General features: G+C 43.6%; 2 protein-coding genes across 9 annotated transcripts; one reads left to right on the top strand and one right to left on the bottom strand.

Annotated features, from left to right (window-relative positions):
- Positions 1-35,090: 35,090 nt before the first annotated feature.
- Positions 35,091-54,392, bottom strand: nf2b (NF2, moesin-ezrin-radixin like (MERLIN) tumor suppressor b). 3 transcript variants are annotated; one of them, XR_006833825.1, is made up of 18 exons: positions 53,725-54,392; positions 52,965-53,083; positions 52,642-52,767; positions 52,350-52,472; positions 49,611-49,694; positions 49,411-49,479; positions 49,210-49,292; positions 48,589-48,664; positions 44,312-44,458; positions 43,768-43,842; positions 43,563-43,676; positions 43,170-43,292; positions 42,848-43,065; positions 42,058-42,160; positions 41,729-41,859; positions 41,355-41,523; positions 35,656-38,337; positions 35,091-35,379 (listed from the first exon to the last, which is right to left on the bottom strand). XR_006833825.1 is itself a non-coding variant. In XM_046316823.1 (17 exons), the coding sequence occupies exons 2-17, from the start codon at positions 53,052-53,054 to the stop codon at positions 38,290-38,292; spliced, it is 1,779 nt and encodes a 592-aa protein (XP_046172779.1). In that variant the 5' UTR covers positions 53,055-53,083; positions 53,725-54,392; the 3' UTR covers positions 35,091-38,289. The 3 variants fall into 3 exon arrangements, 2 of the variants coding, with proteins under 2 accessions (XP_046172779.1, XP_046172780.1); XM_046316823.1 differs by having other exon boundaries at positions 35,091-38,337; XM_046316824.1 differs by having other exon boundaries at positions 35,091-38,337; positions 44,321-44,458; positions 53,725-54,386.
- mettl27 (methyltransferase like 27) lies at positions 54,202-67,616 on the top strand. Of its 6 annotated transcripts, XM_046316829.1 has the most exons (7): positions 60,206-60,239; positions 60,469-60,615; positions 60,945-61,080; positions 64,124-64,252; positions 64,492-64,627; positions 65,158-65,250; positions 66,261-67,616. In XM_046316829.1, exons 3-7 carry the CDS (start codon positions 60,967-60,969, stop codon positions 66,467-66,469), a joined length of 681 nt encoding a protein of 226 aa, XP_046172785.1. In that variant the 5' UTR covers positions 60,206-60,239; positions 60,469-60,615; positions 60,945-60,966; the 3' UTR covers positions 66,470-67,616. The 6 variants fall into 6 exon arrangements, with proteins under 6 accessions (XP_046172786.1, XP_046172782.1, XP_046172781.1 ...); XM_046316830.1 differs by lacking the exons at positions 60,206-60,239; positions 60,469-60,615 and adding an exon at positions 54,202-54,497; XM_046316826.1 differs by lacking the exons at positions 60,206-60,239; positions 60,469-60,615 and adding an exon at positions 54,576-54,888 and having other exon boundaries at positions 60,949-61,080.
- Positions 67,617-72,089: the final 4,473 nt, after the last annotated feature.

Raw genomic sequence — 72,089 nt, 5'->3', positions numbered from 1 at the left:
ACATAACCTCTAGTCCACATAACACAACCTCTAGTCCACACAACACAACCTCTAGTCCACACAACACAACCTCTAGTCCACACAACATAACCTCTAGTCCACATATCACAACCTCTAGTCCACATACCACAACCTCTAGTCCACACAACACAACCTCTAGTCCACATACCAGAACCTCTAGTCCACATACCACAACCTCTAGTCTACACAACACAACCTCTAGTCTACACAACACAACCTCTAGTCCACATAACACAACCTCTAGTCCACATAGCACAACCTCTAGTCCACACAACACAACCTCTAGTCCACACAACACAACCTCTAGTCCACACAACACAACCTCTAGTCCACACAACACAACCTCTCGTCCACATACCAGAACCTCTAGTCCACATAACACAATCTCTAGTCCACACAACACAACCTCTAGTCCACACAACACAACCTCTAGTCCACACAACACAACCTCTAGTCCACATACCACAATCTCTAGTCCACACAACACAACCTCTAGTCCACACAACATAAACTCTAGTCCACATAACACAACCTCTAGTCAACATAACCTCTAGTCCACATAACACAACCTCTAGTCCACACAACACAACCTCTAGTCCACACAACACAACCTCTAGTCCACACAACATAACCTCTAGTCCACATATCACAACCTCTAGTCCACATACCACAACCTCTAGTCCACACAACACAACCTCTAGTCCACATACCAGAACCTCTAGTCCACATAACACAACCTCAAGTCACAACACAACCTCTACACAACATAACCTCTAGTCCACATAACACAACCTCTAGTCCACCACAACCTCTAGTCCACACAACACAAGCTCTAGTTCACAACACAACTAGTCCACACACACAACCTCTAGTCCACACAACACAACCTCTAGTCCACATACCAGAACCTCTAGTCCACATAACACAATCTCTAGTCCACACAACACAACCTCTAGTCCACACAACATAACCTCTAGTCTACACAACACAACCTCTAGTCTACACAACACAACCTCTCGTCCACACAACACATAGTCCCACACCCTCTAGTCCACTCCACAACCTCTAGTCCACACAACACAACCTCTAGTCCACACAACACAACCTATAGTCCACATACCACAACCTCTAGTCCACATACCACAACTTCTAGTCCACACAACACAACCTCTAGTCCACATACCACAACCTCTAGTCCACATACCACAACTTTTAGTCCACACAACACAACCTCTAGTCCAAATACCACAACCTCTATTCCACACAACACAACCTCTAGTCAACACAACCTCTAGTCCACACAACACAACCTCTAGTCAACACAACCTCTAGTCCACACAACACAACCTCTAGTCCACACACCACAACCTCTAGTCCACATACCACAACCTCTAGTCCACACAACCTCTAGTCCACACAACACAACCTCTAGTCAACACAACCTCTAGTCCACACAACACAACCTCTAGTCCACATACCACAACCTCTAATCCACATCAATGCCACCTTATAGGCTGTCAAGACACCACTTCCTGTCCCACATTATTGACCAACACCAGAAACTGACACCTGTTCAGAGAAGAATGAAGATTCGAGGTTGTACAGTATCCATCCATCTCAAGGGCTATTGATCTATTCAAAGCTGCCAGAGCATGGTGACCAGTACAGGCACAAGCGTGTGGTGACGCATACAGTGGTCTGTTTTATCTGACCTGCAGCTCAATAAGATCCAGCAGTCTGATACAATGTGTGTGTGTGTGTGTGTGTGTGTGTGTGTGTGTGTGTGTGTGTGTGTGTGTGTGTGTGTGTGTGTGTGTGTGTGTGTGTGTGTGTGTGTGTGTGTGTGTGTGTGTGTGTGTGTGTGTGTGTGTGTGTGTGTGTGTGTGTGTGTGTGTGTGTGTGTGTGTGTGTGTGTGTGTGTGTCTTCAGCTAACAGAACCGCAGAGGAACAATATGTCTCCACTTAGGTTTTGGAATTTTATTAGGATCACCATTAGCTGTTGTGAAAGCAGGAGCTACTCTTCCTGGGGTCAACACAAAACACAAAACACAAAACACAAAACATAATACAGAACAAGAACATAACAAAAAAATATATTTTAAAAAAGGCACACGTAGCCTTCATATCAACTGGGGTGACCTTGTGTTTAATATTAATAACGGGTGGTTATTTTTTTTCAAATGTCTTTTTACTGTTGTTTTATTTCTTTACTTACACACACACACACACACACACACACACACACACACACACACACACACACACACACACACACACACACACACACACACACACACACACACACACACACACACACACACACACACACACACACACACACACACACAGTGAGATCAATATCTAATTTCACACCGCCACCACCTTCATCAGGTCTGCCAAGTGACAAAGTGTGTGACCTCCAACTCCAATCAGTATGTGTGTGTGTGTGTGTGTGTGTGTGTGTGTGTGTGTGTGTGTGTGTGTGTGTGTGTGTGTGTGTGTGTGTGTGTGTGTGTGTGTGTGTGTGTGTGTGTGTGTGTGTGTGTGTGTGTGTGTGTGTGTGTGTGTGTGTGTTACTCCCTCTGTGCTGGACTTGCATCTCAATAACAATGTGTCTCTGCCAGAGAGTCTGTACTCTGCAACAACAACCATCCTCATCCACTCCCAGATACCCCCTCTATACTCCTCCTCTAAAGCTTCCTTTAAACTAACACCACACACACTCCTCATATGATGAGGTCGCATACCGGTAGAAATCCCCCCCACCACCACCACCACACACACACAACACCTCAGTTAAAGTGCCACATCTTCTCTCTGTTTTGCATGTCTCTTTCTGGAGTCACACAGGTACTCTTTCTGTTTGTGTGTGTGCGTGCTTGTGTGTGTGTGTGTGTGCGTGCGTGCTTGTACGTGTGTGTGCGCGTGTGTGTGCGTGCGTATGCGTGCGTGTGCGTGCGTGTGGCTTTCACCTTGAAAAGTGTGATCTATCCTTCATGCTTCACTGCTCACAAAACCTGCCTGATACACATTGAAGATAATGTGGTTTGATTCCAATATTAAATGTAACTGTTTTTAAATCCGCCCTGGAATCTCCCAGTCACTGGGCTGTTCAGTCCAATAGAAAGCTGCCATCTGCCAATACGTGAAAATAATGTTTTGCTAAGAGATGGCAACACAGGATGTCTCTGTACGAACGCACGCATGCGCACACGTACACGTACACACACACACACACACAAAGCCCCGTAGATACTTAATACCATGTGCTGTCAATCACTCAGTCCACCAGGAGAGAATATGACAGATAGTGTAGAGAACTCCCATTGGACAACTAGACTGATCCGGCCCATTGACCCTGTCACTCACGTCTCTCAATATAGGCTGTGTATAACACACACACACACATGCACACACACACGCACACACACACACACACACACACACACACACACACACACACACACACACACACACACACACACACACACACACACACACACACACACACACACACACACACACACACACACACACACACACACACACACACACACACACGCACACAGGTGCTGTAACGCATGCTTAAGTCCAGGTACAAATAGAAAAACACTGTCAGACACACTGTTCTCTCTCTCTGTTCTCTTTCTCTCTCTGTTCTCTCTCTCTCTCTGTTCTCTCTCTCTCTCTCTCTCTGTTCTCTCTCTCTCTCACTCTGTTCTCTCTCTCTCTCTCACTCTGTTCTCTCTCTCTCACTCTCTGTTCTCTCGCTCTCTCTTCTCTCTCTCTCTCTCTCTCTCTCTCTCTCTCTCTCTCTCTCTCTCTCTCTCTCTCTCTCTCTCTCTCTCTCTCTCTCTCTCTCACTGTTTCTCTCTCTCACTGTTCTCCTCTCTCTCACTGTTCTCCCTCTCTCTCACTGTTCTCCTCTCTCTCACTGTTCTCCCTCTCTCTCACTGTTCTCTCTCTCTCTCTCTCTCTCACACACACTGTTCTCTCTCTCTCTCTGTTCTCTCTCCCTCTCTCACTGTTCTCTCTCACATACTGTGCTCTCTCTCTCTCACTGTTCTCTCTCTCTCTCTCTCTCACACACACTGTTCTCTCTCTCTCTCTCTCTCTCTGTTCTCTCTCCCTCTCTCACTGTTCTCTCTCTCACATACTGTTCTCTCTCACATACTGTGCTCTCTCTCTCTCACTGTTTCTCTCTCTCTCTCACATCACTGTTCTCTCTCTCTCACTGTTTCTCTCTCTCTCACTGTTCTGTTCTCTCTCGCACACACTGTTCTATCTCTCTCTCTCTCTCTCTCTCTCTCTGTTCTCTATCTCTCTCTCTCTCTCTCTCTCTCTCACTCTCTTCTCTCTCTCTCTCTCTCTCTCTCTCTCTCTCTCTCTCTCTCTCTCGCTGTTCTCTCTCTCTCACTGTTTCTCTCTCTCTCTCTTTCTCTCACTCTCTCTCTCACACACACTGTTCTCTCTCTCTCACACACTGTTCTCACTCTCTCACACGGTTCTCTCTCTCTCTTACTGTTCTCTCACACACACTGTTCTCCCTCTTTCTTACTGTTCTCTCTCTCTCTCTTACTGTTCTCTCTTATTGTTCTCTCTCTCTCTTACTGTTCTCTCACACACTGTTCTCTCTCACACACTGTTCTCTCTCACTCACACTGTTCACCCTCTCTCTCACTGTTCTCTCTCTCTTTCTAATGATCTCTCTCACTGTTCTCTCTCTCTCTCTAATGATCTCTCTCACTGTTCTCTCTCTCTTACTGTTCTCCCTCTCTCTTACTGTTCTCTCTCTCTCTTACTGTTCTCTCTCTCACTGTTCTCTCATTATTGTTCTCTCTCTCACACACTGTTCTCTCTCTCACTGTTCTCTCTCTCTCTCAATTATTTTAAGTCAATTCAATTCTCTTTATTGGCATGACGTAACAATGTACATGTTGCCAAAGCTTATTTTGGATATTTACAATATAAAAATATATAAAAATAAGAATCAAATTGTCAACGGGACAACAGTAACAACAATAACCAAGTGTCAAAATAATGTACTCTGTCTCTCTCTCTCACACTGTATTCTCTCCCTCACACTTTATTCTCTCCCTCACACTGTGTTCTCTCCCTCATACTGTATTCTCTCACACTGTTCTCTCTCCTCTGTATTCTCTCCCTCACACTTTATTCTCTCTCTCACACTGTATTCTCTCCCTCACACTTTATTCTCTCCCTCACACTTTATTCTCTCCCTCACACTTTATTCTCTCCCTCACACTGTATTCTCTCTCTCACACTGTATTCTCTCTCTCACACTGTATTCTCTCTCTCACACTGTATTCTCTCCCTCACACTTTATTCTCTCCCTCACACTGTGTTCTCTCCCTCACACTGTATTCTCTCCCTCACACTGTGTTCTCTCCCTCATACTGTATTCTCTCACACTGTTCTCTCTCCTCGGTATTCTCTCCCTCACACTTTATTCTCTCCCTCACACTGTATTCTCTCACACTGTTCTCTCTCTTCTGTATTCTCTATCTAGTGTATTCTCTCTCTCTCACACTGTTCTCTCTCTAACACTGTATTCTCTATCTCCGAGTGTATTCTCTCTCTCACACTGTATTCTCTATCTCCGAGTGTATTCTCTCTCTAACACTGTATTCTCTATCTCGAGTGTATTCTCTCTCTCACACTGTATTCTCTATCTCCAGTGTATTCTCTCGCACTGTTCTCTCTCCTCGGTATTCTCTCTCTAACACTGTATTCTCTATCTCCGAGTGTATTCTCTCTCTCACACTGTTCTCTCTCTTCTGTATTCTCTCTCTCACACTGAGATACAGCCTCCTACAGTAAAATACAGTCTACTACAGTGAGATACAGCCTCCTACAGTAAAATACAGTCTACTACAGTGATATACAACCCACTATAAAGAAGATTATCACTTGGATGTTGTAAAGAAATACTGGAGTGATGCAGGATTGTTAATACAGCCTGCAGCCTACTACAGTGAGATACAGTCTACTACAGTGAGATACAGTCTACTACAGTGAGATACAGTCTACTACAGTGAGATACAGTCTACTACAGTGAGATACAGTCTACTACAGTGAGATACAGTCTACTACAGTGAGATACAGTCTACTACAGTGAGATACAGTCTACTACAGTGAGATACAGCCTATAGTCTACTACAGTGAGATACAGTCTACTACAGTGAGATACAGTCTACTACAGTGAGATACAGTCTACTACAGTGAGATACAGTCTACTACAGTGAGATACAGTCTACTACAGTGAGATACAGCCTATAGTCTACTACAGTGAGATACAGTCTACTACAGTGAGATACAGTCTACTACAGTGAGATACAGTCTACTACAGTGAGATACAGTCTACTACAGTGAGATACAGTCTACTACAGTGAGATACAGTCTACTACAGTGAGATACAGCCTATAGTCTACTACAGTGAGATACAGTCTACTACAGTGAGATACAGTCTACTACAGTGAGATACAGTCTACTACAGTGAGATACAGTCTACTACAGTGAGATACAGTCTACTACAGTGAGATACAGTCTACTACAGTGAGATACAGCCTATAGTCTACTACAGTGAGATACAGTCTACTACAGTGAGATACAGTCTACTACAGTGAGATACAGTCTACTACAGTGAGATACAGTCTACTACAGTGAGATACAGTCTACTACAGTGAGATACAGCCTATAGTCTACTACAGTGAGATACAGTCTACTACAGTGAGATACAGTCTACTACAGTGAGATACAGTCTACTACAGTGAGATACAGTCTACTACAGTGAGATACAGTCTACTACAGTGAGATACAGTCTACTACAGTGAGATACAGCCTATAGTCTACTACAGTGAGATACAGTCTACTACAGTGAGATACAGTCTACTACAGTGAGATACAGTCTACTACAGTGAGATACAGTCTACTACAGTGAGATACAGTCTACTACAGTGAGATACAGTCTACTACAGTGAGATACAGTCTACTACAGTGAGATACAGTCTACTACAGTGAGATACAGCCTATAGTCTACTACAGTGAGATACAGTCTACTACAGTGAGATACAGTCTACTACAGTGAGATACAGTCTACTACAGTGAGATACAGTCTACTACAGTGAGATACAGCCTATAGTCTACTACAGTGAGATACAGTCTACTACAGTGAGATACAGTCTACTACAGTGAGATACAGTCTACTACAGTGAGATACAGTCTACTACAGTGAGATACAGCCTATAGTCTACTACAGTGAGATACAGTCTACTACAGTGAGATACAGCCTATAGTCTACTACAGTGAGATACAGTCTACTACAGTGAGATACAGTCTACTACAGTGAGATACAGTCTACTACAGTGAGATACAGTCTACTACAGTGAGATACAGTCTACTACAGTGAGATACAGTCTACTACAGTGAGATACAGTCTACTACAGTGAGATACAGCCTATAGTCTACTACAGTGAGATACAGCCTATAGTCTACTACAGTGAGATACAGCCTATAGTCTACTACAGTGAGATACAGTCTACTACAGTGAGATACAGTCTACTACAGTGAGATACAGTCTACTACAGTGAGATACAGTCTACTACAGTGAGATACAGTCTACTACAGTGAGATACAGCCTATAGTCTACTACAGTGAGATACAGCCTATAGTCTACTACAGTGAGATACAGCCTATAGTCTACTACAGTGAGATACAGTCTACTACAGTGAGATACAGTCTACTACAGTGAGATACAGCCTACTACAGTGAGATACAGTCTACTACAGTGAGATACAGTCTACTACAGTGAGATACAGTCTACTACAGTGAGATACAGTCTACTACAGTGAGATACAGCCTATAGTCTACTACAGTGAGATACAGCCTATAGTCTACTACAGTGAGATACAGCCTATAGTCTACTACAGTGAGATACAGTCTACTACAGTGAGATACAGCCTATAGTCTACTACAGTGAGATACAGTCTACTACAGTGAGATACAGCCTATAGTCTACTACAGTGAGATACAGCCTAAAGCCTACTACAGTGAGATACAGCCTAAAGCCTACTACAGTGAGATACAGCCTACTACAGTGAGATACAGTCTACTACAGTGAGATACAGTCTACTACAGTGAGATACAGTCTACTACAGTGAGATACAGTCTACTACAGTGAGATACAGTCTACTACAGTGAGATACAGCCTATAGTCTACTACAGTGAGATACAGTCTACTACAGTGAGATACAGTCTACTACAGTGAGATACAGTCTACTACAGTGAGATACAGTCTACTACAGTGAGATACAGTCTACTACAGTGAGATACAGTCTACTACAGTGAGATACAGTCTACTACAGTGAGATACAGTCTACTACAGTGAGATACAGCCTATAGTCTACTACAGTGAGATACAGTCTACTACAGTGAGATACAGTCTACTACAGTGAGATACAGTCTACTACAGTGAGATACAGTCTACTACAGTGAGATACAGCCTATAGTCTACTACAGTGAGATACAGTCTACTACAGTGAGATACAGTCTACTACAGTGAGATACAGTCTACTACAGTGAGATACAGTCTACTACAGTGAGATACAGCCTATAGTCTACTACAGTGAGATACAGTCTACTACAGTGAGATACAGCCTATAGTCTACTACAGTGAGATACAGTCTACTACAGTGAGATACAGTCTACTACAGTGAGATACAGTCTACTACAGTGAGATACAGTCTACTACAGTGAGATACAGTCTACTACAGTGAGATACAGTCTACTACAGTGAGATACAGTCTACTACAGTGAGATACAGTCTACTACAGTGAGATACAGCCTATAGTCTACTACAGTGAGATACAGCCTATAGTCTACTACAGTGAGATACAGCCTATAGTCTACTACAGTGAGATACAGTCTACTACAGTGAGATACAGTCTACTACAGTGAGATACAGTCTACTACAGTGAGATACAGTCTACTACAGTGAGATACAGTCTACTACAGTGAGATACAGCCTATAGTCTACTACAGTGAGATACAGCCTATAGTCTACTACAGTGAGATACAGCCTATAGTCTACTACAGTGAGATACAGTCTACTACAGTGAGATACAGTCTACTACAGTGAGATACAGCCTACTACAGTGAGATACAGTCTACTACAGTGAGATACAGTCTACTACAGTGAGATACAGTCTACTACAGTGAGATACAGTCTACTACAGTGAGATACAGCCTATAGTCTACTACAGTGAGATACAGCCTATAGTCTACTACAGTGAGATACAGCCTATAGTCTACTACAGTGAGATACAGTCTACTACAGTGAGATACAGCCTATAGTCTACTACAGTGAGATACAGTCTACTACAGTGAGATACAGCCTATAGTCTACTACAGTGAGATACAGCCTAAAGCCTACTACAGTGAGATACAGCCTAAAGCCTACTACAGTGAGATACAGCCTAAAGCCTACTACAGTGAGATACAGCCTACTACAGTGGGATACAGTCTACTACAGTGATATACAGCCTAATACAGTGAGATACAGCCTAAAGCCTACCACAGTGAGATACAGTATACTACAGTGATATACAGCCTAATACAGTGATATACAGCCTACTACAGTGAGATACAGCCTAAAGCCTACCACAGTGAGATACAGTCTACTACAGTGATATACAGCCTAATACAGTGATATACAGCCTAATACAGTGAGATACAATATGTTAAATCAAATCAAATTTTTATTTGTCACATACACATGGTTAGCAGATGTTAATGCGAGTGTAGTGAAATGCTTGTGCTTCTAGTTCCGACAATGCAGTAATAACCAACAAGTAATCTAACTAACAATTCCTAAACTACTGTCTTATACACAGTGTAAGGGGATTAAGAATATGTACATAAGGATATATGAATGAGTGATGGTACAGAGCAGCATAGGCAAGATACAGTAGATGGTATCGAGTACAGTATAGACATATAAGATGAGTATGTAAACAAAGTGGCATAGTTAAAGTGGCTAGTGATACATGTATTACATAAGGATGCAGTCGATGATATAGAGTACAGTAGATACGTATGCATATGAGATGAATAATGTAGGGTAAGTAACATTATATAAGGTAGCATTGTTTAAAGTGGCTAGTGATATATTTACATCATTCCCATCAATTCCCATTATTAAAGTGGCTGGAGTTGAGTCAGTATCAGTGTGTTGGCAGCGGCCACTCAATGTTAGTGGTGGCTGTTTAACAGTCTGATGACCTTGAGATAGAAGCTGTTTTTCAGTCTCTCGGTCCCAGCTTTGATGCACCTGTACTGACCTCGCCTTCTGGATGATAGCGGGGTGAACAGGCAGTGGCTCAGGTGGTTGATGTCCTTGATGATCTCCTGGAGGGCAGGTAGTTTGCCCCGGTGATGCGTTGTGCAGACCTCACTACCCTCTGGAGAGACTTATGGTTGAGGGCGGAGCAGTTGCCGTACCAGGCAGTGATACAGCCCGCCAGGATGCTCTCGATTGTGCATCTGTAGAAGTTTGTGAGTGCTTTTGGTGACAAGCCAAATTTCTTCAGCCTCCTGAGGTTGAAGATGCGCTGCTGCGCCTTCTTCACGATGCTGTCAGTGTGAGTGGACCAATTCAGTTTGTCTGTGATGTGTATGCCGAGGAACTTAAAACTTGCTACCCTCTCCACTACTGTTCCATCGATGTGGATAGGGGGGTGTTCCCTCTGCTGTTTCCTGAAGTCCACAATCATCTCCTTAGTTTTGTTGACGTTGAGTGTGAGGTTATTTTCCTGACACCACACTCCGAGGGCCCTCACCTCCTCTCTGTAGGCCGTCTCGTCGTTGTTGGTAATCAAGCCTACCACTGTTGTGTCGTCCGCAAACTTGATGATTGAGTTGGAGGCGTGCGTGGCCATGCAGTCGTGGGTGAACAGGGAGTACAGGAGAGGGCTCAGAACGCACCCTTGTGGGGCCCCAGTGTTGAGGATCAGAGGGGAGGAGATGTTGTTACCTACCCTCACCACCTGTTACAGTGAGATGCCGCCTATAGTCTACTACAGTGAGATACAGCCTGCAGCCTACTACAGTGAGATACAGCCTCCTACAGTGAAATACAGTCTACTACAGTGGGATAAAGCCTACTACAGTTAGATACAGCCTACTACAGTGAGATACAGCCTACTAACAGTGAGATAAAGCCTACTACAGTTAGATACAGCCTACTACAGTGAGATACAGCCTACTACAGTTAGATACAGCCTACGACAGTGAGATACAGCCTACAGTCTACTGCAATATCATACAGCCAAATATAGTGAGATACAGCCTACTACAGTGAGATACAGCCTACTACAGTGAGATACAGCCTACAGTCTACTACAGTGAGATACAGCCTACAGCCTACTGCAATATCATACAGCCAAATATAGTGAGATACAGTCAACTACAGTTAGATACAGTCTACTACAGTGAGATACAGCCTACTACAGTGAGATACAGTCTACAGTCTACTACAGTGAGATACAGCCTACTAAAGTGAGATACAGTCTACTACAATGAGATACAGCCTACTACAGTGAGATGCAGCCTACTACAGTGAGATGCAGCCTATTTCCTACTACAGTGATACACATCCTACAGCCTACTACACTGAGATACAGCCTGCAGCCTACTGCAATATCATACAGCCAAATATAGTGAGATACAGTCAACTGCAGTTAGATACAGTCTACTACAGTGAGATACAGCCTACTACAGTGAGATACATCCGACAGCCTACTACAGTGAGATAAAGCCTGCAGCCTACTACAGTGAGATACAGCCTACTACAGTGAGATACACCCTGCAGCCTACTACAGTGAGAAACAGCCTACTACATTTAGATACAGCCTACTACAGTGAGATACAGCCTACAGTCTACTACAGTGAGATACAGTCTACTACAGTGAGATACAGCCTACTACAGTTAGATACAGCCTACTACAGTTAGATACAGCCTACTACAGTGAGATACAGCCTACAGTCTACTACAGTGAGATACAGTCTACTACAGTGAGATAAAGCCTACTACAGTTAGATACAGCCTACAGCCTACTGCAATATCATACAGCCAAATATAGTGAGATACAGTCAACTACAGTTAGATACAGTCTACTACAGTGAGATACAGCCTACTACAGTGAGATACAGTCTACAGTCTACTACAGTGAGATACAGCCTACTAAAGTGAGATACAGTCTACTACAATGAGATACAGCCTACTACAGTGAGATGCAGCCTACTACAGTGAGATGCAGCCTATTTCCTACTACAGTGAGACACATCCTACAGCCTACTACACTGAGATACAGCCTGCAGCCTACTGCAATATCATACAGCCAAATATAGTGAGATACAGTCAACTACAGTTAGATACAGCCTACTACAGTGAGATACAGCCTACTACAGTGAGATACATCCGACAGCCTACTACAGTGAGATAAAGCCTGCAGCCTACTACAGTGAGATACAGCCTACTACAGTGAGATACAGTCTGCAGCCTACTACAGTGAGAAACAGCCTACTACATTGAGATACAGCCTACTACAGTGAGATACAGCCTGCAGCCTACTACAGTGAAATACAGCCTACTACAGTGAGATACAGCCTACAGCCTACTACAGTGAGATACAGCCTACTAAGGTGAGAAACAGCCTACTACATTGAGATACAGCCTACTACATTGAGATACAGCCTACTACAGTTATATACAGCCTACTACAGTGATATACAGCCTACTACAGTGAGTTACAGCCTACTACAGTTAGATACAGCCTACTACAGTGAGATACAGCCTACTACAGTTAGATACAGCCTACTACAGTGAGATACAGTCTTATACAGTGAGATACAATCCACCACAGTGAGATTCAGTCTACAGCCTACTACAGTGAGATACAGCCTACTACAGTGAGATACAGCCTACTACAGTTAGATACAGCCTACTACAGTGATATACTGCATACTACAGTGAGACACAGCCTAATACAGCATACTATAGTGAGATACAGCCTACTACAGTGAGATACAGCCTACTACAGTGATATACTGCATACTACAGTGAGACACAGCCTAATACAGCCTACTAAAGTGAGATACAGTCTACTACAATGAGACACAGCCTAATACAGCCTACTACAATGAGATACAGCCTACTACAGTGAGATACATAATACAACCTACTACACTGAGATACAGCCTGCAGCCTACTACAGTGAGATACAGCCTACTACAGTGAGATACAGCCTGCAGCCTACTACAGTGAGATACAGCCTACTAGCGTGCTTTTACACCTGCATTGTTTGCTGTTTGGGGTTTTAGGCTGGGTTTCTGTACAGCACTTTGAGATATCAGCTGATGTACGAAGGGCTATATAAATAAATTTGATTTGATTTGATTTACTAAGGTGAGAAACAGCCTACTACATTGAGATACAGCCTACTACATTGAGATACAACCTACTACAGTGATATACAGCCTACTACAGTGAGTTACAGCCTACTACCGTGAGATACAGTCTACTACAGTGAGATACAGTCTAATACAAGGAGATAGCCTACTACAGTGAGATGCATCCTACAGCCTACTACAGTGAGATACATCCTACTACAGTGAAATAGTCTACAGCCAACTGCAGTGAGATACAGCCAACAGCCTCCTATTGTGAGATACAGCCTACAGCCTACTACAGTGAGACACAGCCTAATATACTGAGATACAGCCTGCTAAAGTGAGATACAGCCTACTACAGTGAGATACAGCCTACTACAGTGAGTTACAGCCTACTACAGTGAGTTACAGCCTACTACAGTGAGATACAGCCTAATACCGTGAGATACAGTCTACTACAGTGAGATACATTACATTACATTTAAGTCATTTAGCAGACGCTCTTATCCAGAGCAGATACAGTCTACTACAGTGAGATGCATCCTACAGCCTACTACAGTGAGATGCATCCTACAGCCTTCTACAGTGAGATACAGCCTGCAGTCTACTACAGTGTGTTACAGCCTACTACAGTGAGCTACAGTCTACTACAGTGAGATACAGCATACTAATCAAATCAAATCAAATGTATTTATATAGCCCTTCGTACATCAGCTGATATCTCAAAGTGCTGTACAGAAACCCAGCCTAAAACCCCAAACAGCAAGCAATGCAGGTGTAGAAGCACGGTGGCTAGGAAAAACTCCCTAGAAAGGCCAAAACCTAGGAAGAAACCTAGAGAGGAACCAGGCTATGTGGGGTGGCCAGTCCTGTTCTGGCTGTGCCGGGTGGAGATTATAACAGAACATGGCCAAGATATTCAAATGTTCATAAATGACGAGCAGGGTCGAATAATAACAAGGCAGTACAGTTGAAACTGGAGCAGAAGCACGGCCAGGTGGACTGGGGACAGCAAGGAGTCATCATGTCAGGTAGTCCTGGGGCATGGTCCTAGGGCTCAGGTCCTCCGAGAGAGAGAAAGAAAGAGAGAAAGAGAGAATTAGAGAGAGCACACTTAAATTCACACAGGACACCGAATAGGACAGGAGAAGTACTCCAGATCAAATCAAATCAAATTTTATTTGTCACATACACATGGTTAGCAGATGTTAAATGCGAGTGTAGCGAAATGCTTGTGCTTCTAGTTCCGACAATGCAGTGATAACCAACAAGTAATCTAACTAATAATTCCAAAACTACTGTCTTATACACAGTGTAAGGGGATAAGGAACATGTACATAAGGATATATGAATGAGTGATGGTACAGAGCAGCATACAGTAGATGGTATCGAGTACAGTATATACATATGAGATGAGTGTGTAGGCAAAGTAAACAAAGTGGCATAGTTAAAGTGGCTAGTGATACATGTGTTACATAAGGATGCAGTCGATGATGTAGAGTACAGTATATACATATGTATATGAGATGAATAATGTAGGGTAAGTAACATTATATAAGGTAGCATTGTTTAAAGTGGCTAGTGATATATTTATAATATAATAATATATGCCATTTAGCAGACGCTTTTATCCAAAGCGACTTACAGTCATGTGTGCATACATTCTACGTATGGGTGGTCCCGGAGATCGAACCCACTACCCTGGCGTTACAAGCGCCATGCTCTACCAACTGTATTTACATCATTTCCCATCAATTCCCATTATTAAAATGGCTGAAGTTGGGTCAGTGTCAATGACAGTGTGTTGGCAGCAGCCACTCAATGTTAGTGGTGGCTGTTTAACAGTCTGATGGCCTTGAGATAGAAGCTGTTTTTCAGTCTCTCGGTCCCAGCTTTGATGCACCTGTACTGACCTCGCCTTCTGGATGATAGCGGGGTGAACAGGCAGTGGTTCGGGTGGTTGATGTCCTTGATGATCTTTATGGCCTTCCTGTAACAACGGGTGGTGTAGGTGTCCTGGAGGGCAGGTAGTTTGCCCCCGGTGATGCGTTGTGCAGTCCTCACTACCCTCTGGAGAGCCTTACGATATAACAAACTGACCCTAGCTCCCCGACACAAAATACTGCAGCATAAATACTGGAGGTTAAGACAGGAGGGGTCAGGAGATACAGTCTAATACAGTGAGTTACAGCCTACTACAGTGAGACGCAGCCTATAACTGAGATACAGCCTCCTACAGTAAAATACAGTTTACTATAGTGATATACAACCCACTATAAAGAAGATTATCACTTGGATGTTGTAAAGAAATACTGGAGTGATGTAGGATTGTTAATACAGCCTGCAGCCTACTACAGTGAGATACAGTCTACTACAGTGAGATACTGTAACGGATTTCCTCCTCTTCTTCTGAGGAGGAGTAAGGATCGGACCAAAGCGCAGCGTGGTAAGTGTTCATGATGATTTTTAATTCAAACTCAGAACACTAAACAGAAAATAACAAAATGTGAATTTACAAAACCGAAACAGTACCGTGTGGCCAAAACACTCACACGGAAACAAACCAAAAGTGAAACCCAGGCTACCTAAGTATGATTCTCAATCAGAGACAACTAATGACACCTGCCTCTGATTGAGAACCATACTAGGCCGAACACGAAAAAACAAACGACTGCCCACCCCAACTCACGGCCTGACCATACTAAAACAAAGAATAAAATAACAGAACTATGGTCAGAACGTGACAGATACAGCCTACTACAGTGAGATACAGCCTACTACACTGAGATACAGCCTACTACAGTGAGATACAGTCTACAGTCTACTACATTGAGAAACAGCCTACTACAGTGAGTTACAACCTACTACAGTGAGTTACAGCCTACTACAGTGAGATACAGCCTACTACAGTGAGTTACAGCCTACTACAGTGAGTTACAGCCTACTACAGTGAGATACAGCCTACTAGAGTGAGATACAGTCTCCTACAGTGAGATACAGCCTACTACAGTGAGATACAGCCTACTACAGTGAGATACAGCCTACTAGAGTGAGATACAGTCTCCTACAGTGAGATACAGCCTACTACAGTGAGTTACAGCCTACTACAGTGAGATACAGCCTACTACAGTGAGTTACAGCCTACTAGAGTGAGATACAGCCTACTACAGTGAGATACAGCCTACAGTCTACTACAGTGAGATACAGCCTACTACAGTGAGTTACAGCCTACTACATTGAGAAACAGCCTACTGCAGTGAGATACAGCCTACAGTCTACTACATTGAGAAACAGCCTACTGCAGTGAGATACAGCCTATAGTCTACTACATTGAGAAACATCCTACTACAGTGAGATACAGCCTAATACAGTGAGATACAGCCTACAGCCTACTACAGTGAGATACAGCCTACAGTCTACTACATTGAGAAACAGCCTACAGCCTACTACAGTGAGATACAGCCTACAGCCTACTACAGTGAGATACAGCCTAATACAGTGAGATACAGCCTACAGCCTACTACAGTGAGATACAGCCTACAGTCTACTACATTGAGAAACAGCCTACTACAGTGAGATACAGCCTACAGTCTACTACATTGAGAAACAGCCTACAGCCTACTACAGTGAGATACAGCCTACAGTCTACTACATTGAGAAACAGCCTACTACAGTGAGATACAGCCTACAGCCTACTACAGTGAGATACAGCCTACAGTCTACTACATTGAGAAACAGCCTACTACAGTGAGATACAGCCTACAGTCTACTACATTGAGAAACAGCCTACTACATTGAGAAACAGCCTACAGTCTACTACAGTGAGATACAGCCTACAGTCTACTACAGTGAGAAACAGCCTACAGTCTACTACAGTGAGATACAGCCTACAGTCTACTACAGTGAGATACAGCCTACAGTCTACTACAGTGAGAAACAGCCTACAGCCTACTACAGTGAGATACAGCCTACAGTCTACTACATTGAGAAACAGCCTACTACAGTGAGATACAGCCTACAGTCTACTACATTGAGAAACAGCCTACTACATCGAGAAACAGCCTACTACAGTGAGATACAGCCTACTACAGTGAGAAACAGCCTACTACAGTGAGAAACAGCCTACTACAGTGAGATACGGCCATGCACAGCTGTCTTGACCATCAAATAGGCCTATCAGCACCATGAACAGCAATCCTACACACTAAAGCAAGGTTTTGAGAAAAAACAACAACAACATTCAGCTAAATTGTTTTTAATCTTGCCTTTTAAAAAGAACTTCCCTAGTAAATCGATCATTCCATTCGCCCTGAAGATCCCCTCTAAAGGGCAGTTGGATTAGTTGAGCTTAGTTGTGATTTATTAGTTGTTGTTTTCTAACATCCCATAACCTCCAGACTCCTCATTACAGTTTAGAACAGGGGTGTTAAAATAATTTTGCCCAGGGGGGCCACATTCGGTCTTCAACTAGGTCTGAAGGGCCGCAAAGGAAATTGGTTCTATTTCATTGCAGTCAATTTGCAAAAAATAGTCCTCAATCCGTTGTTTTTGGAATTTTCAATGCACCCTGACTGTCTATTATTAGCGAGATGGACAGTCAAGAAACTGTACACCTGCTTGTCAAACATCTCATTCCAAAATCATGGGCATTAATATGGTGTTGGTCACCCCTTTGAAGCTATAACAGCCTCCACTCTTCTCGGAAGGCTTTCCACTAGATGTTGGAACATTGCTCTAGGGACTTGCTTCCATTCAGCCACAGAGAGCATTAGTGAGGTTGGGCACTGATGTTGGGCGATCAGATCTGGCTCACAGTCAGCGTTTCAATTCTTCCCGCAGGTGATGGGGTTGAGGTCAGGGCTCTGTGCAGACAAGTCAAGTTCTTCCACATCGATCTCGACAAATTATTTCTGTATGGACCTCACTTTGTGCATAGGGACATTGTCATGCTGAAACAGGAAAGAGCCTTCCCCAAACTGCTGCCACAAAGTTGGAAGCATACAATCGTCAAGAACGTCATTGTATGCCGTTGAGTTAAGATTTACATTAACTGGAACTAAGAGGCCTAGCCGAACCATGAAAAACATCCCCAGACCATTATTCCTACTCCACCAAACTTTACAGTTGGCAGGTAGCGTTCTCTTGGCATCTGCCAAGCCCAGATTAGTCCGACGGACTGCCAGATGGTGAACTGTGATTCATCACTCCAGAAAACAAGTTTCCACTGATCCAGAGTCCAATGGTAGCAAGCTTTACACCACTCCAGCGGATGCTTGGCATTGAGCATGGTGATCTTAGGCTTGTGTGCGGCTGCTCAGCCATGGAAACCGATTTCATGAAGCTCCTGCCAAACTGTTCTTGTGTTGTCGTTGCTTCCAGAGGTAGTTTGGAACTTGGTAGTGAGTGTTAAAACCAGGGACAGAAGATTGTTTTGGGCTACACACTTCAGCACTCGGGGGTCCCGTTTTGTGAGCTTGTGTGGCCTACCACTTTTCAGCTGAGCCGTTGTAGCTCCTAGACATTTCTACTTCACACTAACAGCACTTACAGTTGACTGGGGCAACTCTAGCAGGGCAGAAATTTGACAACTGACTTGTGGCCTCCTATGACGGTGCCACGTTGAAAGTCACTGAGCTCTTCAGTAAGGTCATTCTACTTCCAAGGTTTGTCTATGGAGATTGCATGGCTGTGTGTTCGATTTTATACACCTGTCAGCAACAGGTTTGGCTGAAATAGCCAAATCCACTCATTTGAAGAGATGTCCACATACTTTTGTATATAGTAATAATATAATAATAATATATGCCATTTAGCAGACGCTTTTATCCAAAGCGACTTACAGTCATGTGTGCATACATTCTACGTATGGGTGGTCCGGGGAACGAACCCACTGACTGTGCACAGTGCATATTAGCGAGTTGGACAATCAAAAAACTGGAGTTTGTCTCATCCCCCCACCCCCTCAAAAAAAAATAACATTTAAACAAAACAAAAAAATATATATGCTGCATTTTTTTTTATTACTCAAACCACGGGCCAGATTGGACCGCTTTGTTTTGGGTTGTACGTTTGACACCCCTGGTTTAGAACATCATTCACAGTTCTCTCCTCCCTAAAAAGAGAAGAGCAGGAATCCACCAAAGGTGCTTTGGTTAAAGTCATTATCATAGATTGCCATGCATGAGGGAAGGCTCACGTGTACCTGATCCCCTGTCTCCAGCTATAGAGCAACTGCATTAGATGCACCTGATCCCCTGTCTCCAGCTATAGAGCAACTGCATTAGATGCACCTGATCCCCTGTCTCCAGCTATAGAGCAACTGCATTAGATGCACCTGATTCCCTGTCTCCAGCTATAGAGCAACTGCATTAGATGGATACTCAAAACCAGCCTTTTCCTTCCGTTCTACATTAAACGTTATTTTCTGATTATTCTTGGACATGTTAGCATCACCATGGAGACTGCACAAGGTAAATCTGATGTGGTAGTCTCCTCTCACTGGTGCTGTCAAGAAACATGCAACGTAGAGAAAAGTAAAGAAATCTACACCATCAGTCTCTTACAGACACTGAAGTAACCTAGTAATATACTGCAGCAACAACCAGCCATAGGCAGGGTTCAAACCCTATGGCACCACAGCACCACCGTTTGGACAAAATGGACTTGTTTCCCTTGGATGAGCTTCTTCTGTACTCCTTAACATGCCTGCCAAACAGGGGCCTCCCGAGTGGTCTAAGGCACTGCATCACAGTTGCTAGCTCTGCCACTAGATCCTGGTTCGAGTCCAAGCTCTGTCGCAGTCGGCCGCGAACGGGAGACCCAGGGGGCGGTGCACAGCTCTATGGGTTAGGGGAGGGTTTGGCAGGGATGTCCTTGTCCCATTGAGCTCTTAGCGACTCCTGTAGTGGGCTGGGCGCATGCACGCTGACACGGTCTCCAGGTGTATGGTGTTTCCTCCGACACATGGCTTCCGGGTTAAGCGGGCATTGTGTCAAGAAGCAGCGGCTTGGTTGGGTTGTGTTTTGGAGGACGCATGCCTCTCCGTATGGGAGTTGCAGTGACTATAGACTACAACTATACTATAACTGTTACAATTGGATACAGAGAAAAAGGGGTAGAAGTTTAAACAAAATGTTTTTATTAAAAAACATGCCTGCCAAATATCACAACTCAAAATAAAACAGATCATGAAATACACTTTTGATGGATATTTTTCTTATGTTGACTACTTTAAAATGGGATCTTCTCCAGAACCACTGGATCAATTGGCACCACATTTGGTTTATAGCATCTATGGACCCACGTCTTTAAAGCACATTATTTTCCCAGACTATTGTTCAAACAACATGGCAGCTGTAAGCCATTGAACTTGCAGGCATGTTTTTTCCTGTCCAACAGCGCCACCATGGGGTCAAACACAATCATACTCTACAGGTTCGCTAGACTCACATCCCGGTGCACGTGTGCCAAAGTCTATAACTGAGTCAAACAGATTAAGATATCTAAATATGTGGTGGACCTGATTGTTCTTGAATATGTTGAGTCTTGACAGTGTTTGGAATACATTTTGTTCTAATATGAATAACCATGTCTGATTTATATTAATTTATGTGCCAGGTCACACCCACTTTAATATTTTTTTGTCCATGGCTACCATGTTATTTGAGGTACTAGCTTGGAAAATATTGCGTTTAGAGACCTTGGTCCATAGATGTTATACAGTGTGTCACGCCTTGGTCATAGTGTTTTGTGTTTTCATTATATATTTGGTCAGGCCAGGGTGTGACATGGGTTTAATATGTTGTGTTTCGTATTGGGGTTTTGTAGGCATTGGGATTGCGGCTGAGTAGGGGTGTAGCATAGGTTTGGCTGCCTGAGGCGGTTCTCAATCAGAGTCAGGTGATTCTCGTTGTCTCTGATTGGGAACCATATTTAGGTAGCCGGGGTTTCACTGTGTATTTCGTGGGTGATTGTTCCTGTCTCTGTGTTAGTGTTCACCAGACAGGCTGTAATAGGTTTTTCACATTCCGTTTGTTGTTTTTGTATTTATAAGTTATTTCATGTATCGTCATTTGTTTCATTAAAGACATGAGTAACCACCACGCTGCATTTCGGTCCGACTCTCTTTCGACGAACGAACGCCGTTACACAGAGCATTTGGAAAGTATTCAGACCCTTAGACTTTTTACACATTTTGTTACATTACAGCCTTATTCTAAAATGGATTAAATAGTTGTTTTTTCCCTCACAAAACGCCATGATGACAAAACAAACAGAAATACCTTATTTACATAAGTATTCAGACCCTTTGCTGTGAGACTCGAAACTGTTTCCATTGATCATCTTTGAGATGTTTCTACAACTTGATTGGAGTCCACCTGTGATAAATTCAATTGATTGGACATGATTTGGAAAGGCACACCCCTGTATATATAAGGTCCCACAGTTGACAGAGCATGTCGAAGCAAAAACCAAGCCAAGAGATCGAAGGAATAGTCTGTAGAGCTCTGAGACATGATTGTGTTCCCAAGAACACATTAAAGAATCTCAAATCTAAAATATAATTTTGATTTGTTTAACACTTTTCTGGTTATTACATGATTCCATATTTCTATTTCATAGTTTTGTAGAAAATAGTAAAAAATAAATCATTCTTAAATGACAAGCCTAAAAACCCTAAAACTAGGCTAAACAATAGCTAACGGCAACAAATACGATTGGGTTTCTCTCAGTGTTGATGCTTGAACCCCTAAATATTCTCCCCGTGCCAGCATGTGGCCAGTTTAGTGTCGTGCTGTTGCCGATGTTGGTGAAGAAGTTACTGTACTTCAGAGTAGTGTCAGTGTTGAAGGGCCCGTATCAGTCAAATCAGTATAGAATGCCACCTTTGGTCTCTCTGTGGACACAAAATAGTAAACATATCTTTTGATTTGTACTGGCAACTATGTTAACATGAAGCACACAACCTGCACCATATACTAAAGCAAATAGTTCAATCGACATAGTAAGCACATGAGGAAGGACTCTAGGCCTATTCTGAGAGAAAACAGCAATATGGTGAAGGATGGTGTGGTGTTGAGTGCATGTATATATTACCTGCATTCACACTCTTCAGCTCATCCCCCTGGCTCTCATTAGCATTCAGTCGGTTGTCCAGGACTGACAGTTCTGCTGCTCGGGGTGGAATAATGCAAATCATTTTTGTAAATTCATTTTAGGGCTTTTAGAATGAATCACATTCACTTTTTGTAATTTTAGTGCAGTCGTTTTTTCATCGTGTTGTCTGAATGCATTGGAAATACACTGAAAACATCCAAAATACATAATCAATACAACTTAAGTCCACAATGTGAAGTACATTTTTTTTGACATTGAGGATAAAGGGGGAACTGGACCCAGTGATTTAGCCTAGTTTTTTGACTTGTTCCTCAAGAAATGCTGTCAGCCATGACAGAAGCCAAAGGTGAGTTGACTTGTGGGTGTGGTTTGATGTGGGTATTCCATCTGTCAGAACAGTGCCTGCAGCTTGTTTCCCCACAATCAATCACGACAACGGCAAAATCTCCTGCAGGTTGAGTTCAATAACTACAGGAAGATGTAGCGAGATGCCGGAGGAAGCTGTGAATTGGTTAGTAGCCGACAGAGTAACTTTGGAAAACATGTCAGAGTGGTCATACCTTCCTGTGTGGTGGTAATGGGGTTACCATGGTAACATTACATTTACATTTACATTTACATTTAAGTCATTTAGCAGACGCTCTTATCCAGAGCGACTTACAAATTGGTGCATTCACCTTATGACATCCAGTGGAACAGTCACTTTACAATAGTGCATCTAAATCTTAGGTATTCCTTAAAGAGGTGGGGTTTCAGGTGTCTCCGGAAGGTGGTGATTGACTCCGCTGTCCTGGCGTCGTGAGGGAGTTTGTTCCACCATTGGGGGGGCCAGAGCAGCGAACAGTTTTGACTGGGCTGAGCAGGAACTGTACTTCCTCAGTGGTAGGGAGGCGAGCAGGCCAGAGGTGGATGAACGCAGTGCCCTTGTTTGGGTGTAGGGCCTGATCAGAGCCTGGAGGTACTGAGGTGCCGTTCCCCTCACAGCTCCGTAGGCCATCACCATGGTCTTGTAGCGGATGCGAGCTTCAACTGGAAGCCAGTGGAGAGAGCGGAGGAGCGGGGTGACGTGAGAGAACTTGGGAAGGTTGAACACCAGACGGGCTGTGGCGTTCTGGATGAGTTGTAGGGGTTTAATGGCACAGGCAGGGAGCCCAGCCAACAGCGAGTTGCAGTAATCCAGACGGGAGATGACAAGTGCCTGGATTAGGACCTGCGCCGCTTCCTGTGTGAGGCAGGGTCGTACTCTGCGGATGTTGTAGAGCATGAACCTACAGGAACGGGCCACCGCCTTGATGTTAGTTGAGAACGACAGGGTGTTGTCCAGGATCACGCCAAGGTTCTTAGCGCTCTGGGAGGAGGACACAATGGAGTTGTCAACCGTGATGGCGAGATCATGGAACGGGCAGTCCTTCCCCGGGAGGAAGAGCAGCTCCGTCTTGCCGAGGTTCAGCTTGAGGTGGTGATCCGTCATCCACACTGATATGTCTGTCAGACATGCAGAGATGCGATTCGCCACCTGGTCATCAGAAGGGGGAAAGGAGAAGATTAATTGTGTGTCGTCTGCATAGCAATGATAGGAGAGACCATGTGAGGTTATGACAGAGCCAAGTGACTTGGTGTATAGCGAGAATAGGAGAGGGCCTAGAACAGAGCCCTGGGGACACCAGTGGTGAGAGCGCGTGGTGAGGAGACAGATTCTCGCCACGCCACCTGGTAGGAGCGACCTGTCAGGTAGGACGCAATCGAAGCGTGGGCCGCGCCGGAGATGGCCAACTCGGAGAGGGTGGAGAGGAGGATCTGATGGTTCACAGTATCGAAGGCAGCCGATAGGTCTAGAAGGATGAGAGCAGAGGAGAGAGAGTTAGCTTTAGCGGTGCGGAGCGCCTCCATGATACAGAGAAGAGCAGTCTCAGTTGAATGACTAGTCTTGAAACCTGACTGATTTGGATCAAGAAGGTCATTCTGAGAGAGATAGCGGGAGAGCTGGCCAAGGACGGCACGTTCAAGAGTTTTGGAGAGAAAAGAAAGAAGGGATACTGGTCTGTAGTTGTTGACATCGGAGGGATCGAGTGTAGGTTTTTTCAGAAGGGGTGCAACTCTCGCTCTCTTGAAGACGGAAGGGACGTAGCCAGCGGTCAGGTATGAGTTGGTGAGCGAGGTGAGGTAAGGGAGAAGGTCTCCGGAAATGGTCTGGAGAAGAGAGGAGGGGATAGGGTCAAGCGGGCAGGTTGTTGGGCGGCCAGCCGTCACAAGACGCGAGATTTCATCTGGAGATCGAGGGGAGAAAGAGGTCAGAGCACAGGGTAGGGCAGTGTGAGCAGAACCAGCGGTGTCGTTTGACTTAGCAAACGAGGATCGGATGTCGTCGACCTTCTTTTCAAAATGGTTGACGAAGTCATCTGCAGAGAGGGAGGAGGGGGGGGGATTCAGGAGGGAGGAGAAGGTGGCAAAGAGCTTCCTAGGGTTAGAGGAAGAAGCTTGGAATTTAGAGTGGTAGAAAGTGGCTTTAGCAGCAGAGACAGAAGAGGAAAATGTAGAGAGGAGGGAGCGAAAGGATGCCAGGTCCGCAGGGAGGCGAGTTTTCCTCCATTTCCGCTCGGCTGCCCGGAGCCCTGTAACATGTCAGAGTGGTCATACCTTCCTGTGTGGTGGTAATGGGGTTACCATGGTAACATGTCAGAGTGGTCATACCTTCCTGTGTGGTGGTAATGGGGTTACCATGGTCACATGTCAGAGTGGTCATACCTTCCTCTGTGGTGGTAATGGGGTTACCTTGGTCACATGTCAGAGTGGTCATACCTTCCTGTGTGGTGATAATGGGGTTACCATGGTCACATGTCAGAGTGGTCATACCTTCCTGTGTGGTGGTAATGGGGTTACCATGGTAACATGTCAGAGTGGTCATTCATACCTTCCTGTGTGGTGGTAATGAGGTTACCATGGTAACATGTCAGAGTGGTCATACCTTCCTGCGTGGTGGTAATGGGGTTACCATGGTAACATGTCAGAGTGGTCATACCTTCCTGTGTGGTGGTAATGGGGTTACCATGGTAACATGTGACAGAGTGGTCATACATCTAAATCCTGTGTGGTGGTAATGGGGTTACCATTTATCCTTCCTAGGTATTGGTGGTTATGGGGTAACCATGGTAATCTCCGGAAGGTGTTCATTATTGCTGTGTGGTGGTTATGGGGTAACCATGGTAACATTCAGTTCCATATATTCCTGTGTGGTGGTAATGGGGTAACCAGTTTTATGTCAGAGTGTTCATATATTGCTGTGTGGTGGTTATGGCGTAACCATGGTAACATGTCAGTGTTCATATTGCTGTTGGTGGTTATGCGGTAACCATGGTAACATGTCAGTGTTCATATATTTCTGTGTGGTGGTTATCCCTGCCTACAGGCAGAAATTAAAACAAGAGGCTCCTCACGCTGAGGTCTGTCCAACGCTGGTCAGACCAAGCTGACTCTACACTCCAAGACTGCTTCCATCACGTGGACTGGGACATGTTTCGTACTTCAACTGGGCCAGAGAGGGAATATTGATGAATACGCTGACACCAGACGGGCTGTGGCGTTCATGGATGAACGTGGGTTTAATGGCACAGGATGGGAGCCCAGCCAACAGATAAAAACATTCAGTAACCAGAAACGGGATTGATGACAAGTGCCTGGAAAGGACCTGCGCCGAACCACTCCTTTTAATCAGGGGCAAGGTGTTGGCAGCATGAACTGAATACAAACAGTGGCCACCTCCTTGATGTTAGGCTATTAAACAAGGTGTTGTCCAGGACAGAGACAAAGTGGTTCAATTCAATGGCTCAGGGAGAGGACATGTGGCAGGGTTGTCAATCACGTGACTACAAGAGATCATGGCCCAGTCACGGGCAGATGTCTTCCCCGGGAGGCAGATTAAAGCTCCGTTTTTGCCCGCTTTGAGGACAATTCAGTGCCACTGACACGGCCTGCAACGGAAACATGCGGTCTCTCCTTCACTGCAGCTGAGGTGAGTAAGACATTTAAACGTGTTAACCCTCGCCGCAAGGCTGCAGAGCCCAGACGGTCATCCCCAGCGCGCCCTCAGAGCATGCGCAGACCAGCTGGCCGGTGTGTTTACGGACATATTCAATCAATCCCTGGGGACACCAGTCTGCTGTTCCCACATGCTTCAAGAGGGCCACCATTGTTCCTGTTCCCAAGAAAGCTAAGGTAACAGGCTAAACGACTACCGCCCCGTAGCACTCACTTCCGTCATCATGAAGTGCGGAGAGGGTGGAGTCAAGGATCTGATGGTTCACCCTACCTGACACCCTAGACCGATAGGTCCAAGGATTACCGCAGAAATAGGTCCACAGAGCGATGCAATCTCAACCACACTGCAAGAGCAGTCCCAGTTGAATGAATAGTCTTGAGAATGACTGATTCGACTACAGCTCGGCATTCAACACCATAGTACCCTCCAATTCATCAGAGTTTTCGAGACCCTGGGAAAAGACCCCGCCCTGTGCAACTGGGTACTGTAGGTTTTTTCAGAAGGGTGCAACTCTCGCTCTCTTGAAGCGGAAGGGACTTCCTGACGGAGGGCCCCCAGGTGGTGAGGGTAGGCAACAACATCTCCTCCCCGCTGATCCTCAACACGGGGGGCCCCAGCGGTCAGGTATGAGTTGATGAGCGACTGCGTAAGGGAGACGGTCTCCAACTCAATCATGGTCTGGAGACACAACAGGTTGTTGATTACCGTCACAACGACGAGATTTCATCTGGAGATCGAGGGAGGAGGTGAGGCACAGGGTAGGGCAGTGTCAGGCAAAATAACGGTGTCACACTCAACGTCAACAAAACTAAGGAGATGATTGTGGACTTCTTTTCAAAATGCAGAGGGAAGTCATCTGCAGATGGGAGGAGTGGAGAGGGAGCTAGTTTTAAGGAGGATACACATCACAGGGAAACTGAAGGTGGCAAAGAGCTTCCAGGGTGAAGAGGAAGAAGCCTTGGAATTTAGGAGGCTGAAGAAATTGGCTTGTCACCAAAAGCACTCAGGAAAATTCTACAGATGCACAAAGGATGCCATCCTGGGGGGCTGTATCACCATTTCGGCTCGGCTGCCCGCCCTCAACATGTCAAGTGGTCTACCTTCCAGAGGGTGGTAGGATGGGCATTACCATGGCAAACATGCCCTCCAGTGGTCATACCTTCCTGTGTGTTAATGGAAGGCCATAAAGATCATCAAGGACATCAACCACCTTCCTCTGCCTGGTTAATGGGTTTCACCAGGTCACATGTCAGAGTGGTCAACCTTCCTGTGAGGTGAAAATGGGGTTATCCAAGGCCATCAGACTGTTAAACAGCCTTCCACTAACACTGAGTGGCTACCATGGTAACACTGTCATTGACAGTGACCCAACTCAGCCATTTTAATAATGGGAATTGATGGAAATGATGTAAACCATGGTAGCCACTTTAAACAATGCTACCTTATATAATGTTGGTAATGGGGTTACCATTAATGTCTGCGAATTCATCTCATATGCATATGTATATACTGTACTCTACATCATGTGGACTGCATCCTTATGTAACACATGTATCACTAGCCACTTTAACTATGCCACTTGTTTACTTTCCTGTTACACACTCATCTTCATATGTATATACTGTAACCATGGTACCATCTAGTGTTATGCTGCTCTGTACCATCATCATTCATACCATGGTAACATGTACATGTTCATATATTCCTACACTGTGTATAAGTAACATGGTATATTTTGGTGTTCAGTTAGATTGCTTGTTGGTTATCACTGCACCATGGTAACATGTCAGTGCATATATTCCTTTGGTGGTTATGCATTAACATCTGGTAACCATGTAGTGTTCATAAATTTGATTTGATTTGATTTGAACCATGGTAATATGTCAGAGTGTTCACACCTTCCTGTGTGGTGGTTATGGGGTAACCATGGTAACATGTCAGAGTGTTCATATATTCCTGTGTGGTGTACCATGTACAACAGGAGTTCCCTGATCCTGATGCAGAATACTGTTATGGGATTTTTATGAATAATGACTAAATGATGTATACATTTAACTTAGAAATATAACTAAACAGAATACTACTCTGTTACTGTATTAATGTATGAATCTTATTATAATCATTATACTGAATATAAGGTGTGTAGTTTTAGTCAAGAATTAGAACAAGGACTTTCTGTTCCTTGTTAGAAACGAATGGAGGTATCGTCAGACCGGCTGGAATACTGTGTTCCTTAAAGGACATTCTGTCCCTACCCAGGGAGGGGAGAGACCTCGGGCTTGTAGTAGATTGTTTAACAGGTGGCAGACAATGTGAGAAGGTTTGTGAATTATATTGCCATTGTATCTGAGAGGGGCATTTATGACGAAATGTGACTTCATCACATCGTCTTGCAAGTGCTGGCACCAAATCAAATCAAATCAAATTTATTTATATAGCCCTTCGTACATCAGCTGATATCTCAAAGTGCTGTACAGAAACCCAGCCTAAAACCCCAAACAGCAAGCAATGGAGGTGTAGAAGCACGGTGGCTAGGAAAAACTCCCTAGAAAGGCCAAAACCTAGGAAGAAACCTAGAGAGGAACCAGGCTATGTGGGGTGGCCAGTCCTCTTCTGGCTGTGCCGGGTGGAGATTATAACAGAATATGGCCAAGATGTTCAAATGTTCATAAATGACCAGCACCAGCATGTTGAAACTGGAGCAGCAGCACAGTAATATATAATAATAAATAATATATGCCATTTAGCAGGCAGAACAGTTGCATACAACTGAACCCACTACCCTGGCGCAAAGCCATGCAACTGAGCTCAGGTGGACCGGGGACAGCAAGGAGTCATCATGTCAGGTAGTCCTGGGGCACGGTCCTAGGGCTCAGGTCACCATCGAAGCATCTGTAGACACATACACAGTCACTGTTCTATTACCAATGGCAGTGAGGGTCGGCGATATCTGACAACCAAACATATACCATGTTTAAAGTTTGAACAGGTCAGACGAAACCTACCTAATTCTAGGTCACCCCCATCGACATCCGTTGGTGAGCAGGAAAGAGGTGAGACTGGAGGTTAAGGTCTTTGCCAGAGCAGCATACATCAGCTCCTGGCCCCTCATCAAAGATACTGGTCACACACACACACACACACACACACACACACACACACACACACACACACACACACACACACACACACACACACACACACACACACACACACACACACACACACACACACACACACACACACACACACACACACACACACACAGCCTAGTGGACCCAGCTTGATCGCTGCGTTTACCATTCTAGTGAAATGGAAATGCTAAACCCAGCGATTAAGCTAGGTCCACCAGGCTAGGTCATGAAAGTGAATTGGGACCAAACTGAAAACGGTTTCAAACTTTGACCAGGTCAAATGTCACCAACCTGATTCAAGTGTCATTCCTGTTCGATTTCTAGGAATGCCCACAGCGAGAGCATGTCTGTGTAATGCTGAAGGTCCCCTTGCTGGTCAATTTGACCATAAAGGCCTGATTCATGCAGTCTCCTCTGAACAGTTGATGTTGAGATGTGTCTGTTACTTAAACTCTGTGAGGCATTTATTTGGGCTGCAATTTCTGAGGCTGGTAACTCTAATGAACTTATCCCCATGCAGCTGAGGTAACTCTGGGACTTCCTTTCCTGTGGGGGTCCTCATGAGAACCAGTTTATCATAGCACTTGATGGTTTTTGCAACTGCACTTGAAGAAACTTTCAAAGTTCTTGACATCTTCCGTATTAACTGATCTTCATGTCTTAAAATAATGATTGACTGTCGTTTCTCTGCTTATTTGAGCTGTTTTTGCCATAATATGGACTTGGTCATTTACCAAATAGGACTATCTTCTGTATACCACCCCTACCTTGTCACAACCCAACTGATTGGCTCAAATGCATTAAGAAGGAAAGAAATTCCACAAATGAACTTTTAACAAGGCACACCTGGTAATTGGAATGCATTCCAGGTGACTACCTCATGAAGCTGGTTGGGAGAATGCCAAGACTGTGCAAAGCTGTCATCAAGGCAAAGGGTAGCTACTTTGAAGAATCTTAAATTGAAAATATATTTGGATTTGTTTAACACTGTTTTGGTTACTACATGATTCCATATTTCTACTTCATAGTTTTGTAGAAAATAGTAAATAATAAAGAAAAATCCCAGAATGAGTAGGTGTGTCCAAACTTTTGACTGGTACTGTAAATATATTTTTAATACCTTAAGATCAAAAATATGCTGCTCAACAGATTTCATGTATATGACTGCCAGCCACCGTTGTGCTACAAGCATGTAATTATAGTGCAGGGGGAACTGGGGAGAGAGGGTTGGGGGCTAAGGGGGGCAGGGAAGGGGGAACCATTTATAGAGAGGGTCTTCTGGGTGGGGAGAGACCAAAGGGTGGGCTTCCCTGTGTGTCCTTTTTATTTAACATCCATAGGCTTATCAACACTAAAGATAACAATTACATTTTTGAACAATTACATTTTTGAACACTAGCTATTCTCTCATTGAATTGGAAAGGCCTTAATATTTCTATCACGTCTTCCAGCCATCTTGATATTCTAGCAAGAAACCATATGGATGTAGAAATGCTCCAAGGACAAACACCTGCTCCAAAAAGACACACATAGAATAGAGAACAAGTTGTACAAACGGGCTGCTTTTTCATCAGCCTTTAAAAAAAACTGTGTATATAACGATACATAAGAAACTCAAAATCACCATCCTTGGTAAAGACGAAGAACAAGAAGGCAGAATCCCTTTCTTTAAATGTATCCATAATGGAAATAAAATGGCCTTTATTTATGTGTATACTCCAAATTAATCTGATCCTATGTTTATTTTGTGGACAACATATTGTTATAATTAACTGAATTTCAACTGGTTATAGGACAGACATGAATGCCATTCTGGACATGCGGGACAGATCTAATAAGACCAATTACAATCTAAGGCTCTCCAACATATACAGCACTATACTCTCTGATTAAAACCTCATTGATGCCTGGCGAGCTCATAACCCCAAAGCAAAAGGGGACACGTTCTATTCAAACAGGCACCAAACATTACCCCCAATAATTTTCGTACCATCTACTCCTCATATGAGCCTCTGGGGTACTGGAGGACCAGGGTTGGGCAACTGTGTACTGTTGGGGGTACTGGAGGACCAGGGTTGGGCAACTGTGCACTGTTGGGGGTACTGGAGGACCAGGGTTGGGCAACTGTGCACTGTTGGGGGTACTGGAGGACCAGGGTTGGGCAACTGTGTACTGTTGGGGGTACTGGAGGACCAGGGTTGGGCAACTGTGCACTGTTGGGGGTACTGGAGGACCAGGGTTGGGCAACTGTGCACTGTTGGGGGTACTGGAGGACCAGGGTTGGGCAACTGTGCACTGTTGGGGTACTGGAGGACCAGGGTTGGGAAATAATCCTAAAAGAGCCACAAGATGGAGCCTTAATGTTACCTTACTGTAAAATCATACTTTCTGTGAACAGTTTTAAACTGGAATTTGGAACCCAAATTAAATCAACCAAAGAGTCTCCTGTGTCTATAAAGAACTGTATACCTCTGATTGTAAATCCACACCAAGCCAGATACAGTACTTTTGAAATGATATAATAACTCCTCTTCTCTCAACTTAGAAAGCCGGCTTGCTGGGAGCCCATGGATAACATGAAGAACGGCAAATCACCTGGTTGTGACAGTATTACTTATTAAATCCACTGTTAATCATTTCAACTAACACAGCCGTTCAAAAAGGTTCATTTGGAAGGGATGTGAATACAGTGTGAATTTATCTTTCATTAAAAAAAGGGATGACACCCATTGCTCTCACAATCGTCCTCCATCTTTGATGAACACAGATTAACTGTTTTCAAAAAATGTATGTCGTCCCGTCTCGAAACTTACCCAAATTGGTACTTCTGGACCAGAGGTGGTTTGTTAAAAAACTATTATCCTCAGATAACCTGCATCGTCTTTTACATATCTGACATGCTTCATCAGAAACCAACGCTCCATAGGCAGCTCTCTCTCTGGAAGCAGAAAAAGCTTTTGATAAACTAGAACAGTCATATCTTTGGTCAGTTTGGAAACATATTGGACTTGGTTCCAATTGAATTAATGATTCTTCCACCCCTGAATGAATATATAGAGAAATGTGGTGTCTCCTATTGGCCTGGAAGATTTGTTCTCCACTGATACATCTCTTAAACTACATCTCCTTAAACTCCACTGATACATCTCTTAAAATATGGTGTCTCCTATTGCCCTGGAAGATGTGGTCTTGCTTAAACCTCCTATTGCCCTGGAAGAGGTGGTCTCCACTGATACATCTCTTAAACTATGTAATATGGTGTCTCCTATTGCCCTGGAAGATGTGGTCTCCACTGATATATCCCTTAAACTATGTAATATGGTGTCTCCTATTGCCCTGGAAGAGGTGGTCTCCACTGATACACCTCTTAAACTATGTAATATGGTGTCTCCTATTGCCCTGGAAGAGGTGGTCTCCACTGATACACCTCTTAAACTATGTAATATGGTGTCTCCTATTGCCCTGGAAGAGGTGGGCTCCACTGATATATCTCTTAATGTGAACTACGCTTTGGTCCTATTATTGCTCACACAATTTCTATTTGGCGCAAAATTGAAAAACAATGTAGCTGGGAATCAAAATGGCAGGCACACACTTTTGAATCCCCCCAATGGTCCAAATGTGGAATCCGTAACCTTGCCGATATCATGCACACTAATGGTTTGAGAACATTCCAAGATTAGAAAGACACGTACACATTGCCAGGCAACTCCTTTTGTCTCTGTATTTACAACTTGGGTCAGCTATGTTGCAACACTCACAACAGAGTTCCAAACTGCCTTTGGAAGCAAAGTCAGCACAAGAACTGTTCGTCGGGAGATTCATGGAATGGGTTTCCATGGCCGGGCAGCCGCACACAAGCCTAAGATCACCATGTGCAATGTGAAGCGTCGGCTGGAATGGTGTAAAGCTCGCCGCCATTGGACTCTGGAGCAGTGGAAACGCCTTCTCTGGAGTGATGAATCACGCATCACCATCTGGCAGTCCGACGGATGAATCTGGAATTGGTGGATACCAGGAGAACAATACCCACCCCAATGCATAGTGTCAACTATAAAGTTTGGTGGAGGAATAATGGTCTGGGGCTGTTTTTCATGGTTCGGGCTAGGTCCCTTGGTTCCAGTGAAGGGAAATCTTAACGCTACAGCATACAATAGCATTCTAGACGATTGTGTGCTTCCAACTTTGTGGCAAAAGTTTGGGGAAGGCTCTTTCCTGTTTCAGAAATGGTTTGCTGAGATCGTTGAGGAAGAACTTGACTGGCCTGCACAGAACCTCAACCTCATCAAACACCTTTGGGATGAATTGGAACGCCAACAGGGAGCCAGACCTAATCGCCAAACAGCAGCGCCCGACCTCACGAATGCTCTTGTGGTTGAATGGAAGCAAGTACCCACAGCAATGTTCCAACATCTAGTGGAAAGCCTTCCCAGAAGAGGAGAGGCTGTTATAGCATTTTGGAATGAGACATTTGACAAGCAGGTACATTCAAACAAACATGTACATTCACATCCATACTCTACCTGCATTCTCCCGCTCCTCCCTGTTTCTATTGGTAAGAATCATGTCTTTCTTCTCATCTAGCAAGAATAGCTGGATCTCTTCTCCCATCTAGTGGCACAGTGCAGTCAGACCATACCAAATCGCTCTCTACCTCTTGGCCCTAACCCTTTGATATAAGCAGTGTAGTAGTGGTGGTGATTTGCACAAGTTCTTCTTTTTTCACTTTACAGATCTGCAAACATTGAAGTGTTTCACACTCAATTTGAGTGTGAAATACCAAATATCAGCAAAACACATGTATCATGAATCTAACTTGTTAGATTGGTGTTGTACAGTTTAAGCACAAAAATGTTTAAAGTACTTCACAAATATTTGATTGATGGATGCGGTCCTCTCCTGCTTCATTTGGACTCGCACTTCCTTTCACTTTTATCATTGGTGACAACACTTCATCCCCAACAATCAATCTGTCTTTGGTGTGGCTGCCAAGGGTGCAGCAGGTAGCCTTGCAGTTAGAGATGGAGGGGTGCTAGTTTGAATCCCGGGGCTGCCGGGGAAATAATCTGTCGGAAAGTGAGCTGCCTGCCGTTCTGCCATAGAGTCAAGGCACTTACCCACCCCCCACAATAACAGCTCCGCACACCCTCTTCTAAAACCTGTAGCTATGGGTCTTTCAGAGGGGTTGATAAAGACAGAAGTAAAATGCCAGTTGGATCTAAAAATCGGTCTTCTCAAATGTATTCCAAACATCAACACAAGAGTTGTACAACTTCAAGACTGTAACCATCAAGAACTATGACAAAACAAGCAATGCTAATGTATATTTGTTTTAATAAGCAACAGCCAAGCCCTTTGACAGCATTGATTCTCTTATGACAAAAAAAAAAAACAGCACTCAAAACACTTCATCGTGGAAATCAGACATTGTGATTAGCTTTTGTTTGGCATGTCCCTACCTGGCTGTGTCTTAATAGTGTTAACTAGCTTCCTTCCCTTGTGTCCTTTCCTCTATGGCCACTGATCTGGCAGGGCATGATAGGTGACCGCAACACAGAGGAAACCTCTGGAGGAAACCTCTGGAGGAAACCTCTGGAGGAAACCTCTGGAGGAAACTCTGGAGGAAACCTCTACACGGAGGAAACCTCTGGAGGAAACCTCTACACGGAGGAAACCTCTACACGGAGGAAACCTCTACACAGAGGAAACCTCTACACAGAGGAAACCTCTACACAGAGGAAACCTCTACACAGAGGAAACCTCTACACGGAGGAAACCTCTACACGGAGGAAACCTCTACACGGAGGAAACCTCTACACGGAGGAAACCTCTACACGGAGGAAACCTCTACACGGAGGAAACCTCTACACGGAGGAAACCTCTACACGGAGGAAACCTCTACACAGAGGAAACCTCTACAACTCTATAAATTGACTAGCGGCAATGAAGGAACGGAATCAAGGTTGTGAAGAAGAAAAACACAGTCCAGTGTTTTACAAGGTCAGCCATAGTACGGCACCCCTGGAGCTCAAGGGCACATCGACAAATGTTTCACCTTGTCGGCTCAGGTACTCGAATCAGCGACCTCTTCGGCCGTTTACTGGCCTAACTAACCGCAAGGTTACTTGCCGCACTCTAAAAAGGAAAGGAGGCAACGACAGAGTGTTGAGAGACAGCCATATAGTGTCTGTGTCCCAAATGGAACTCTATTCCCCCTTGTATAGAACACTACTTTTGACCCGAGCCTGATGCTGGCCCGGGTCAAACGTAGTGCACTATATAGGGAATAGGGTGCCACTTGGGACAGATTTTGGTGATTACAGTAAACCTGTAGATATGAAAAAGTTCTGATTAAAACAAACAGTTAAACAAACAGTTAAAAACAAACTGACGTGACACTTAAGCCCTTTAAAGCCGATGAACACATGAAAGAGGAGGAGTGCGAGAGAGGGAAAGGAGGATAGGGGGGAGAGGATGGAAAAAGTCAACAACAGTAAGATAAACAACATTATAAAACCCAACAACACTATTCTACACACATACATAGGTATAACCATCAGAAATGAAAAACACATGTACACAACACTTATGCTGAGAGTGCGTGTGTGATATCCTGCCATCCAAAACAACTCCGTTTCGATTCAAACCTGACATCGGTTACAGGAAACTTCTGTAAATCAGATCTAACAATAATTTATTTATGTTACAATAAAAATGACTAATAAAATGTAGGGTTTAAATGTGATATTGAGACATGGTTTGAATACATGGCTGTGTGTCTCTGTACGTGCAGGTGTCTGCACCCACAAAATTGCCAAACCAACCCCCAACCTTGAAAATGTTGCATAATCTGCCAAGCAGTGTTCTGTTAGTTGGGATATCTGACCATTTCAGACATGGTTCCCATTCTAAAAACACAACAAAGGTTGGGTCCAGACCATTTCAACTCAGCAAATAGGCATTATAATCTTATTATATAGTCTGTCATTTTACAGATCATTTCTGTGAAATGGAATTGACCCCAACCCTTAACCATGAGTTATTACATCTAAAATCGACTTCCTTCACAAGCACAAACCTTCTGTCTCCCTCTTCTCCTCCTCCATATACAGAATGTCTTCCCTACTTTTCTAGACGGAACCTTCCTCTGAGCTAAGCACTAACAAGATGTCGTAGAAATCAGAAGAGAAGTGGGCTTGTCTGCCTGCTAAACCCACCCCAGAGGTGTTGGAGCTAAACCCACCCCAGAGGTGTTGGAGCTAAACCCACCCCAGAGGTGTTGGAGCTAAACCCACCCCAGAGGTGTTGGAGCTAAACCCACCCCAGAGGTGTTGGAGCTAAACCCACCCCAGAGGTGTTGGAGCTAAACCCAACCAAGAGGTGTTGGAGCTAAACCCAACCCAGAGGTGTTGGAGCTAAACCCAACCCAGAGGTGTTGGAGCTAAACCCACCCCAGAGGTGTTGGAGCTAAACCCACCCCAGAGGTGTTGGAGCTAAACCCACCCCAGAGGTGTTGGAGCTAAACCCACCCCAGAGGAGTTTGACAATCCAGGCAGGTTATTGTCCCAAATGTCACCATAAATGAACTAAATAGGGCACTGGTCAAAGGCAGTGCACTAAATAGGGAGTAGGGTGCCTTTTGGGATGCTCCATAACAGGAACTAGTGAACGAGGGATTGCATATGTAATGTTCGTAACGTGAAGAAAACGTTTTAAAAAGCAAAGTTAAAGGCACGTCAACAGTCTAAAATACTAAAAACATAAAACTGTTGAAATGACAGTTTGAATTGACAATGGTTAGGAGGCATAATGTGATGCAGGACACATGTTGCTCTGGAGACGATCAGTTCGACCATGCTACAACAAAACGACTGAGTAAAGTAAGACATTATTCAGCGAAGGCAAGGTATCACACCTGAAGCCTGGTGGCTTGACCGACCTGATCCTGGTCGCTGCGAGAGTATATTCTCCTAAAGGCACACTGTAGTGTAGAGTCAGTCATATAGGATAAACTACCTCAGTCAAATCTCTATCACACTCTACCAGGCATCCCTTTGAAAACCAAACATTGAAGTAAAATGCATCCGCAGAACATGCACACAGCACCGTCTGTGATAATATACACCCACAGGCAGTGTGACTAGGGCTGCATCAAATAAAACAGAACGGAGAACTTGTAGTGTTGTGGTGTGTGTCATCTGAGGAATACAGATCTTTCCAAAGCACAGTCCGTTCTGGAGTGTCACTGGGAGTGTGTGTGTGTGTGTGTGTGTGTGTGTGTGTGTGTGTGTGTGTGTGTGTGTGTGTGTGTGTGTGTGTGTGTGTGTGTGTGTGTGTGTGTGTGTGTGTGTGTGTGTGTGTGTGTGTGCTCCTTTTGTCAGGCACAAAACATAGATAGATGAAGTAGGCATATCTTGGTATTAAGGAACAAGAGTCACAACCAATGTCCCGCCTCCCTGCGTGTCTTCCAATGGCATTTAGCCTACCCCCTGTTTCATCCAATGGCAGTTGGATCACACTTCCTCAAAAAAAGCCATCTGAGCCATGTAGGCAGAGTTTCTCTGAAAGAACAAAGAACAAAAATGGTTTGAGAAAGGGAAAAATACTCCTCATAAAGAGGGCCCTGAGTTTTTCCTGGTTAGGTCATGTGGTCAAAATAGCATTTGAAAGGTATGGAGTTTGTTTTCTGTTGCCTCGGTTACACTAAACTGTAAAGATGAAATTAGTGTCTTAACAATCAAAAGGGTAAAAACTGCAGTGTTTAACACTCAATTCAGTAGTTTTGTGGTAAGTAACACCATCTAGTACTGTCCTCGTCATATCAAGGGTTCAACTGTCCCCGGGTTTAGACATGTTCCTGGTCGCTAGGAGACCGTAACAGAAGTCTCTTATCAACGGGACTAAAAACAACATGCTAACTGGTCAGGGGGAACAGCTGACAGAGATACTGCATGTTCACATTAATAACATGTTCACATTAATAACAAAAAAACACCACACCATTTTGTTTAGGGGGAAGGAGGGCATCTCTAATATTACTATGGGGCATGTAGGGTGGTTCTGGGGGGTGGTTCCAATATTACTATGGGGCATGTAGGGTGGTTCCAATATTACTATGGGGCATGTAGGGTGGTTCCAATATTACTATGGGGCATGTAGGGTGGTTCCAATATTACTATGGGGCATGTAGGGTGGTTCCAATATTACTATGGGGCATGTAGGGTGGTTCCAATATTACTATGGGGCATGTAGGGTGGTTCCAATATTACTATGGGGCATGTAGGGTGGTTCCAATATTACTATGGGGCATGTAGGGTGGTTCTAATATTACTGTGGGGCATGTAGGGTGGTTCTAATATTACTATGGGGCATGTAGGGTGGTTCTAATATTACTGTGGGGCATGTAGGGTGGTTCTAATATTACTATGGGGCATGTAGGGTGGTTCTAATATTACTGTGGGGCATGTAGGGTGCTTCTAATATTACTATGGGGCATGTAGGGTGGTTCCAATATTACTATGGGGCATGTAGGGTGGTTCTAATATTACTGTGGGGCATGTAGGGTGGTTCTAATATTACTGTGGGGTATGTAGGGTGGTTCCAATATTACTATGGGGCATGTAGGGTGGTTCTAATATTACTGTGGGGCATGTAGGGTGGTTCTGGGGGGTGGTTCTAATATTACTAAGGGGCATGTAGGGTGGTTCTAATTTTACTGTGGGGCATGTAGAGTGGTTCTAATATTACTATGGGGCATGTAGGGTGGTTCTAATATTACTGTGGGGCATGTAGGGTGGTTCTAATATTACTGTGGGGCATGTAGAGTGGTTCTAATATTACTATGGGGCATGTAGGGTGGTTCTAATATTACTGTGGGGCATGTAGGGTGGTTCTGGGGGGTGGTTCTAATATTACTATGGGGCATGTAGGGTGGTTCTAATATTACTATGGGGCATGTAGGGTGGTTCTAATATTACTATGGGGCATGTAGGGTGGTTCTAATATTACTATGGGGCATGTAGGGTGGTTCTAATATTACTGTGGGGCATGTAGGGTGGTTCTGGGGGGTGGTTCTAATATTACTATGGGGCATGTAGGGTGGTTCTAATATTACTATGGGGCATGTAGGGTGGTTCTGGGGGTGGTTCTAATATTACTATGGGGCATGTAGGGTGGTTCTGGGGGGTGGTTCTAATATTACTGTGGGGCATGTAGGGTGGTTCTAATATTACTATGGGGCATGTAGGGTGGTTCTAATATTACTATGGGGCATGTAGGGTGGTTCTGGGGGGTGGTTCTAATATTACTATGGGGCATGTAGGGTGGTTCTAATATTACTGTGGGGCATGTAGGGTGGTTCTAATATTACTGTGGGGCATGTAGGGTGGTTCTAATATTACTATGGGGCATGTAGGGTGGTTCTGGGGGGTGGTTCTAATATTACTATGGGGCATGTTGGGTGGTTCTAATATTACTATGGGGCATGTAGGGTGGTTCTAATATTACTATGGGGCATGTAGGGTGGTTCTAATATTACTGTGGGGCATGTAGGGTGGTTCTAATATTACTATGGGGCATGTAGGGTGGTTCTGGGGGGTGGTTCTAATATTACTATGGGGCATGTAGGGTGGTTCTAATATTACTATGGGGCATGTAGGGTGGTTCTGGGGGGTGGTTCTAATATTACTGTGGGGCATGTAGGGTGGTTCTAATATTACTGTGGGGCATGTAGAGTGGTTCTAATATTACTATGGGGCATGTAGGGTGGTTCTAATATTACTATGGGGCATGTAGGGTGGTTCTAATATTACTATGGGGCATGTAGGGTGGTTCTAATATTACTATGGGGCATGTAGGGTGGTTCTGGGGGGTGGTTCTAATATTACTGTGGGGCATGTAGGGTGGTTCTAATATTACTATGGGGCATGTAGGGTGGTTCTGGGGGTGGTTCTAATATTACTATGGGGCATGTAGGGTGGTTCTGGGGGTGGTTCTAATATTACTGTGGGGCATGTAGGGTGGTTCTAATATTACTATGGGGCATGTAGGGTGGTTCTAATATTACTATGGTGCATGTAGGGTGGTTCTGGGGGTGGTTCTAATATTACTATGGGGCATGTAGGGTGGTTCTAATATTACTATGTACTACTACTATGGGGCATGTAGGGTGGTTCTAATATTACTATGGGGCATGTAGGGTGGTTCTGGGGGGTGGTTCTAATATTACTGTGGGGCATGTAGGGTGGTTCTAATATTACTGTGGGGCATGTAGGGTGGTTCTGGGGGGTGGTTCCAATATTACTATGGGGCATGTAGGGTGGTTCTAATATTACTGTGGGGCATGTAGGGTGGTTCTAATATTACTATGGGGCATGTAGGGTGGTTCTAATATTACTGTGGGGCATGTAGGGTGGTTCTAATATTACTGTGGGGCATGTAGGGTGGTTCTAATATTACTATGGGGCATGTAGGGTGGTTCTAATATTACTATTGGGGCATGTAGGGTGGTTCTTACATTACTATGGGGCATGTAGGGTGGTTCTAATATTACTATTGGGGCATGTAGGGTGGTTCTTACATTACTATGGGGCATGTAGGGTGGTTCAGGGGGGTAGCCGCGGGCCTCGTTGCGGAGGCTGTAGACCCCAGCCTGCTGCTGCTGCTCCTCCAACTTCAGAGACTCAATCTCAGACTTCAGCTCCTTCAGCTGGTCCTGCAGGTGTTTACTCTTCTCCACGTACTCTAGTCTGGAGGGGGGGTGAGAGCCTTCACCTATCAATTTTGTTTACTCAGCTTCGCAAGGTCATGAGAAAAGGGAACAACTTTTTGGAATGAAATGTCCCAAATGGCACCCTATTTCCTATGTAGTGCACTACTTCAGACGACAGACCCTGGTCAAAATTAGTGCACTATTGAGGGAATATGATGCCATTTGGAGGGAACCCAGCTCACCTCTCCCTTTCTATCTCCATTGACAGTCTCTTCATATCAGAGTCTTTAAAGTCGATGCGCATTGATCCGGATCCCAGAGCTAGGTCTCCTCCCTCTGGGGGAGGAGGGGGGGTGGAGTAGGCCGCTATGAGCTGGAACACACACCGAGAAAGAACAAGAGGAGCCAGTTATAGGGGCCAGGAAAAAGGGAGGAGGTGGTTTTGATAACATCTGTGGTGTGGTGTGTACTGGGTATGTTGTATTAGCTGTGATTGTAGTAGTGGTGAGCTATAAAATTATGGTTCAGGTACCAGGTAAGATGTCTTGGTTAAGGTTATAGTTTTCTGTACCGGATAAGATGTCTTGGTGATCTCCAGGAGCTTCTGCTTGGCTCTCCTCTCAGCATCCTTGGCCTCTGTAAGGTCCTGCTTCAGATGGTCCGCCTCCTTCGACCTGCAGAGAGGAACCGCTACTTACTGTGCATTGACTAGTCAGCGATGCACAAAATATACAGCAGAGCTGGGCTGACCTTTATAACCAAGAGCGGAAAGTGGGTGTTTAAAACTTCTCCACTGTTTCGGTCCTGCAGCTATCACATTGGTGCATAATGAAGCGCACCCTGAGCAGACACTGAGTACATTGTCTTAGGTTAAGCTCATCTGCAATCTCTACCATTCCTCCTGCTTAAGCTCATCTGGAATCTCTACCATTCCTCCTGCTGAAGCTCATCTGCAATCTCTACCATTCCTCCTGCTTAAACTCATCTGGAATCTCTACCATTCCTCCTGCTTAAGCTCATCTGGAATCTCTACCATTCCTCCTGCTTAAGCTCATCTGGAATCTCTACCATTCCTCCTGCTTAAACTCATCTGGAATCTCTACCATTCCTCCTGCTTAAGCTCATCTGGAATCTCTACCATTCCTCCTGCTTAAGATCATCTGCAATATCTACCAATCTTCATCCCGCGGCTATTTTAAGCGCATCCGCAATATCTACCATTCCTCCCGCGGCTATTTTAAGCTCATCTGCAATCCCTGCCATTCCTCCTGCTGCTCGTGGCTACATTTGACCTTTACAACTACTTATCCTCTAAACTAAAACAATAATAATAATATGAACACTGACAGTAATATCTGTACCTCCTCTCTGACTGCTCCACCAGTTTGACGGCCAGCTGCTCTGCCTCTCTCATCTTCTGCTCCATCAGTCTCTTCTCCTCCTTGGTCTTGAGGGCGGTAGCCTCTATCCTCTGTCTCTCCTGCTCCGCCTCGGCAGCCTTGTGGGCCAACAGCTTGGCTTCCTCCTCGGCGATCTGGGCCTTCTCCGCCAGCAGATCTGCGGTCTCCTCTGAACGCAGCTACAAACAGACACAACACCTCCATAAGCAGACATAACACTTATAAACGGTTCATATACATTCCTAAGGAGAACCCGCTCTCATGGAGCAGACGCCACCCTTACCAGCGCCTCATTGGCCAGCCGTGCCTCGTCCTGCAGCTGGAACAGTCGTCTCTCCATCTCCTCCTTCGCTCGCTCTGCCTCCTCCCTCATTTGCTTCTCCCGTGCAAGGATCTGACGCTCCACCTGCAGATGAACAGGCAGTTCAGCCAATCAGAGAACAGAAAAGATCACTCGCAACCAATCAGAACGCTCTGCCTGCCCTTGATAGGCAGAACAGCCAATCGGAGAACAGACTGGGTAGCAACTGACATGGACTGTGTGCTATGTTCACAACATAGTATCTTCTCATTGAAAAATACTGGCATGTAAGTCTATATAGAAACACTGTACATCTTTAAAAACGACACAAATACAGGGTGTGGTAGAGTGTCTGTGGATGTGTTGAGAGCAGACCTTCTTGCGAGCCTTCTCCTCCTTGGCCTGAGACTTCATCTGCTGAACCTCGATGGAGTCCACCTTCCTCCTCCTCATGAACAGGTCATGGTTCCCAATGCACAGCTGCAGGATCTGAACACACACACAAGGGTTAAAATGGACTTTACCAGATAAGAGGTTAAAACTGGCACCAACTCTTGACTTCCTACTAACAACAACCTACCAGTTTGTTGACTCTCAGTTGGGAGGAGTAGAATTTGAAAACATCCTTCTTCTTGTCCAGAGGTTTTATTGTGAACTGTACCAGGGGAGAGGACAAAGTTAATAACACGTTATCATCTGTGGAGTAGATGGTAGCCTTTAGCGTCGGGAAACCAAACCGCTGAGATCAGGTTTACTTCACATAAAACCAAACCGCTGAGATCAGGTTTACTTCACATAAAACCAAACCGCTGAGATCAGGTTTACTTCACATAAAACCAAACCGCTGAGATCAGGTTTACTTCACATAAAACCAAACCGCTGAGATCAGGTTTACTTCACATAAAACCAAACCGCTGAGATCAGGTTTACTTCACATAAAACCAAACCGCTGAGATCAGGTTTACTTCACATAAAACCAAACCGCTGAGATCAGGTTTACTTCACGTAAAACATAGAAGTGAGCTTGTGAGAGCAGGCCGGTTTAATGTGGCTAGGTAGCCATAACACAAGAGATACATTTTTAATTGGATGAAAATGAAATAAATAAATAATAGCAGATTCACCGTGGTTACCTCCTTCTCGCTGTAGGAGATGTTGCGGATGCCGCTCCAGGGGAAAGACTTGTTGGGGTTCAGTTTGCTGTTGGGGCTGTAAATATGAAGGCCCTGGGCATCGACACCCAGTAGCAGGTCTGTGTCTCGTTTATTTTGCTGTGGAGAAATCACAATATCAAACATTTACACATGTACTATTCATATATAAACTCATGCATGTCTGTGCCATAATTCATTTGCTGTGGAGATATTATAGCATATATATAGCATTCATACATGTACTATTAAGACACTTAAAAAAATAAACGCTACATGTACCTGCTGGTCCCATAATAATAAAGCTAACATATGGAATTGTTTTAAGATTTTTTATTTATTTTTTATTTCACCTTTATTTAACCAGGTTAAAGTTGAGTTGAGAACAAGTACTCATTTACAATTGCGACCTGGCCAAGATAAAGCAAAGCAGTTCGACACATACAACAACACAGAGTTACACATGGAGAAAAACAAACATACAGTCAACAGTAGAAAAATAAGTCTATATACGATGTGAGCAAATGAGGTGAGATAAGGGAGGTAAAAGCAAAAAAAAGGCTATGGTGGCGAAGTAAATACAATATAGCAAGTAAAACCCTGGAATGGTAGATTTGCAGTGGAAGAATGTGCAAAGTAGAAATAAAAATAATGGGGTGCAAAGGAGCAAAATAAATAAATAAATGCAGTAGGGGAAGAGGTAGTTAGTTCGTCTATAATTTAGCCCAAACATGTACAGGTGCAGCAATCTGTGACCTGCTCTGACAGCTGGTGCTTAAAGCTAGTGAGGGAGATAAGTGTTTCCAGTTTCAGAGATGTTTGTAGTTCGTTCCAGTCATTGGTAGCAGAGAACTGGAAGGAGAGGCGGCCAAAGGTAGAATTGGTTTTGGGGGTGACCAGAGATATACCTGCTGGAGCGCGTGCTACAGGTGGGTGCTGCTATGGTGATCAGCGAGCTGAGATAAGGGGGGACTTTACCTAGCAGGGTCTTGTAGATGACCTGGAGCCAGTGGGTTTGGCAATGGACATGAAGAGAGGGCCAGCCAACGAGAGCGTACATGGTGGGTAGTATATGGGGCTTTAGTAATAAAACGGATGGCACTGTGATAGACTGCATCCAATTTATTGAGTACAGTGTTGGAGGCTATTTTGTAAATGACATCGCCGAAGTCGAGGATCGGTAGGATGGTCAGTTTTACGAGGGTGTGTTTAGCGGCATGAGTGAAGGATGCTTTGTTGCGAAATAGGAAGCCAATTCTAGATTTCATTTTGGATTGGAGATGTGAGTCTGGAAGGAGAGTTTACAGTCTAACCAGACACCTAAGTATTTGTAGTTGTCCACATATTCTCAGAACCGTCCAGAGTAGTGATGCTGGACGGGCGGGCAGGTGCAGGCAGCTATCGGTTGAAGACAATGCATTTAATGCATCTTGTATTTAAGAGCAGTTGGAGGCCACAGAAGGAGAGTTGTATGGCATTGAAGCTCGTCTGGAGGGTTGTTAAGACAGTGTCCAAAGAAGAGACAGAAGAATAAAGAATGGTGTCGTCTGCGTAGAGGTGGATCAGAGACTCACCAGGAGCAAGAGCGACATCATTGATGTATACAGAGAAGAGTCAGCCCAAGAATTGAACCCTGTGGCACCCCCATAGAGACTGCCAGGCCCTGGTTCATTGATAATTTGTGTGAGATTGAGGGCATCAAGCTTAGATTGTAGGATGGCTGGGGTGTTAAGCATGTTCCAGTTTAGGTCACTTAGCAGCACGAGCTCTGAAGATAGATGGGGGGCAATCAGTTCACATATGGTGCCCAGAGCACAGCTGGGGGCAGAGGGTGGTCTATAGCAGGCGTCAACAGTAAGAGACTTGTTTTTAGAGAGTTGGATTTTTAAAAGTAGGTCATACCAAGGATTGTTTAGCTATTTGATTTAGAATTTTAGGACCCCTTAAGGTATAAAAAACAAATATGATTTTTTTTTTTGATGAAACATTGAATTTGGCCTTCTTGCTACTAGCCCACAGAAACGCATTGAATATCAGATTCACTTCATAAAACAACAGATAGTCCCCGAAAAAACCCAGATTTGTACGTTGGACTGCCAGATGGTGAAGCGTGATTCATCACTTCAGAGAATGCATTTCCACTGCTCCCAGAGTCCAATGGCGGCGAGCTTTACACCACTCTAGCCGACGCTTGGCATTGTGTATGGTGATCTTAGGCTTCTGTGCGGCTGCTCGGACATGGAAAACCATTTCATGAAGCTCCCAAAGAACAACTCTTGTGCTGACGTTGCCTCCAGAGGCAGTCTGGAACTCTGTAGTGAGGGTTGCAACCGAGGACAGATGACATTTACTCGGTACTCGCTTCAGCACTCGGCGGTCTTGCTCTGTGAGTTGTGTGGTCTACCACTTCGCGGCTGAGCCGTTGTTGCTCCTAGACGTTTCCACTTCACAGTAACAGGGCAGCTCTTCACAGGGCAGCTCTAGTTGGGTAGAGCTGCCCTGTGAGGGTAGAGCTCTAGTAGGGTAGAAATGTGACAAAATGACCTGTTGGAAAGGTGGCATACTAGGTGGCATACTATGACAGTGCTATGTTGAAAGTCACTGAGCTATTCAGTAAGGCCATTATATTGCCAATGTTTGTCTATGGAGATTGCATGGCGATGTGCTCGGTTTTATAAACCTGTCAGCAAAGGAAGTGGCTGAAATAGCTAAATCCACTAATTTGAAGGCGTGTCCACATACCTTTGTATATACAGTTGACTTCCATTCATTTGGAAGTACATGTTCATGTGAGACTCAGCTTTCCACAGAGGGGTCATATTAGTGTGTAGCTCAAACTGTTCAGACAGAAGTTGACAGAAGAGGCTGTACCGACTTCAGACGAGTCCCGTGATGCTTGTAGGGGTCGTAGAGCAACACTGAGAACACCATTGTGTTCTTAAGACTCAACTTTCCACAGAGGGGTCCTTATTACCATACGGAAACTTTAGACTTTGTCTCGTGGTCTGACAAAACACAGCTCTAGCTAGCTCTGCCACCTTGCACTGCAGATGTGGAAGGGCGATATTGGCAGATGACATGGATTGAGACGCAGGCCATGCAAAAAAAAAAAAACATCTCTAGCTTAAACAGACAGATGTGTATTATGTTAATTAGATTTCAGAAGGGCCCCGGAGAAGGGTAATACTTCATTTCTGAGTATTTACAAAAAATGGGTCCCGAATCAACTACTTTTATTGGAAGTATTTTAAAATATTTTGTCTCAATTTCCTATTAATAGGGTAATACTTGAAAGTATTTTCAAAATACCTGGGTTAAATACACGGGAGTCTATTACAGTCAGTGTATGAGTATTTGCAAATACTTTCCAAGTGTATTTCCAAATACATTACAATAGTCAACTACAATTACAATCGTTAACTACTTGTTGACTAAAAACATATCTTAATAGTTATTTCCAAATGTGTGAAAGTAATTGTAATACCATAGATAGTATTCGAACCCAGGTCTGACGGAGTACGTACATCAATACAAACCTTTGTTCGAGGGGATGGGTGAGCGAGGATAATGTAGGAGAGATAACTGGTATAATGCTCCCAAAATGTAGTTTAATCAGACAAGGCTTCGACCCTAAACGGCGTCTTTATCCAATAATTGGGGGTCAAACAGCAAAAAAACATATGACTGTAAAATACCTTCAACTGTACCGGGCTGCCGAAAGGTTGTAACCGGGCTGCCGAAAGGTTGTAACCGGGCTGCCGAAAGGTTGTAACCGGGCTGCCGAAAGGTTGTAACCGGGCTGCCGAAAGGTTGTAACCGGGCTGCCGAAAGGTTGTAACCGGGCTGCCGAAAGGTTGTAACCGGGCTGCCGAAAGGTTGTAACCGGGCTGCCGAAAGGTTGTAACCGGGCTGCCGAAAGGTTGTAACCGGGCTGCCGAAAGGTTGTAACCGGGCTGCCGAAAGGTTGTAACCGGGCTGCCGAAAGGTTGTAATCGGGCTTGCTGAAGGCTGCGGTCTTATGTCCTTAAATGTAATACAGGCTATGTGTTTGGCTTTATTGACAAAGTTCCTACGAAGATAAATAAAGGTCTAAATTAGTTTGTGTTTGCATAGTACACTGACGATGTGCCCTTGAGCAATGCACTTGACACTAATTTGCACCAGCGGGGCCGCATGGCTGACCCCGTGTACACTTCAGGAGAAAGGAGATATTATTGAGAGAGAAGTGTTTGACTAAAGGAGTGACTCACAGTGATGGCAAAGTAGCTGACTCCATACATGTCCAGGTCCTGAGCTATCTTCAGGTAGTCCATCTCAGCCTCATCCCTGTGAACAGCACACATACCAAACACATCAATCATTAGACAACACTGTCTCGGGCCCAGCAACACAAGTCAATGGGTCATGTTTCTCCCATAGATACAGAACTACATCTGACTCGTCTGGTACTGGTAGATATTGCTCTATAGCTGTGTTTCTCAACTCCGGTGCTCCAGTAACCCCAACAGTACACATTTTTGCCATAGAACCACACAAGCACACCAGATGCTATCAATCAACTAATCATAAAGCCCTTGACAAGTTGAATCAGGGCCACGTTCAGCAGCCAAACATTATCGAACTTTGCAGATAGAAATGCCATGAATGGAGCAGACACGAGTCCTTATTCTATATGTCAGAGATACATGTTATGTTCTACATAACATTTCTATCTGAACGTTCCAAAATGTGGTGTGCTGCTGAATGCTCCCCAGGTGCATTTGTCCGGGGCGACAACAAGAATGTGAACCGCTGGGAGAACATCAGGTCCAGAGTTGAGAAACTCTCTGCTTCTCTATAAGTGTAGTAGTAGATGCGTCAGCTGGTGTTACCTGGCGATGCCTCTGTGCTCTGCGTACCAGGCTGTGATCTTCTCCTCCCACATGTCTGCAGTCATCTGGTACTGCATCAGAACCTGTGGAAACAAACAAATAACAACATGATCTCACTCAAATCAAAAGACGACCACACATACACAAATAACACGATCACGCACACACACCCACTTATTTTTCCATAGTGGTACTACTTACTCTTTTAGGTAGGAGCTCATCCTGGGCTAAGAACCCCGGCTTGTGAAAGTTTGGTTCATAGTCCCCATACTGTATGAGAGAGAAAAAGACTTTCATGTAAATGACAGCTTTCGAAATCTACATCTGGAGAAGCCTTGAAAACACAGCCCCATATATTAATATCAACACAAGATATTCAAACTGTAAAGGCATTTTCTTACCTTGGCTTGAACAGCGTACGACGCCAACAGGACAGAGGCTTCAGGAGAACAGAAAATTTCCTCGTCTAATATTTGCTTTTTCACCTGGAGGGTGAATTAGACATTAACCCAACCCGTTCTCAGCAAAGACACTGGGTAGCCTGAGAACAGTTGGCACGACAAGAATCCTCAGGACAATTAAGCTACAGTAGTCAAGCCAGAACATAAAAGAGCTGAATCACAACTTGATATATATACACTAGAGGTTGACCGATTAAATCGCCATCACCGATTAAGTTTTCATAAATCGGTAATCTGCCTTTTTGGACTCCACGAGGAAACTGCGTGGTAGGCTGCCCACCTGTTACGCGCGTGAACCTGTTACGCGCGTGAACCTGTTACGCGCGTGAACCTGTTACGCGCGTGAACCTGTTGCGCGCGTGAACCTGTTACGCGCGTGAACCTGTTACGCGCGTGAACCTGTTACGCGCGTGAACCTGTTACGCGCGTGAACCGCGTGAACCTGTTACGTGCTACGCGCGCTGAACCTGTTACGCGGCGCGAACCTGTTACGTGAACCTGTTACGCGCGTGAACCTGTTACGCGCGTGAACCTGTTACGCGCGTGAACCTGTTACGCGCGTGAACCTGTTACGCGCGTGAACCTGTTACGCGCGTGAACCTGTTACGCGCGTGAACCTGTTACGCGCGTGAACCTGTTACGCGAGTGCAGCGTCAAAAGCGTCAAAAGGACCTTGTGGCTGCAAGGAGCCAAGGCTAGCTAGCATTAAACCTATCTCATAAAAAAACAATCAATCTTCACATAATCACTAGTTAAATACACATGGTTGATGATATTACTGGGTTAACTAGTTTGTTCTGCGTTGCATATAATCAATGCGGTGCCTGTTAATTTATCATCGAATCACAGCCTACTTCAACTGTAGCAAAAGCGCATTGCCGAAAAAAGCAATCATTGCACAAAATGTACCCAACCATACACATCAATCCCTTTCTTAAAATCAATACACAGAAGTATATATTTTTTAAACCTGCAAATTTAGTTAAAAGAAATTCATGTTAGCATACAATATTAAATAGTGAAATTGTGTCACTTCTCTTGCATTCAGTGCAAACAGAGTCAGGGTATATGTAACAGCTTGGGACGCCTGGCTAGTTGTGAACTAATTTGCCAGAATTTTACATAATTATGACATAACATTGAAGGTTGTGCAATGTAACAGCAATATTTAGACTTATGTCAAAATGATCACAAGAACGGTGAGCAAAAATCTCAAAACCACACAAGGGGATCTAGTGACTGACCTGCAGAGAGCTGGGACCAAAGTAACAAAGCCTACCATCACACTATGTCACCAGGAACTCAAATCCTGCAGTGCCAGACATCTCCCCCTGCTTAAGCCAGTACATGTCCAGGCCCGTCTGAAGTTTGCTAGAGAGCATTTGGATGATCCAGAAGAAGATTGGGAAAATGTCATATGGTCAGATGAAACCAAAATATAACTTTTTGGCAAAAACTCAACTCGTCGTGTTTGGAGGACAAAGAATGCTGAGTTGCATCCAAAGACCACCATACCTACTGTGAAGCATGGGGGTGGAAACATCATGCTTTGGGTCTGTTTTTCTGCAAAGGGACCAGAACGACTGATCCGTGTAAAGGAAAGAATGAATGGGGCCATGTATCATGAGATTTTGAGTGAAAACCTCCTTCCATCAGCAAGGGCATTGAAGATGAAACATGGCTGGGTTGATCCCAAACACACCGCCCGGGCAACGAAGGAGAGGCTTCGTAAGAAGCATTTCAAGGTCCTGGAGTGGCCTAACCAGTCTCCAGATCTCAACCCCATAGAAAATCTTTGGAGGGAGTTGAAAGTCCGTGTTGCCCAGCAACAGCCCCAAAACATCACTGCGCTAGAGGAAATCTGCATGGAGGAATGGGCCAAAATACCAGCAACAGTGTGTGAAAACCTTGAAGTTTACCTATGATGAAAATTATAGGCCTCTCATCTTTTTAAGTGGGAGAATTTGCACAATTGGTGGCTGACTAAATACTTTTTTGCCAAACCGTATATTGCACTTTTACTTCCTTCTCCAACACTGTTTTTGCACTACTTAAACCAAATTGAACATGTTTCATTATTTATTTGAGACTAAATAGATTTTAGTTAAAATAATTTTTAGTTAAAATAATATTCATTCAGTATTGTTGTAATTGTCATTATTACACACACACACACACACACACACACACACACACACACACACACACACACACACACACACACACACACACACACACACACACACACACACACACACACACACACACACACACACACGTCATTTAGCAGACGCTCTTATCCAGAGCGACTTACAAATTACATACATATACACACATACATACATATATACACACACACAAATATATATACATATACACATATATACACAAATATACATATACATACATACAGACTTATCCATACATACATATATACACATACATACATACATACATACACATACATACATACACACACACACACACAAACATACAAATATATATATATATAAAAATCAACAGATTAATCGTGATCAGCTTTTTTTGGTCCTCCAATAATCGGTATCGGCGTTGAAAAATCATAATCGGTCTACCTCTAAAATATACACAAATAATCAACATCAAAGCATTGTTATATTCCTGGATTCCCTAACAAGAGTTTAAATACAGTTGTTTTACCTGCAGAAAGAAGAGGTGTTGTGTGATTTCCTGCACCAGCTCCTCTTCTACCTTCTCTGGGAAGAACTTGGCCAGGAAGTGAAACGTTATCGGTGAGTCTTTAGGGACCTCTTGATCCAAGACCTGTATACACACAAACAAAAGAATCAATACTGTTAGGTAATGACACATCTTATTTTTTTCCATTATCTTGCTTTCTCTCCATCTTTCCTTCCCATCTCCCTTGCCCCCCCCCTCCTATCAAGACCCTGCCCCTCCTCCTCTTGCCCTACTCCCCTCTTCTCTCACTCACCCGTTTCTCTGTCTTCAGCCATGCATAGGTGTCCTTCACTGTGTACCGGAGGCCAAAGAACCAGGTTTCCCTCAGACCCACTGTCCGACACACCAGATCAAACAGATCCTTCCCTTTCCATTTCACCTGAGAGATAGGAGGGGGGGGGGGGGGGCAGAGGAGACAGAATATTTGCATTAATAATGATTTGTTTTTGTTTTCTAACATGACCATGATGAGGAAGGAGGGAGCGAGAGCATTCAAGACTACTATTTCAGCTACTGTTTCTGTTTGTTGTACACACAAACATGTAATGCCATTACAATAAGGTAAAAGTACATTACCTCACAGCTAAACTCCATTTCAGCATCCATAGTGATGACTTTGACCTTAAAAGTCTTTGGTTGTTTCTTTTTTAATCCTAAAATCGACATTTTGGAGGCCTTGGAGATTGGTGAGATACCTGTAGAAGGGGAAAACACCACCAAATACATGTTGATGGAATAATGATTGACAACTTCATGGTTTTGCTAGCCCAGATTTAGGCCAACATCCCCAGAATTTGGTTCTGGTTTCCAAGATTATCCTGTCTTGATCGCTACAATAACTAAGTTATTGTGTTGTGAATATTTTATATCAATATATAATGAGCAAAAGATACCCGCTCTCAAACAAAGTATAGAAAATGGTCTAGCGTAGCTAGTTAAATGAGATGTCAGATTCAACGTTACCCTCTTGTTGTGACCATCCTCCATCAGCATCTAACGTAGCTACTGTTAGCAAACATTATTTCTCACTCACAGTTTGTCCCAGCTTTATAGAGTTCATTAACTACAGGGTGTCAACATTGCTATTCCTTCAAATATAGTTATTCACAACATGTATGTGTTTTATCTATTTGTTTACACATGCGCAAAGGTAGCCTGTGTTTGGTCCAGCTAAACTAGCTAGTAAATTAGCAAAATGGCTTTGTAACTGTAGAATGTCTAAACCATTTTTTGGTGTCTAAACCATTTTTTGGTGTCAGATCTGCTAGCTTTAGAAAAAGTGCATTAAAATGTAGCCAAGCCTTTATCTTAGGGGGGGGGGGGAGAAGTAACTCACGTTACTAGACTAGGCCGAGTCCCAGGAATAAACTGCTCCACTCCTGCCGTCCAAGAGTCAAAAGGAAAGGCTGAGATTTGTCTGGGAAAGCCACCGACCCTTTCGGAGCTGGCTACAATAACACGAACAACTTTTACGCCACGAAAGCGGACCAAAACAGGCTGTGGGACGGACGAAACGTTCTCCAAACATCCATAATGACAAAATATATATATATATTTTTATCTTCACAGAAGGAGCTTTTAAAAGCGAACGGTAAATACCGATTACTAACTAACTAAACGCTCATTTATATAGGGACGTGAATTACAACGCAGCTACAGATGAATTCCCGAATAGGCGTCCACCTGCAGAGATCCGTTAGAGGAGATGGGAATCCTATCGACGCCACACTGTGTGCCCGTTTCCCTGCATCCTCCATGGGCTACGCGGTGCATTCTGGGGGGGCAAGCTTGAGTTTTCCTTCAAGGGAGACAATGGGAGTCAATTGCGTGCTAGCGCGATAACCCAAACATTAGCATGAATTTCGTGAACAAAGAAGAAGTACAACATTACACTTTTTACATTTTTTTTCGAGATGTGAGATAACTAACTTGTTTTCTGTCACATCGTATCGTGTTAGAATCGCGAAAATACGTACTTTCGAGGAAAATAGGCAGGTTTATCGACTTATAGGTTTATCGACTTATACCCGGACCGAGAAGGGGTTATATGTTAGCAACTGCGTGACGCACCATGACAACGTGAACGCGATTGGCCCAACAGTCTGTTGGGTGTGTGGTAAACGTTTTGTCGATTCAATGCCCAATCTCCTTTCACTAATGTCTCTAGTACTTGGAATGCGATTCCTATCTCCTCCCTTTCTCTAATGTCTCTAGTATTTGAACTTGGTGGTCACTAGTTACCACAGCCACAAACCTCGTCCATTTCTACAATTTTCTTCTTAAAATTTGGATTTTAGACCTAACCTTATCCAGACGGTTAACCGTATGCCTAACAATAACTCTTAATTAACACCCCAAATCACATTTTTTGTTTTTATATATTTTACTATATAGTTGAAACACGTGTTGGACTTCCGTTTGCATTGCGTGTGTGCGTCACAGCTGTGCCACCCCAAAGTCATTCCAGTTTTCTAGTGTAGCTAGCGAGCTAAGTAATCTGGTAAGTAATAAACATGAGTGATAACAGTAAATACAATTAGATGCATGGTTAGTCTTGCGCCATTTTAATGACCTCAGATAGCCTACACCAGTACTGATGCGGGCTGTTTCCTCATATTTCCTCATGCCTTAGACATGCTTAGTTGTAGCCTTTGATGTTGTATGTGCTGATCATGCATTGTGGGAATCAATCAACGACTTCACTAATCCATAGAACAGACAGTTTTTAAGCGTTCGGTTTGGCTGCTGGGGGGCAAAGAGACCCCCCAGTTCCGCTAAAACCTTTGGCTGTTTTGGTTTTAATACCGTCAACTCTTGAAGAGCATAGTCAGAAATGCACATTTCCGATTATTCCACATTTGGCTCTATCATCAGAGTTACAGCAAATAGCTAAGTGCATGCGTTTCATGACGAGTAAAAAACAATTTAGCAGATACGTGTGATATCATCCATTTGGCATGTACTGTAACGTTAGCTAGCTATCTATGCAAACGTATAATTTACTGTAGCTTGTTTTTTCAGATTTGGCTTTTGTAAAGTCCTCAACCTCCTGGTAAAGTTGTCAGGCTGACTGCTGCCATCGCCACTATTTGATGGCAAGCAAATCAAACAATATTTGGCCATCTACTTTTACCACTGAAAATGAACCTGTTTAACTAGCGACATTGACCTGGTCGTCTATTACCTATCTAGCCAATTTGACTGACGTGGTCCATCAATCAATGTTGTCTATCCTGTCTGTCAGCAGCAATCGTGATTAAACACTATTAAAAACAACGTTATAAAGATGGTTACATTCGCTAACTTCTCTAGGTAGGCAGGCCTACGTTGGTTAGAGAAAAAAGTACATTAGGTCTACTTACCACTATATGTTAAGCCAACTGTACAAAGTTTATACCGGTAGCTTGCAAAGTAAACGTGTCAGCTAAGGGACAGTTGGAAATTTGCTGGGTGGGGGTCAAAGTCTTTTCTTTTTTTGCAGTGGGGAGTTAAAAAATAAACATAATGGACACAGGAGGGGGGTGCATCGCCCCCCTTTTTGCAGGTTTTACTATATAATGTCTTCCATATAGCCACATTTTCTCATCTGCTTGCGCCTCCCATATAAAGGTGTTTGGTATTTCCACACTCTTACTATACACCAGATCAGTATTGTCTACCAGTCAACTGTCTATCCTGCCCTCTTGTCCATAGTGACTGCAGTAGTAGGTGGATCATATATACATTTTTATTAGTAACATGGCCAAATACAACAGGTGTAGTAGAAGCGTCTGCTAAATGGCATATATATTATATTATATATAGACCTTACAGTGAAATTCTTACTTACGAGCCACTAACCAACAATGCAGTTAAAAAAAATATGGATCAGAATAATCAATAAAAGTAACTTAATTAAAGAGCAGCAGTAAAATAACAATAGTGAGATTATATACAGGGGAGTACTGGTACAGAGTCAATGTGCGGGGGCACTGGTTAGTTGAGGTAATATGTACATATAGGTAGAGTTATGAAAGTGGCTATGTATAGATGATAACAACATAGAATAGCAGCAGTGTAAAAGAGGGGGGGGGGGCAATACAAATAGTCTGGGTAGCCATTTGATTACCTGTTCAGGAGTCTTATGGCTTGGGGTTAAAAACTGTTGAGAAGCCTTTTGGACCTAGACTTGGCAATCCGGTACCGCTTGCTATGCGGTAGCAGAGAGAACAGTCTATGACTAGGGTGGCTGGAGTCTTTGACAGTTTTTAGGGCCTTCCTCTGACACCGCCTGGTATAGAGGTCCTGGATGACAGGAAGCTTGGTCCCAGTCATGTATTGGGCGGTTCGCACTACCCTCTGTAGTGCCTCTCCGTCGGAGGCTGAGCTGTTGCCATACCAGGCAGTGATGCGACCATGCTCTCGATGGTGCAGCTGTAGAACCTTTTGAGGATCCATGCAAAATCTTTTCAGTCTCCTGAGGGTGAATAGGTTTTGTTGTGCCCTCTTCACGACTGTCTTGGTGTGTTTGGACCATGTTAGTTCGTTGGTGACACCAAGGAACTTGAAGCTCTCAACCTACTCCACTGCAGCCCTGTCGATGAGAATGGGATTGTGCTCTGTCCTCTGGGGGCGGCCCATCAGGAAGTCCAGGATCCAGTTGCAGAGGGAGGTGTTTAGTCCCAGGGTCCTTAGCTTAGCTATGTGGGCACTATGATGTTGAATGCTGAGCTTGTAGTCAATGAACAGCATTCTCACATAGGGTGTTCATTTTGTCCAGGTGGGAAAGGGCAATAGAGAGAGCATCATCTGTTGGGTAGGTATGTAAATTGTAGTGGGTCTAAGGTAGAGGTCGACCGATTTATGATATTTCAACACCGATACCGATTATTGGAGGACCCCAAAAAAAAAAGCCGATACCGATTAATCGGCCAATTTTTAAAAATGTATTTGTAATAATGACAATTACAACAATACTGAATGAACACTTATTTTAACTTAATATAATACATCAATAAAATCAATTTAGCCTCAAATAATGAAACATGTTCAATTTGGTTTAAATAATACAAAACCAAAGAGTTGGACAAGATAGTAAAAGTGCAATATGTGCCATGTAAGAAAGCTTAACGTTTCAGTTCCTTACTCAGAACATGAGAACATAGGAAAGCTGGTGGTTCCTTTTAACATGAGTCTTCAATATTCCCAGGTAAGAAGTTTTAGGTTGTAGTTATTATAGGAATTATAGCATTATTTCTCTCTATACCATTTGTATTTCATATACCTTTGACTATTGGATGTTCTTATAGGCACTTTAGTATTGCCAGTGTAACAGTATAGCTTCCGTACCTCTCCTCGCTCCTACCTGGGCTCGAACCAGGAACACAACAACAACAGCAACCCTCGAAGCAGCGTTACCCATGCAGAGCAAGGGGAACAACTACTCCAAGTCTCAAAGCAAGTGACGTTTGAAACGCACGAAAGTGCTGTTTGAATGAATGCTGCTGGTGCCTACCATCGCTCAGTCAGACTGCTCTATCAAATCATAGACTTAATTATAACATAATAACATACAGAAATGCGAGCCTAAGGTCATTAATATGGTCGAATCCAGAAACTATCATCTCAAAAACAAGCTGTTTATTCTTTCAGTGTAATACGGAACCATTTCGTATTTCATCTAACGGGTGGCATCCATAAGTCTAAATATTCCTGTTACATTGCACAACCTTCAATGTTATGTCATAATTACGTAAACTTCTGGCAAATTAGTTCGCAATGAGCAAGTCGGCCCAAACTGTTGCATATACCCTGACTCTGCGTGCAATGAACGCAAGAGAAGTGACACAATTTCACCTGGTTAATATTGCCTGCTAACCTGGATTTCGTTTAGCTAAATATGCACATTTAAAAATATATTTACTTCTGTGTATTGATTTTAGGAAAGGCATTGGTGTTTATGGTTAGGTACACGTTGGAGCAACGACAGTCCTTTTTCGCAAATGCACACTGCATCGATTATATGCAACGCAGGACACGCTAGATAAACTGGTAATATCATCAACCATGTGTAGTTATAACTAGTGATTATGATTGATTAAGTTTAATGCTAGCTAGCAACTTACCTTGGCTTCTTACTGCATTCGCGTAACAGGCGGGCTCCTCGTGAGGCAGGTGGTTAGAGCGTTGGACTAGTTAACCGTAAGGTTGCAAGATTGAATCCCTGAGCTGACAAGATAAAAATCTGTCGTTCTGCCCCTGAACAGGCAGTTAACCCACTGTTCCTAGGCCATCATTGAAAATAAGAATGTGTTCTTAACTGACTTGCCTAGTTAAATAAAGATTAAATAAAGGTGTAAAAAAAAAAAAATTGGGCAAAATCGGCGTCCAAAATGACTGATTTCCGATTGTTATGAAAACTTGAAATCAGCCCTAATTAATCGGCCATTCCCATTAATCGGTCAACCTCTAGTCTAGGGTTTCTGGGATAATGGTGTTGATTTGAGCCATTAACATCCTTTCAAAGCACTTCATGGCTACAGACGTGAGTGCTACGGGTCGGTAGTCATTTGGGCAGGTTACCTTAGTGTTCTTGGGCACAGGCACTATGGTGGTCTGCTTAAAACATGTTGGTATTACAGACACGGACAGGGAGAGGTTGAAAATGTCAGTGAAGACACTTGCTAGTTGGTCAGCGCATGCTAGCAATACACGTCCTGGTAATCCGTCTGGCCCCGCGGCCTTGTGAATGTTGACCTCTTTTTAAGGTATTACATCGGCTGCGGAGAGTGTGATCACACAATCTTCCGGCACAGCTGGTGCTCTCATGCATGTTTCAGTGTTATTTGCCTCGAAGCGAGCATAGAAGTAGTTTAGCTCGTCTGGTAGGCTCGTGTCACTGGGCAGTTCTGGGCTGTGCTTGTCTTTGTAGTCTGTAATCCTTTTCAAGCCTTGCCACATCCGTCGAGCGTCAGAGCAGGTGTGGTACGATTCGATCTTAGTCTACCCGTCAAACTGTCTATCCTGCCCTCTATCCATAGTGACAATAGTGGTACTTGGATCATTTGTCCAGATCTGCAATAGGTTAACCGACAATCATACCACACATAAAACAGTTCAGATCTGCACCAATTTTCTATATAAATCCACAAGATAGAGGAGTAGCTGATAGGCAGCAGGGAGGCCAGGTGCGTCATGGCGCATAAAAGAGCAGTGAAGACATGCAGCTCAAATCTGCCCTATTGATCTTGTTGATGGATAATAAAACTATCCTACCTAGACTATCCTACAATGCCATAATCAATGAATAATTGCATTATTGTTTTCAAATAAGTACAGTTCTACTTTCGGCCGTAAACTGCAGTGAAAATGTTTGTTGAGTAATGGCGCAAAAGCCCTGTATTTTGAATGTTTCATTCCATTTGGGTCAGTTGTGGGTCTACTCTGATTACAGAAAGGCACAGTAGCAGGCTAGTCTGGCTGTATTTTTATTTCAGATACTGATGCGCTGTCTGTTGCCGATCCACATTCTCCCAAGTTGTCACATAGGCCTATGCCGCTGTGTTCTTGGGGACCTTCAATGCTGCAAAATTGTTTCGGTACCCTTCCCCAGATCTGTGCCTCGACACAACCCTGTCTCGGAGCTCTACTGACAATTCCTTCGACCTCGTGGTTTGTTTTTTTCTCTGACATGCACTGTCAATTGTGGGACCTTGTATATATATAAATATATACAGGTGTGTGCCTTTCCAAATCATGTCCAATCAATGGAATTTACCACAGGTGGACTCCAATCAAGTTGTAGGAACATCTCAAGGATGATCAATGGAAACAGGATGCACCTGAGATCAATTTCACATCTCTTAGCAAAAGGTCTGAATACTTTTATTTTTTATCTAAAAACAGTTTTCGCTTTGTCATTATGGGGTATTGTGTGTAAATTGCTGAGATAAAATATATATTTAGTACATTTTAGAATAAGGCTGTAACGTAACAAAATGTGGATAAAGTCAAGGGGTCTAAATACTTTCTGAAGGCACTGCAAATGTAATTTAATTATAGATATTGCATCAAAATGTAGACAATGTGATTTCCCCCCTAGCTGATCATTGTCTGCAGCCTTCTCTGATCGTAGTGTACTGAGACAGGCAGAGATAGTGAGCTCTTCCATGGTGGTTGGCGAACACTAAATCATCTGGCCTTTTAGCCTTGCGTGTCATCGACTGTGCCACAAAACCATGCTAAAGTGGTAAGGTCAATATCCCCATTTATAAACACAGAAATACTACAGTTATTGCTATTTATGCTGGTAATAATTATTTTTGAGTTATTTTTAATAGGGGGGGGGGGGTCAAATGAAAATATATTTAACTTTGAGGATGGGGTTGAATTTTCTTTTTTTCGACACCTCGAGTTGGACCAGCCGAACGCTCTGCACCTTCTTGTGAGGTTTTATTGACAACGACCTATTTTGATAGCCCTGACATAATAAGGTCAGTCCAATCGTTACCTTTGGTGTCTTGGGCCAAGGTTAGTATTCTGAATGCATGACATTGATTCCAGAATTTTCTCCCACAGAAAGGATTGACAAGAATCTAGAATGTCACATAGAACATTTGAGGACGTGAAGGACGTCATTCTATCAGCCCACAAAAACACAGAGGCCGGGGACAAAGTCGGCTTCTACAACACCTGGGCAGAGGACTATGACCAGGTAAGATCATTACTGTTGTCTACATCTCAAAATGCACCCTATTTCCCATAGTGAGCTTGTGTGACCTACCCCTTTGAGGCTGAGCCGTTGTTGCTCCTAGACATATCCACTTTACAATAACAGCACTTACAGTTGACTGGGGAAGCTCTAGCAGGGCAGAAATTCTACACGCTGACTTGTTGGAAAGGTGGCCTCCTATGACGGTGCCACATTGAAAGTCACTGAGCTCTGCAGTAAGGCCATTCCACTGCCAATGTTTGTCTATGAAGATTGCATGGCCATGTGCTCGATTTTATACACTGGTGTCGCTGAAATGGGCGGCAGGGTAGCCTAGTGGTTAGAGCATTGGACTAGTAACCGAAAGGTTGCAAGTTCAATTCCCCGAGCTGACAAGGTACAAAATCTGTCGTTCTGCCCCTGAACAGGCAGTTAACCCACTGTTCCTAGGCCGTCATTGAAAATAAGAATTTGTTCTTAACTGACTTGCCTAGTAAAATAAAGGTAAAATAACAAAATAAAATAGCTGAATCCACTAATTTGAAGGGGTCTCCACATACTTTTGTGTATGTTTTTCTCTAAAAATGTCTAAAAAACATCCTCACCTATTTGGCTATCAATTTCAAAACAGTTAGGGAATCAGGTCGGACTCCGCTGGAGAAAAAGTTCAGCACATCACCGAAGCTACCAACTCGTTCTCCACTGACGAAACACCATCACAGGTGGAAGCTAGTAGACCTACTGATGCATCCTCCCAGTCCAGACTGACCTCGCTGCTCTGGCCCGGCAATGACAGTGGCCTCCTCTAATTCCTCCCATCAAGAATAGTTTGGTATTTGGTATTTTATTAGGATCCCCATTTAGCTGTTGCAAAAGCAGCAGCTACTCTTCCTGGGGTCCACACAAAACATGAACCATAATACAGAATGACATAATACAGGACATCATTAAACAAGAACAGCTCAAGGACAGAATTACGTATATATTTTTAAAAGGCACACGTGGCCTACATATCAATGCATACACACAAACTATCTAGGTCAAATAGTGCCTCAGTTTCAGTGCCTCTAGCGAGAGTCCCGTCATCCTCCTCTCCCAGAAAACCAGGATAATGACTGCAAGGTACCCAGTGGCGCTCATGAGTGACCTACAAGTGATGAGACGAATGGCCCCGACCGCGTCGTGTAATTTAATAGGCTACCAGCTAAATACTATATATAGCTATAGATAGGCTAATCGGCTAGACTGCGTTGTCTGCATAATGGAACATCCCCTAGTTAGCTATTGTTTTGACAGTGGACTGATTTGTATTACTTGGCATTAATAGATTGGTTTTATGCAGCACAAACTTTCTATCCAAGTTGCGAGAGAGTGCGAGGATGGCTAAGTTAGGCTGTAGGACAGTTGTGTATTCTTCAGAATCTATTGGTTACTGATTTAGTATGCTCTGGCATCGAACATTCATTTTACAATCTGCAATGTTTGAATTTCCCACTTTTAATGACTAAACAAGTAGTGTAGCTAAATACATTATTTCCGCCAGACAGCATTCAACATAGCAGCATCGCGACACCGTAGGCCTATAGCTTCATGAAACATCAACGAAAATGACAACCTAATAAAAATAAGCATGTATAAATTAAAGCAAGGCTATATGTATCCATTAAAGCAAGGCTATAGGCTAAGATGTGTCTATTAAAGCAAGGCTATAGGCTAAGATGTGTCTATTTTTAAAGCAAGGCTATAGGCTAAGATGTATCCATTAAAGCAAGGCTATAGGCTAAGATGTGTCTATTAAAGCAAGGCTATAGGCTAAGATGTGTCTATTAAAGCAAGGCTATAGGCTAAGATGTATCCATTAAAGCAAGGCTATAGGCTAAGATGTATCCATTAAAGCAAGGCTATAGGCTAAGATGTGTCTATTAAAGCAAGGCTATAGGCTAAGATGTATCCATTAAAGCAAGGCTATAGGCTAAGATGTGTCTATTAAAGCAAGGCTATAGGCTAAGATGTATCCATTAAAGCAAGGCTATAGGCTAAGATGTATCCATTAAAGCAAGGCTATAGGCTGAGATGTATCCGTTAAAGCAAAGCCTAATGCTAACATGTGTCCGTTAAAGCAAGGCTATAGGCTGAGATGTATCCGTTAAAGCAAAGCCTAATGCTAACATGTGTCCGTTAAAGCAAGGCTATAGGCTAACATGTATCCATGAAAGCAAAGCTATAGGCTAACATGTATCCATTAAAGCAAGGCTATAGGCTAAGATGTGTCTATTAAAGCAAGGCTATAGGCTGAGATGTATCCATTAAAGCAAGGCTATAGGCTGAGATGTATCCATTAAAGCAAAGCTAAAGGCTAACATGTATCCATTAAAGCAAGGCTATAGGCTAAGATGTGTCTATTAAAGCAAGGCTATAGGCTAAGATGTGTCTATTAAAGCAAGGCTATAGGCTGAGATGTATCCATTAAAGCAAGGCTAAAGGCTAACATGTATCCATTAAAGCAAAGCTAAAGGCTAACATGTATCCATTAAAGCAAAGCTAAAGGCTAACATGTATCCATTAAAGCAAGGCTATAGGCTAAGATGTGTCTATTAAAGCAAGGCTATAGGCTAAGATGTGTCTATTAAAGCAAGGCTATAGGCTGAGATGTATCCATTAAAGCAAGGCTAAAGGCTAACATGTATCCATTAAAGCAAGGCTATAGGCTAACATGTATCCGTTAAAGCAAAGCTAAAGGCTAACATGTATCCGTCAAAGCAAGGCTATAGGCTAACATGTATCCATTAAAGCAAGGCTATAGGCTGAGATGTATCCGTCAAAGCAAGGCTATAGGTTAACACGTAAGACCACGTTGTCTGATGGATAGCCGCGTAGACGTCGCAATTTCAGAACTCTGGACAGCAATCGGATAGTCAACACTTTGAGTGGCTGGCACATTAGATGTATGTATTTTTTTTCTTTTTAGGGAGAGGAGGGGTCCAGAGAGACTGGCCTACTCCAGTGTCTACTGTGTATAACTGTGTGTATGTTAACTCCACCGCAGGACGTGGGTCTTCTGGACTATCGTGCGCCGAGTCTGGCGGCAAACTGCCTGTCCCCCTGTTTCCATGGCAACCGGGTGACAGCAGTGATTCTGGACGTGGCCTGTGGCACTGGATTGGTTGCAGCACAGGTGAGCCTCACTAAATCACACCCCCGACACCTATGTTAAAATATCAGGTAGCTTTAACACAGTTTTGTACAGTACACAGGATGGCGTGTAGCTTTGGGGTGAGTGATGGAAACCCAACCCTCTAGGCTGGGTTTCTGTACAGCACTTTGAGATATCAGCTGATGTACGAAGGGCTATATAAATAAATTTGATTTGATTTGATTTGATGACATCTGTGATTTTGTCTGTCTGATATGCAGCTGAAGAGGATGGGCTTCAGGCATTTTGTGGGCGTTGATGGGAGCAAAGGCATGTTGGAACTGGCCAATAAGACGGGCCTCTACCAGGACCTCAAGCAATGCATGCTGGGAGACGAACCACTTCCTGTCCAAGCTGGTACCACTAAACTTTGAACTTTGCATAACTGATCATGTTCATAATAGTCAGCAAATATCAGTCTGTCTGAAGCAATCAGACATTACTAGACCATGAGATTTATTTTGACTTGAATACTGGCAGATTTTCATGCTTTATCCTGGGAGATTACATTACAAACATGCAGGGAGATTAGATTAGACATGCTTTAACCTGGGAGATTACATTACAAACATGCAGGGAGATTAGATTAGACATTCTTTACCCTGGGAGATTACATTACAAACATGCAGGGAGATTAGATTAGACATGCTTTACCCTGGGAGATTACATTACAAACAAATGCATGGAAAGAAAAGCAACTTGGTTTCTCACTGTCTCCTCTTCACCCTCTGTCTCTTTCCCCCTCCTCATCCTCCTCCTCACCCTCTCTCTCCATTCCCCACTCTATATTCCTTCTCCCCCCCTCAAATCCCTTTCCCCCCTCTCTATTCTCCCTCTGCTTCCTCATCCCCTGTAACTCGTCGTCCTCCTCCTCTACCCTCCTGCAGGGCAGTTTGATGTGGTAGTGATTGTTGGGGCGCTAAGTGACGGCCAGGTGCCAGTGAGAGTCATCAGAGAGCTGTGCCAGGCCACCAAACCAGGTCACATGACTGTTTTTAATTGGACAAAACATACTGTACATATTAACTTTATAAAGTGGGTAGTTTGGGTTCTGAAAGCCGTGGTATGTCAGACAATATATCACTGGTATGATGCAAATTTACTTGTTTACTCTTCTAGTTGCGTTGGTAACCAGGTTTGTGGTATTTGGCCAATATAACACGACTAAGTGCTGTATAAGAATGGCCATATTCCACACCTCCTCGAGCATTATTGCTTAAGTATACTATTCAGTAATAATACTGAAATACATACACTTGTTCTATATACACTGCAGTTCAAAAGTTTGGGGTCACTTAGAAATGTCCTTGAAAGAAAAGCAAACGTTTTTGAGACTGGTGTTTTGTGGGTACTGTTTAATGAAGCTGCCAGTTGAGGACTTGTGAGGTGTCTGTTTCTCAAACTAGACACTCTAATGTACTTGTCCTCTTGCTCAGTTGTCCTCTTGCTCAAAGTGCCGTACGAGATCTTCAGTTTCTTGGCAATTTCTCGCATGGAATAGCCTTAATTTCTCAGTTTCTGGCCATTTTGAGCCTGTAATCGAACCCACAAATACTGATGCTCCAAATATTCAACTAGTCTAAAGAAGGACAGTTTTATTGCTTCTTTAATCAGAACAACCATTTTCAGCTGTGCAAACATAATTGCAAAAGGGTTTTCTAATGAGCAATTAACCTTTTAAAATAATATACTTGGATTAGCTAACACAACATGTAATTGGAACACAGGAGTGATGGTTTCTGATAATGGGCCTCTGTACGCCTATGTAGATATTCCATAAAAATCAGACGTATCCAGCTACAATAGTCATTTACAACATTAACAATGTCTACACTGTATTTCTGATCAATTAGATGTTATTTTAATGGACAAAAAATGTGCTTTTCTTTCAAAACAAAGAGATTTCTAAGTGACCAGCCAGATAGTGTATTTATAAACAGAAAGAGACAGAAACAAACTCCCCACCATGCCTCATTTTTACCCCTTCCAGGTGGTTACGTCTGCATGACAACCAGAGGTAACCATGACAACCTGGAGTACAAGGCAGCGCTGGAGCATGAGCTGGAGCTGATGGAGGGGGCAGGGCTCTGGGGTCACGTGGCGATCACAGAGGTGGAGGACTGGGAGAAAGCCGTAGCGGAGCCGGAGAAGGGTTACATACCTGGAGTGGTGTATGTTTACAGGAAGTCATCACAGTGACATTATCAATAAAGTATATTGTATCGTATCACATTGACCTCATCACAGTAACAGACCTGTAACAACACCTGTACAGTAACACCTGTACAGTAACACCCAGTACAGTAACACACCTGTACAGGCCATAACAGTGACATCACAGTAACACCCCTGTATAGTAACACACCTGTACAGTCTGTGACAAGTGGCGCCCTACATTGGTATTGAGCGGCCATCTTTGAAGGTAGCTACTATTCCAAAGATAAAGATGCCTAGAAAATGCTTATCAAATCCCCTCAAACATGCTTGTAGACAATGTTATGGTGACGTTAGCTAGTGAAGATCATCCACAGAAAAATGAAATCAGGTCTAACGTTCGTGTTGCTCTGAACTGCGCCATTTTAGCTAGTGGCCATTACAGAATGTCTATATACCAAATATTGAATGAATCTGAGTTGCGGTTCATGAGAAGAAGAATTTTAAAGTAATCTAGCATTAGCTTTGTGCTAGCCCTTTTTTGTCAAACTTCAACGACCTGTGTTGTCTTTGGAGATATCAACAACAAACTTATTTAATTATGATCAATCCTGTACGAGTTGTATTTGATAGTTTGACTGATATAGCAAAATAGCCTGGATTTATAGGCATCAAGGTTTGTGAGAAGTTGTCGTCAGACAAGCCAGTTGTAGCTTCAGAAGTTGTAGTAGAGTCTTCGTCAGACAAGCCAGTTGTAGCTTCAGAAGTTGTAGTAGAGTCTTCGTCAGACAAGCCAGCTGTAGCTTCAGAAGTTGTAGTAGAGTTTTCTTCAGACAAGCCAGCTGTAGCTTCAGAAGTTGCTCAAGTAAAGTTGCATGAGTAATGCAGAGTAATTCTGGAGGTGGACACGGTGCAATGCAAGTCAGACAATTTTGTATCCCCAAAATGCAACATACATTGAAAGTTGGTGATCAATGGAATCGGGGGAAGAGCATTTCTTTTGTATCATTGTTGTTAATGTTTCTTGAACTATTTGTCATCATATACTGTCTATGTTTTTTTTCCATTTTTTTTTTCATAAGGTAGTAATTTATGAGCCTTGAGCTGTTGTAATCATCATGTATGTCAATTGTCTTTATTGGTGTTTAAACTCAACCAAATAAAATCAAATGTTTTTATAAAGCCCTTTTTACATCATCTGATGTCACAAAGTGCTTATACAGAAACCCAGCCTAAAACTCCAAACAGCAAGCAATATAGAAGCATGGTGGCTAGGAAAAACTCCCTAGAAAGGCAGGAACCTGGATAGAAACTTGGAGAGGAACCAGGCTCTGAGGGGTGGCCAGTCCTCTTCTGGCTGTGCCGGGTGGAGATTATAACAGAACATGGCCAAGATGTTCAAACCTTCATAGATGACAAGCAGGGTCAAATAATAATAATCACAGTGGTTGTAGAGGGTTCAACAGGTCAGCACCTCGGGTGTAAATGTCAGTTGGCTTTCATAGCCGATCATTCAGAGGTTGAGACAGCAGGTGCGGTAGAGAGAGTTGAAAACAACAGGTCCGGGACAAGGTAGCACCTCCGGTGAACAGGTCAGGGTTCCATAGCTGCAGGTAGAACAGTTGGAACTGGAGCAGCAGCATTACCAGGTGGACCGGGGGCAGCCAGGAGTAATCAGGCCAGGTATTCTTGAGGCATGGTCCTAGGGTTCAGGTCCTCCGGGAGGGAGAGGGAGAGAGAAATACAGGGAGCACTCAATTTGTGTTGCACTTCACTGTTGGTAACGCAATTGGAGATGCCAAAGTGGAAATAGTCCACCCACACACTGGAATAAGTTCCCGTTGGCAGAGAGAAATTGGCGAAGCAAGAGGTTTTACTCCGGCCAAAGTCTGTCCACGACAATAAGCCCACTAAATGAGGTCAATGAGTTTCAAATTTGGTCTACAAAAAAATGGAATTGCTATTTTGCTACGTGAGGCATATTTGATCAAATATACGTTTTGTAGTGGTTAGGTTGTTACGCAACTTTCCAAAAAAATACTTTATATCTGAGTTGTTCCTGTTGTCATAGAGATAAATAGAGGACTGAGCATGCATATAACCCATTTTAGCATGGACATTGCCATTGAGGGCTTCCACCATTTTTTAAATTCGTCAACTGGGTGGGATTCTGGGCAGCAGGTAGCCTAGCGGTGAAGAGTGTTGGGCCAGTAACCAAAATGTCGCTGGTTAGAATCCCAGAGCCAACTTGGTGATAAACCAAGTCGATGTGCCCTTGAGCAAGGCACTTAACCCTAATTGCTCCTGTTAGTCGCTCTGGATAAGAGCATCTGCTAAACAACTCAAATGTAAATGTATACAAAAAATATTTAAAAAACGCAATATGCAACAATTTCAAAGATCTCACTGAGCTACATTTGAAATAAGGATCAGTCAATTGAAATACATTCATTAGGTCCTAATCTATGGATTTCACATGACTGGAAATACAGATATGCATCTGTTGGTCACAGATTCCTTAAAAAAAAAAGTAGGGGTGTGGATCAGGAAACCAGTCAGTATCTGGTGTGACAACCATTTGCCTCATGCAGCGCGACACATCTCCTTCACATAGAGTTGATCAGGCTGTTGATTGTGGCCTGTGGAATGTTGTCCCACTCCTCTTCAATGGCTGTGTGAAGTTGCTGGACATTGGCGGGAACTGGAATAAGCTGTCGTACACGTCAATCCAGAGCATCCCAAACATGCTCAATGGGTGACGTGTCTGATGAGTGTGCAGGCCATGGAAGAACTGGGTTCCAGGAATTGTGTGCAGATCCTTCCGTAATGGGGCCGTGCGTTATCACGCTGAAACATGAGGTGATGGCGGCAGATGAATTGGCCTCAGGATCTCAGGATGTCACTGATGTGCAAGGCACATAAAATTAAGTGAAGAGTTAGAATGGAGTGGACAGAGTACCTGACATAAACCTCTGTGCTGCACCTCAACAACTGCATGTGGTTCTGTCATAGGTTGACTAACCTAATGTAGCAGGCGTAGTAAGTCACCTGTATTTTTTCAGGGGAAAAGGAAGTTCGTTTGAAAATACCATATCCCTGAAAACAGGTAACATCTGCTTTCTGCCAACGCCACTAAGGATGTTGGTTGACAGGAGGAAAAGGAGCCAATGGGGCTAATGCAGCTATTTGAAGCTAATGGTCCACAGCACATACATAGATAGAAAGACGACTCATCTCTATTTCAAAGAAGTTCATTTTCTTCTTATTTTGTGTTAGAAGAAAAGCATAAAGCTAATATTGATGATCTACCACCACCTGCAGTGCTGGAGTCCTGAACCAAATCTTGTCATTCATTTATTGTGGGTGGCCACTAGATCGCAGTGATATAGCTTAAAGCCATAACAAACCAAGACAATGCTCTGATCCTTAGCCGATCACTCCCAATCCATAGGAATCCCCACCCAATTGACTACTTTCATATCATGAATGTTAATTGTGGTGTCTTCATTGGTGTTTAAATTCAACTTGCCAGTTACCAGCTCAATCCTTCAAACTCAATGTGTACTGCAACTCTAATCGAGGTGCCACCACAAAAATAGTCCACCTACACATTGGCAGAAGTTCCCTGAACAAACATGTTCAAACCTGTGGCATGATCAAACCCTGTGGCATGATCAAACCCTGTGGGCTATTGTGGGTGAAGTATTCAAAGGGGCCACACCCCTTGAAGGTTTCTTGAAGCAGTGTGAACAGCCTCCCATAAACCCTTTGTACAGCTGCTGCACCTCAACATCTAGACTTCCGGAACGATCCCTCTCCTTCTGGGTCAAGCACAACCTCTGAATAGCTTTCTACCGTGTTCGTATCCTTCCTGACGAATCAGACAGTCAGAGGACCGAGAAGGATGTAGAATGGCAGCTCTCCAACTACAACGTTTGAAGATGTGACGGACTCCCTTCTGTCTGAGGTCGGGGATACAGTCAACTTCTACAACACCTGGCCAGACAACTATGATCAGGTAGTGAAATGATTCTAATTCATGTACTCGTATTGTACAGACTTCTTACTGTGATCACTATGGCTTTTAAAATGAACCTCTTGGGCTGATGAGGTCAATTGTAAACAAGAAATTGTGTGTATAACCGAAACATACTACATGTGGGCTGTTGACTGTATATTCAATAACAGGATCATGCACTTCTGGATTTTTACCGGCCGAGTAGTGTCTGCAAAATGCCTGTCCTGTTTCCATGGTGACGGGGAGACAGCTATGGTTCTGGACTTGGCCTGTGATACCAGAATGGTCGCATCACTGGTAAAACGCAAAACCACACTCACTGTGTTAGGACAGGAGGAGGGTGATTGACAACACCTCAATTCAAACATATCTTCTTCCCACTAGCTGAGTAACTTGTATTGCAGCTTTGAAGTGAGTGATGACGTCTGTGATTTTGTGTCTGTCTGATATGCAGCTGAAGAAAATGGCGGTAGAAATTAAAAGAAAACTCACGTCTCTCTCTCTCGTTAACATTGTGTTGGCAACGGTCATCAAAATTGTTAAAAGGTTTTAAAAACAATTATAGTAAATACAACGGTTGGACAATGTATGAAGATACTCCAAACTTTTAAGAATTGTTTAAATCCATCAGACATTGAGTAAATTATAGCACATAAAACACGTGATCCCTCTGTCTTCCATAAATACTCGCTATAACACGGAGATATGGCCGTGTGGGAACACTATACCCTAACCCTATAAAGGTGTGTATCAATTGAACCTTTTGATTTTTTCAAATGTTTTTCTCGCTGATATGAAAGATAAGGTTCTTATGCTTCCACAACCGTACTGCAAGCGATGCGTGTTAATGTTCAGGCCAAGTGTCGGTGATCTAAACAGAACTCCCCCGTACAGAAGACGCCTTCGTCCAATGACCTCAGAGTCACGATCAAGGGCCAGGACAGATAATGAATCGAGTTCAGTGATTTAGCGGCGTATTCAGGTTTTCAATGTATTGTCAAATACAAATGTTTCTTAGAATGCACTCATGTACAGTATTGTCGAATGGTATCAGGTATTTATTTTTTAAAGTTTTAAAATAAAGAAAATGTTGCTTAATTTGCATAAATAGGGGTGGTTTAAAATATATAGTGTTTTTTTTTACCCCTTCTGACGAGGGTTGCAAGAATACGGTAACTTTCCAAAAATCCTGGTTGGAGGGTTCCCGGTTTCCTGCTTATTCCCTCTTGATTCCAGGAATCCACTAGCCAGGTCGCAATTGTAAATGAGTACATTTAACATTTACATTTAAGTCATTTAGCAGACGCTCTTATCCAGAGCGACTTACAAATTGGTGCATTCACCTTATGACATCCAGTGGAACAGCCACTTTACAATAGTGCATCTAAATCTTTTAAGGGGGGTGAGAAGGATTACTTTATCCTATCCTAGGTATTCCTTAAAGAGGTGGGGTTTCAGGTGTCTCCGGAAGGTGGTGATTGACTCCGCTGTCCTGGCGTCGTGAGGGAGTTTGTTCCACCATTGGGGAGCCAGAGCAGCGAACAGTTTTGACTGGGCTGAGCGGGAACTGTACTTCCTCAGTGGTAGGGAGGCGAGCAGGCCAGAGGTGGATGAACGCAGTGCCCTTATTTGGGTGTAGGGCCTGAT

This window comes from Oncorhynchus gorbuscha, linkage group LG20, assembly GCF_021184085.1.
Source record: "Oncorhynchus gorbuscha isolate QuinsamMale2020 ecotype Even-year linkage group LG20, OgorEven_v1.0, whole genome shotgun sequence".
Taxonomy (NCBI): Eukaryota; Metazoa; Chordata; class Actinopteri; order Salmoniformes; family Salmonidae; genus Oncorhynchus; species Oncorhynchus gorbuscha.
Note: the sequence above shows the minus strand (reverse complement) of the source record. Positions and strands in the feature narration are given on the sequence as shown.

Coding starts and splice junctions, on each gene's coding strand:
- nf2b (XM_046316823.1), bottom strand. CDS start 53,054: ATGTCGATTTTAGGATTAAAAAAGAAACAACCAAAGACTTTTAAGGTC. Junction 49,695..52,349: donor AACACCTCTTCTTTCTGCAG/GTAAAACAACTG, acceptor TTCACCCTCCAG/GTGAAAAAGCAAATATTAGA. Junction 38,338..41,354: donor CCTACATGCCCCATAGTAAT/GTAAGAACCACC, acceptor TTGTTCTTTCAG/AGAAACTCTGCCTACATGGC.
- mettl27 (XM_046316830.1), top strand. CDS start 60,967: ATGTCACATAGAACATTTGAGGACGTGAAGGACGTCATTCTATCAGCC. Junction 64,253..64,491: donor CTGGATTGGTTGCAGCACAG/GTGAGCCTCACT, acceptor TCTGATATGCAG/CTGAAGAGGATGGGCTTCAG. Junction 65,251..66,260: donor GTGCCAGGCCACCAAACCAG/GTCACATGACTG, acceptor TACCCCTTCCAG/GTGGTTACGTCTGCATGACA.